General features: G+C 40.5%; 9 non-coding genes across 9 annotated transcripts; 6 read left to right on the top strand and 3 right to left on the bottom strand.

Annotated features, from left to right (window-relative positions):
• Positions 1-2,422: 2,422 nt before the first annotated feature.
• Positions 2,423-2,495, bottom strand: TRNAV-UAC (transfer RNA valine (anticodon UAC)). The gene has a single exon. It is a non-coding gene; the product is annotated as a tRNA-Val (tRNA).
• A 606-nt stretch (positions 2,496-3,101) lies between these two features.
• On the top strand, positions 3,102-3,174 carry TRNAV-UAC (transfer RNA valine (anticodon UAC)). Its single transcript has one exon. It is a non-coding gene; the product is annotated as a tRNA-Val (tRNA).
• Positions 3,175-10,475: 7,301 nt separating this feature from the next.
• TRNAI-AAU (transfer RNA isoleucine (anticodon AAU)) lies at positions 10,476-10,549 on the top strand. Its single transcript has one exon. It is a non-coding gene; the product is annotated as a tRNA-Ile (tRNA).
• An 18,655-nt stretch (positions 10,550-29,204) lies between these two features.
• Positions 29,205-29,277, top strand: TRNAI-AAU (transfer RNA isoleucine (anticodon AAU)). Its single transcript has one exon. It is a non-coding gene; the product is annotated as a tRNA-Ile (tRNA).
• A 3,454-nt stretch (positions 29,278-32,731) lies between these two features.
• On the bottom strand, positions 32,732-32,804 carry TRNAV-AAC (transfer RNA valine (anticodon AAC)). The gene has a single exon. It is a non-coding gene; the product is annotated as a tRNA-Val (tRNA).
• An 8,479-nt stretch (positions 32,805-41,283) lies between these two features.
• TRNAV-UAC (transfer RNA valine (anticodon UAC)) lies at positions 41,284-41,356 on the bottom strand. The gene has a single exon. It is a non-coding gene; the product is annotated as a tRNA-Val (tRNA).
• Positions 41,357-41,961: 605 nt separating this feature from the next.
• On the top strand, positions 41,962-42,034 carry TRNAV-UAC (transfer RNA valine (anticodon UAC)). Its single transcript has one exon. It is a non-coding gene; the product is annotated as a tRNA-Val (tRNA).
• Positions 42,035-49,174: 7,140 nt separating this feature from the next.
• TRNAI-AAU (transfer RNA isoleucine (anticodon AAU)) lies at positions 49,175-49,248 on the top strand. The gene has a single exon. It is a non-coding gene; the product is annotated as a tRNA-Ile (tRNA).
• Positions 49,249-70,948: 21,700 nt separating this feature from the next.
• On the top strand, positions 70,949-71,022 carry TRNAI-AAU (transfer RNA isoleucine (anticodon AAU)). The gene has a single exon. It is a non-coding gene; the product is annotated as a tRNA-Ile (tRNA).
• The last annotated feature ends 1,067 nt before the right edge of the window (positions 71,023-72,089 follow it).

The raw sequence follows: 72,089 nt of genomic DNA, 5'->3' as shown, positions 1-72,089 counted from the left end.
TTTTGCTGGAGGTGCAGTTTTTGTGTTTCTTCTTCTTTTTGCAGGAGTGTGGAAAAGGGAAATAGAAAATATAAAGAGAAACTTGAAAACATGGTGTCATTTAGTAATAGTTAAGATTGGGTAAATGAGAGGGTTCGTTTGATGAGTGATGAGGGAGCCAACATACTTAGCAGTTTCTAAATGTAAAATAACTTTTTTACTGGTGGCGGGCTAGTTCAGGTGGTTAGGTGGTGCTAATAAAGACAAGGTCCCTGGTTTGATGCCTGTGCTGGGTCAAGAGAAGACATTGCTGTACTCACCTCACACCCAGCTGAACTATTGAAAATAGCCTCTTTGACATAAAACCTACATTAAACGTCACCTTTATTTCTTTAATCCTAGATAGTGACACCTAACCTCTTTGCTCTACCTCTAAGGGGTGGGTGGGGAGAAGAAGAAATAGGCTTTTGGAATAAGTGACGTAAAGCCTTAAGATAGAAATTTTAGTGAAGAAATGATGCTGGGAGTGGGGATGGCCTTGGATATGGGTTGTGTGTCTGATGGCCACTGTCCATCTAACACCTTGTTCTCCCTGTCCCTTTTTCAGGGTCCAGTGCACTGTATCCATATGACTGTCAAGCACTTTCTCTACCTGATTATCTCCTTATCTGACCTCTTTGGCTTTTGGGTAAACATTGTAAAGTCTCAGAGCTCAATCCTCAGGCCTCTTCTGTTTTTTGTTGTCGTTCCCTGGCTAAGCTCATCATCTCATGGTTTACATATTCTGTGGTCTTCATTGGAGTACCGCTGTGTATCTCTAGCCTACTGATTATCTCCTCTTAGATGCCTTACAGTAAGCATCTTAAACTTAACATATCCCAAAGTGGAATTCATAGCTATCCTCTGAAACTGTTCCAAACATATTGATCTCTATCTCATTTAACTGCAACTTCATCCTTCCATCTGTTTAGGACTAAGAATTTGGAATCTTCCCTGACTCCATTTTTGCTCTGTTCAGCATATCCAGTCACTCTGAAAATTGTCCTTGCTGGAAATACAGTTTGCACAGATCGAGCTCATTTCAGAGGTGAATGAGGATAAGGAGGCCTGATTAGCCCAGGAACTCAATATAAAACTTGGGGTGGCCCACCATCCTTCTGAAAGGTTTGTGTTTCACAACAATTCAGTATGAAGGATTTATTTCTGCATTTCCAGACAAGATAAATAGCCATATAAAAACATAAGTCCATTGAGATGCTGCTGGTTTTTCAACCCAACTACTTAACTACTTATCCTTCATACTTTTGGGGTAATGTCACTGTTGTTGTTGTTATGTGGTGTTGAGTTGGTTCTGACTCATAGCGACCCTATGCACAACAGAACGAAACACTGCCTAGTCCTGAGCCATCCTTACAATCGTTGTTATGCTTTAGCTCTTTATTGCAGCCACTGAGTCAACCCACCTCATTGAGGGTATTCCTCTTTTCCACTGACCCTGTACTCTACTCTGCCAAGCATGATGTCCTTCTCCAGGGACTGATCCTTTCTGACAACATGTCCAAAGTATGTAAGACGCAGTTTCGCCATCCTTGCCTCTAAGGAGCATTCTGGCTGTACTTCTTCTAAGACAGATTCGTTCGTTCTTTTGACAGTCCATGGTATATTCAATATTCTTCACCAACACCACAATTCAAAGGCGTCAATTCTTCTTCAGTCTTCCTTATTCATTGTCCAGCTTTCACATATATATGATGCGATTGAAAATACCATGGCTTGGGTCAGCACACCTTAGTCTTCAAGGTGACATCTTTGCTCTTCAACTCTTTGAAGAGATCCTTTGCAGCAGATTTACCCAATGCAGTGCATCTTTTGAATTCTTGACTGCTGCTTCCAGTGCTATTGATTGTGCATCCAGGTAAAATGAAATCCTTGACAACTTCAATCTTTTCTCCATTTAGCATGATGTTGGTCATTGGTCCAGTTGTCACTATCCCAGACCAAAGACAAATTTAGTTCAATGGACTTTCAAATCAGTGAGGAACTGATTCTGAGAGAATATTGGACAATGCTTGACCCCCCGAGAATTGCTCCCGAGGGAAAGATTTAATCTTTAGACTAGCCATAGCTCCATGGGCCTCACATCACACTAAAATTGTGTGCTTGCCTCACCTCCCCAAGACAGCTGAAGGATTTCCCCCAACATGTAGCACATACGTTGATATAGAAGGGCCCTGGTGGCATTGACGTTAAGAGCTCAGCTGCTAACTAAAGTGTTAGCAGCTGCCCCACAGAAACCCTATGGAACAGTGAATTAGCTTGATGGCAACAGGTATTGATGTACTATTGTGTGCCAGTCCCTGCCAATACAAAGGTAGCAAAACAGATGTGTTCCCTGACATAACGATGTCTTAGTTTCTTAGTGCTGCTATGACTGAAATACCCCTGGCTCCACTGGGGATCAAACCCAGGATCTTCTGCATGTAAAGCAGATATGCTAACCACTACACCATGCAACCATAACAAGTACAGTCCCATGGACTGCCAGAAGAACTAACAAAATGTCTTGGAAGAAGTACAGCCAGAATTCTCATTAGAAGCGAGGATGGTGAGACCTCTTCGTAGATGCTTTCCACTTGTTATCAGGAGGGACCAGTCCTTTGGGTGGATTAAAGAACAGGATTTTTTTTTTCTTTCTTTTATTTCACAGTTCAGGAGGCTAGAAGGCCAACTTCAATGTGTGTTTCTGAGGGGAGGTCCTTCCTCATCTAGTTGAACTTTTTGATTTGTTGTTTTTCTGTGCCATGGAGCTGGTTCTGACTCACAGCAGACCCTACAAGAGAACAAAACACTGCTCGCTCTTATGCCATCCCCACAACCATTGTTATCTTGAGGCCTTTGTAGCAGTGCTGTGTCAGTCCATTTCATTGAAGGTCTTTCTGTTTTTCACTGACCCTCTCATTTACCAAGCAGAATGTCCTTTTCAAAGGGCTGATCCCTTCTGATATCATGTCATATGTGAGAGGAAGTCTTGCCATCCTCAGTTCTAGTGAGCATTCTGGCTGGACTTCTTCCAATACAGATTTGTTAGTTCTTCTGGATGTCCATGGGACTATACTTGTAGTGGTTCCATGGTGTAGTGGTTAGCACATCTGCTTTACACACAGAAGATCCTGGGTTCAATCCCCAGTGGAGCCAACTTAATCTTTTAGCAGCCTGCAATCCTACTTCCTGTGCTGCTTTATGTGCTTCTACGTAGATTCACCTGTGTCCGTTGTCTGTTGGTATCAGCTGTCTTCCACCCAGTGTGTGCTCCCTTGTCTCTGAGTCTAATCTGCTGTTTTCATCTCAAGCGTTAGTAGGTTTAGGACCCACTCTACACCGATATGGCCTCACTGACAGAACAAAGAAATCCTATTTCCAAATGGGATTTCATACACAGATATAAGGGTTAAAATTTTCAACAGATCTTTCTGGAGGATTCAATTCAACCTGTAACAACAATATGTTAAAATTATTATTAACCTTTTTCAAAACAGTCAAACTGTTTTCTAAAGTGGCTGTGTCATTTTGCATTCCCACCTGCACTGTATGAGAGTACAAATTTGTCCACATCATCATAACACAGGTTATTATCTATGTTTTCTGGTATAGGCACAGAGTAAGTGTGAAGTGCTATGTCAATGTGGTTTAATTTATACATCCTTGATGACTGTGAGTAGCACTGGTTCTATAGTGGTTAAGTACTACAGCAGCTAAGTAAAGGTCTGCAGTTCAAATTGACCAGCTGTTCTTTGGAAACCCTATGCGGCACTTCTACTTTCCTATATGGTGGTTATGTGTTAGAACTCGACAGCAAAGAGTTTGGGCTTTTTTCTTTTTCCTTTATTTTTTTGGGTTTACAACTACTATGTTGAACATCTTTTCATGTGCTCATTAGCCATTTTTATGTCTTCTTTGGACAAATGTCTATTCAAATCTTCTGTGTGTTTAAATTTGGTTCTTTATCTTAGTATTATTGATTTATAAAATTTCTTTACATATTCTGGATACAAGTCCTTGATGAGATATTCGATTCACGGATATTTCCTCCCAGCCTATGGTTTGTCTTTTCATTTTCCTAACGGTGCCTTTCAAAGTGCAAAAGATTTTAATTTTGATTTAGTCCTGTTAGTCAATTTTTTTCTTTATGGATAGTGCTTTTGGTGTTATATCTAAGAACCCTGCCTAACCCAAAGTCACAAAGATTTTCTTCAGTGTTTTCACCTAAAACTTTCATAATTTGAAGTCTTACATTTCGGTCTATGATGGATTCTAAGTTAAGGTTTGTGTATGGTTTGAGGGAAGGCTCTAAATTCTTCTTTTTGTGTGTGAATATCCAATTGTCCCAGCACTAATTGTTGAAAAGGCTATCCTTTTCGTCTTGATTTGCCTGGGTATTTTTCTGAAAAGGGTCGCTATGAATCAGAAACCACCACTTGGCTGTGAATTAGAAGATTCTAAGCTTCACTTTCACTAGCTAAGTAACTTTGGGGAAAAAATCCATTCCTACTTTTCATTTATAGAAGTTGATTTCATTTTCTAAAATAAATATTTTAGGGCATAAAAAATAGTACTAGCATAATTTTGTAAATATTTTTCTTTGTTTTATTCTTTAAAATATTTTTAAAATAGTTCATTAGGGACACAGAGTTCTACAGCCTGTTAGGAGAGATTCTGCTTTAGACACTGTCTTCAAAATTGATTTCATCCACAGTCACATGGATTTCCTTGGCACCACTGGCCCTGACAAGTGATAACTAATTCTTCCTTCAGGGAAAAGAAGCCATTAAAAAATATATAAAATAATCTTTACCATTTTAAATGTGAGCAAGCCATTGGCAGAGTAATCAATTAATCCCACATTCATCTGAAATTATTATCTTAAGCTAGTAATAATTTCCCTATTTTAAAATTCTATACAAAAGAAATAGTCATAGCATGATTATAATTTTAGCTATGATGTTTTTCCATTTTCATTGCCTATGAGCATTTCAAGAATTGGATCAATGGTAGAATTTCTAATTTCATTTCCATTATTTTTAGTATTAAGGTTCATGTGCCTATTAATCATAAATTGGATATAATATTGTTTCATGACTCAAGTGTCCTCTAAAATCAAAAGCTGGCGAATGAAACACACTTCTTACCTAGGCATCACAACATCTCGTCCTGTCAGGATGTCCTGTTGGTGCTCCTGCGGCATGCTACAAAATTCTCACCTCCTGAACTGCTACCAATCTGGCCCAAACTACCTGCATCTCTTGCCTGAATTACTGCAGTAACCTAACAACCTTCCTACTGCTGCTTAGCAACTGCCTGCTAAGCCTGCCTCCAGCCTTCTTCTCTGTGTTGTGTGCTGGGTTGTGACACCCAGGTTCCCTCCTTTCAGGACCAAGGCATTCATTTCCCTAGCTGCCAGAATTGTTGCTCCCTCATGGCACAAAGTTGAGGCCCTCTCTAGGAATTGCCCTCAGCTGAAAGGAACTGCCTCAGTCAAGGCCATGTTCTCTCTCTGAACGCAGCCCACAGTAACGGATGCCTAATACATACCTATAAAGGTCTGACTCTCTTGCCTTAACTCTGAAGGGCCCTCCCATTTCCAAGGCTCCTCATGGGATCAGCTCAGGCCTCTCTTGCTGCCTGTCAACTTTCCCCCTTCTAACCCTGCATCCCTCACTTCTTTACAGGTGTTGTTCCCCTATCATTTCCTAATAAACTTCCTGCACACAAATATCTAATCCACATTAATACAGCTTGTGCCAGGAGTGGCCAAGAATCCATATACTAAGTGGGATTTTGGAGCTGGGTCATTTTCTATTCATATGGCAATGAATCGTATGTCATTAATATAGCGAACCAATGTTATCCCCTACAAGTGCCCTGAGAATCTAAATATCCACGGAGCATACAAGGCTCAGGAGATCAAAATCTCTTTAGGTGCTTTCACAGAGGTACTCTGCCTATTACATTTTGCCCTAAAGTGGAAATTAATCAACTTTAGCCTTTGAGGGAGCACAAAGAAGAGGCCGTCTCTCCAGGATATAGGAACGCACAGGGCGGATCCATCGGGGATCCTCTTTCCTGTCTGGAAGGGAATCCTCATGCCCTGATCCACCTGATCCTTTCCAGTGGTCGCAGTACCCTTCTCAATGGCTTCCTGGGGAAGGATGAAGGAGCACTCTCCAGTGAATGTTTCTCTAGGGAAGAAATAGACAAGCTCCAGAATGTCTTATTTTGCAATGGAGGAGCGAAGTTCATTTCTGCTGGAGGTAGTTTTTGTGTTTCTTTTCTTTTTCTTTTTGCAGGAGTGCAGAAAGGGGAAATAGAGAACATAAAGAGAAGCTTGAAAGAATAGTGTCATCTAGTCATAGTTAAGATTATGTATATGACAGTCTCCTTTGGATGAGTGAGGAGGGAGACAACAAACAGAGATCTATCTGAATGTAAAAAGAGTACTTTTTTTTTTTAAAAGCAGTTGTCTGGTTAGCTTGTTTGTTTAGAGTGTGGTGTTAATAAGTCCAAGTTCCCAGCTTTGGTCTATGTTTGGGCCAGGAAAACAGGATTTCTGTTGATTAAAAATAAATATACAGTCTGGAGGGGGGATGGGAGGATAGAGAGGGTTGGAAGCTGGCAAAATTGTCACGAAAGGAGAGACTGGAAAGGCTGACTCATTAGGGGGAGAGCAAGGGGGAGTATGGAGTAAGGTATATATAAACTTATATGTGACAGACTGACTTGATTTGTAAATGTTCACTTGACGCTCAATAAAAATTAAAATAAATTAATCAATATATAAATATACAAATAACTTTGCACTCAATTCACACTCAGCTAAACTGAGAAAATAGGCACCCTGATATAAAATCTAGTTCAAATGTCAACTGTATGTCTTTAATAATCCTCAGTAGTGACACCTACCCTCTCTGCTCCCCCTCAAAAATGGGCATGGTGAAGAGAAGAAACAAAGAGATTTTTGGGACAAGTGACAGAAAGCCTCAAGATAGAAATTTTAGTGAAGAAAAGGAGTCTAGCAGTGGGGATGGCCTTGGGGATGGGCGGTGTGCATGGAGGCCATTGTCCTTCTGACAACTCGTTCTCCTTGTCCCTTTTCCAGGGTCCAACGCACTGTATTTCCATGGGACTGTCAAGTACTTTCTCTACCTGATTATCTCTGCCACCTGATTGTCACCTCAGCCCTTGCACTGCTCTTTCTTACCGCTGAAACTAATCACAGTCAGACACAATGCCTATTTTCCTTCTTTCTTTCTTTTTTTTTTTTAAGGTATCAATAGACTTCCACTCTAATTTCTGTCCATGAAGACATATTTTTTTTTTCTTTTTTCCTTTTCTGGATCTCCAGGACCTAGAATGATGCCAAAGCCAGAGTGAATGTATGAAACCTTTTATTTTTCTCCTGACTTTCATGTTACTGCCATAAATATTCATATATGCTATTTTTCTCCTACCTTAAAATAATGAATTTTGATACATAATTTGTGGGCAACACATGTTCCAAAAAATGTAAAACTGTACAAACATGCTGCAAAATCCATTTGCTTGCACTGATTTCTCAAATACCCCACAGACACACACACACACACACACACGCACACACAACCCAAAGCCACCAGGCCTCTCTAACTATGACCCGGGAATCCGTAAATGTGCTTATAAGACTCATCCTGGTGTACAGAAGCCAAAAAAGACAAAAGTTTGACCCAACCAGACTTCCTGGGTGCGTTGCCTCATACACTAACATTCCCCAAAGAACTTTTCTTTCATTTTTCAACATTACACCAACCCCCACTGGAGGGCAGCAAATACTTTCAGTGGAAGAATCCCCTTCCAAGAATCCTAACCAAAAACAAAAAACCAAACCCACATTGCCATGGAGTCGATTCCGACTCATAGGGATCCTATACGACAGTGTAAGAATCCTAAGATCCCCAAAATGTTTGTGGACACTTTCTTTCCAACGTGTCATGAAAGCCTTTTAACTGGGAAATTCACATTGTTTACCCATGAAAATTTTCATTACTATTCAGAAGTTAAAAAAACTTAATAATCTTGATGTATTCTTGGTATGTCCTAACTATTTAATATTCCAAGATTATTAGATGTTCTGTCGAAAGCTCTTTGAAATTAATGGTAATCATTATGTTTAAAAATACTTTAAAATTTGCTTTATTTAACCTTACATTCGTTATATAAATAATTCCCCTAAAGTCTTTCCCTTTGAAGAATTCTCAACGTATTAATGACATCATGTTGATTAAACCAAATGAAAAAGACCTTTGGAAAGAAGAAAAAAATTGATGGAGACTCCTGATGACATTTGACTTGACACCGGAAGTCCCTAGGGGTCGATTTCAAAGCGGATAAGCTTTTGACTTCCTCACTTGACAGAAAACCTGTACATTCCATGCTCTGAATCTGAAGGGAACCAGGTCAACCGGCTCCACGGAGACGGGGATCTTTGGGGCAGCGGCCTTCTCTTGAGACCCGCCTCTACCCTCTTGGAAGCCACGGAAACAGAGAGGAACGGGGCAGGGGAGGCGCTGGCACTGGCTACCGGTGGGCGAAGGCCTGAGTGTTAGCGTCTCTAGGGACAAGATGTACTGTTTTCAAGCCCAGGCCAACAGAGAGGGCAGGAGAGTTCTTGCGTTGGTCACAATATATACGCTCTTCTATGTTCGGTTAATGGCAATGGGTGGTTGTTTTTTATATGTTCCGTAAGGAGGAAGGATCTCCGGTACAAAATTAGTTCATTTCTAAGCTCAGAAAACAGATGTTTTCCCACCCTGTTTCACACAAGCAAGGCCTTTCCTGTATTGGGCAAACCCAATCAACGCAATTACGATGAAACTGGCCTTCAGTCTCAAGTTCCCTGTACAGAATAGAGTTTTTCTAGATGCCCCAGGCTGGATAATCTCAAAGCCGTCTTTTCCTCCAGGAAATTCTCCTAGTGACGGTACACTTCTTTCACTCATACTTTTTGCCTATTAAAACGACCAAGCAAACTCCACTATTCACAACAATCAAAGTCTTTCCTCAGGCCCCATTCCTTTACAAACACAGGCGTGCTAGCGACAGGAAGGGAGCATTTAATTTTAAGAAACTCCTCAGTATTCTCCCATGGAAATTACTCTTGTGTATGCCTCTCTAGGGAAAGAAATTACCCTTTAGGAACCAGAGCCCCAGGCCCTCAGGACCGAACTCTGGAATCCCGTGAGTGCGCACTAGGGGCCGGGCAGCTAGCTGCAGGGATATGACCTCGGAATGTCAAGGTGCAGCCCAGATACATGGGGTGGGGTGATTTTCAAGACTGGACTCTATATTGTTCATCCCTGGGACATCACACATCTTTATATTCGGCTTCACACAGGCCTAAAAAAAAAAATCGATTTACTGGAGGAGAATGAAAACTGTGATATATTTTTCCTTTCTTTCTTCTTCCTGCCGTTTTCACTATCTTCCCTTCACATTCCTTTTTTTTTGCTTGGGTAGAAGGGAGTCGCCTTTTTCCAGGTTTTGCCTTAACCGTCGCTTAGTATAGCCGACCCACACACTCAGTACTTAGTTTAGAAATTGCAGTTGCCCCACATCAGTAGGGAGAAGATGGCGGAGCCTGCGCTCTTCCACCCCAGAGGCCATTTTTTTCTGGGTGGTGGCTGGGACAGAGAGAGCAGCTTGAAACCTCCGAAATAATCTCAACATCAAGACCTCCACTGTTTGAATATTGCAGGTAATGATTAAAAGAATATATTGGCCAGTTAGCAAAAGCTAGAGCCTTTGTTTATTTTTCCAAAACCTGATCATCAGCCAAGATGATATTCTGTACGCTTTTTCCAATTCTTGAACTGAAATTATTGGCCAACCTACAATGCTGTGCGGGCCCCCGGGACACTAGTAGAAGAATGAGACAACACAGTCCTCGGCGTCAGGGAAAGGAAAGAGGACATGAGCGGTTAATGACAATAAAATCGCAAAGTGGACCGACAGAGATCCATGCCGCAGGGCGTTTTCTTGAACACGGAGAAGGGTCATCTGCCCAGGATTTCGGAACAGGCAGGGAAGATCCACCAGGAATTCTCAGGACGTGAGAGGCGACAAAATCGACCAGGTCCTTCCCCGGGAGGTGTCTGAATCTTTCTCAAAGGCTTCCTGGGGTGCGCTGAAGGAGCCCTCTCTAGTGAATGTTTCTCTTAGGACGAAATCAACGGCTCCAGAACGTCTTATTTTCCATAGGAGAAGTGAATTCATTTCTGCTGGAGGTAGAGATTTTGTTTTTCTTTTTGCGGGAGTGAGGAAAGGGGAAATAAAAAACATACTCATTGAAAAAGGAGTGTCATTTAATCATAGTTAAGATCATATAAAGCGAGTATCGTTTGGATGAATGAAGAAGGTGAGAAAAATCTTCCTAGTGTCTGAACATAAAAAAATTTTACCCCTGAGGTGGTCGGTTAGCTCAGTTGGTTAGAGCGTGGTGCTAATAACGCCAAGGTCGCGGGTTCAATCCCCGTACGGGCCAATGGAAAAAGTTCTTTGATTAAAAAAAAAATCTTGCTATCCTCACTGTACACCCAGCTGCACGTTGAAAATAACCTCTGTGACATCAAATCTAGATCAACTGTGGACTTTATTTCCCTAATCCTCAGTAGTGACACCTATACCCTCTTTGTTCCCCCTGTAAGGGGGGGAGGCGGGACAGTCTTCTGGAACAAGTGTTATAAAGCCTTATGATAGAAATTTGAGTGAAGAAAACCAGGTTAAGAGTGGGGATGGTCTTGGAGATGGGGTGTGCCTCTGATGGCCGCTGTGCATCTCAGCATCTCATTTTCCTTGTGCCTTTCTCAGGGTCCAGCTCACTGTGACTCCTTGACACCATCAAGCACTTTCTCTACCTGATTATCTCCTCTACCTGAGTGTTTATTCATCCCTTATAATGCGCTTTCCAACTCTTGAACATGGTGATTCTACTTATTAAATACAATCAAATATAATGCATATTTTCATTTTTTTTAACTTTTATTGAGCTTCAAGTGAATGTTTACAAATCAAGTCAGTCTGTCACATATAAGTTTACAGACATCTTACTCCATACTCCCACTTGCTCTCCCCCTAATGAGTCAGCCCTTCCAGTCTCTCCTTTCGTGACAATTTTGCCAGCTTCCCACTCTCTCTATCCTCCCATCCCCTCTCCAGACATTAGATGCCAACACAGTCTCAAGTGTCCACCTGATATAATTAGCTCACTCTTCATCAGCATCTCTCTCCTACCCACTGTCCAGTCCCTTTCATGTCTGATGAGTTGTCTTCGGGGGTGGTTCCTGTCCTGAGCCAACAGAAGGTCTGGGGACCATGGCCGCCGGAATTCCTCTAGTCTCAGTCAGACCATTAAGTATGGTCTTTTCATGAGAATTTGGGGTCTGCATCCCACTGATCTCCTGCTCCCTCAGGGGTTCTCTGTTGTGCTCCCTGTCAGGGCAGGCATCGATTGTGGCCGGGCACCAACTAGTTCTTCTGGTCTCAGGATGATGTAGGTCTCTGGTTCGTGTGGCCCTTTCTGTCTCTTGGGCTCTTAGTTGTCGTGTGACCTTGGTGTTCTTCATTCTCCTTTGCTCCAGGTGGGTTGAGACCAATTGATGCATCTTAGATGGCCGCTTGATAGCATTTTAGACCCCAGACGCCCCATTTCAAAGTGGGATGCAGAATGTTTTCATAAGAGAATTTTTTTGCCAATTGACTTAGAAGTCCCCTTAAACCATGGTCCCCAAACCCCCGCCCTTGCTCCGCTGACCTTTGAAGCATTCATTTTATCCTGGAAACTTCTTTGCTTTTGGTCCAGTCCAATTGAGCTGACCTTCCATGTATTGAGTGTTGTCCTTCCCTTCACCTAAAGCAGTTCTTATCTACTAATTGATCAATGAAAAACCCCTCTCTCCCTCCCTCCCCCCCTCGTAACCACAAAGGTATGTGTTCTTCTCAGTTTATACTATTTCTCAAGATCTTATAAAAGTGGTCTTATACAATATTTGTCCTTTTGCCTCTGACTGATTTCACTCAGCATAATGCCTTCCAGGTTCCTCCATGTCATGAAATGTTTCACAGATTCGTCACTGTTCTTTATCGATGCATAGTATTCCATTGTGTGAATATACCACAATTTATTTAACCATTCATCCGTTGACGGACACCTTGGTTGCTTCCAGCTTTTTGCTATTGTAAACAGAGCTGCAATAAACATGGGTGTGCATGTATCTGTTTGTGTGATGGCTCTTGTTTCTCTAGGGTATATTCCAGGGAGTGGGATTTCTGGGTTGTATGGTAGTTCTGTTTCTAACTGTTTAAGATAACGCCAGATAGATTTCCAAAGTGGTTGTACCATTTTACATTCCCACCAGCAGTGTATAAGAGTTCCAATCTCTCCACAGCCTCTCCAACATTTATTATTTTGTGTTTTTTGGATTAATGCCAGCCTTGTTGGAGTGAGATAGAATCTCATCGTAGTTTTAATTTGCATTTCTCTAATGGCTAATGATCGAGAGCATTTTCTCATGTATCTGTTAGCTGCCTGAATATCTTCTTTAGTGAAGTGTGTGTTCATATCCTTTGCCCACTTCTTGATTGGGTTGTTTGTCTTTTTGTGGTTGAGTTTTGACAGAATCATGTAGATTTTAGAGATCAGGCGCTGGTCAGAGATGTCATAGCTGAAAATTCTTTCCCAGTCTGTAGGTGGTCTTTTTACTCTTTTGGTGAAGTCTTTAGATTAGTACAGGTGTTTGATTTTTAGGAGCTCCCAGTTATCTGGTTTCTCTTCGTCATTTTGGGTAATGTTTTGTATTCTGTTTATGCCTTGTATTAGGGCTCCTAGGGTTGTCCCTATTTTTTCTTCCATGATCTTTATCGTTTTAGTCTTTATGTTTAGGTCTTTGATCCACTTGGAGTTAGTTTTTGTGCATGGTGTGAGGTATGGGTCCTGTTTCATCTTTTTGCAAATGGATATCCAGTTATGCCAGCACCATTTGTTAAAAAGACTGTCTTTTCCCCAATTAACTGACACTGGTCCTTTGTCAAATATCAGCTGTTCATACGTGGATGGATTTATATCTGGGTTCTGAATTCTGTTCCATTGGTCTATGTGCCTGTTGTTGTACCAGTACCAGGCTGTTTTGAGTACTGTGGCTGTATAATAGGTTCTGAAATCAGGTAGAGTGAGGCCTCCCACTTTCTTCTCCTTTTTCAGTAATGCTTTGCTTATCCGGGGCTTCTTTCCCTTCCGTATGAAATTGGTGATTTGTTTCTCTATCACCTTAAAAAATGACATTGGAATTTGGATCGGAAGTGCGTTATATGTATAGATGGCTTTTGGTAGAATAGACATTTTTACTATGTTAAGTCTTCCTATCCATGAGCAAGGTATGTTTTTCCACTTAAGTATGTCCTTTTAAATTTCTTGTAGTAGAGCTTTGTAGTTTTCTTTGTTTAGGTCTTTTACATCCTTGGTACGATTTATTCCTAAGTATTTTATCTTCTTGGGGGCTACTGTGAATGGTATTGATTTGGTTATTTCCTCTTCGGTGTTCTTTTTGTTGATGTAGAGGAATCCAAGTGATTTTTGTATGTTTATTTTATAACCTGAGACTCTGCCAAACTCTTCTATTAGTTTCAGTAGTTTTCTGGAGGATTCCTTAGGGTTTTCTTTGTATAAGATGATGTCATCTGCACATAGAGATAATTTTACTTCCTCCTTCCCAATCTGGATGCCTTTTATTTCTTTGTCTAGCCTAATTGCCCTGGCTAGGACTTCTAGCACGATGTTGAATAAGAGCGGTGATAAAGGGCATCCTTGTCTGGTTCCCTTTCTCAAGGGAAATGCTTTCAGGTTCTCTCCATTTAGAGTGATATTGGCTGTTGGCTTTGCATAGATGCCCTTTATTATGTTGAGGAATTTTCCTTCAATTCCTATTTTGGTGAGAGTTTGTATCATAAATGGGTGTTGGACTTTGTCAAATGCCTTTTCTGCATCGATTGATAAGATCATGTGGTTTTTGTCTTTTGTTTTATTTATGTGATGGATTACATTAATGGTTTTTCTGATATTAAACCAGCCTTGCATACCTGGTATAAATCCCACTTGATTGTGGTGAATTATTTTTTTGATATGTTGTTGAATTCTATTGGCTAGAATTTTGTTGAGGATTTTTGCATCTATGTTCATGAGGGATATAGGTCTGTAATTTTCTTTTTTTGTAATGTCTTTACCTGGTTTTGGTATCAGGGAGATGGTGGCTTCATAGAATAAGTTAGGCAGTATTCCGTCATTTTCTATGCTTTGAAATGCATTTATTAGTAGTGGTGTTAACTCTTCTCTGAAAGTCTGGTAGAACTCTGCAGTAAAGCCTTCCAGGCCAGGGCTTTTTTTTTTGTTGGGAGTTTTTTGATTACCGTTTCAATCTCTTTTTTTGTTATGGGTCTATTTAGTTGTTCTACTTCTGAATGTGTTAGTTTAGGTAGATAGTGTTTTTCCAGGAATTCATCCATTTCTTCTAGGTTTGCAAATTTGTTAGAGTACAATTTTTCGTAATAATCTGATATGATTCCTTTCATTTCAGTTGGTTCTGTTGTGATGTGGCCCTTCTCGTTTCTTATTCGGCTTATTTCTTTCCTTTTCTGTATTTCTTTAGTCAGTCTAGCCAATGGTTTATCAATTTTGTTAATTATTTCCAAGAACCAGCTTTTGGCTTTGTTAATTCTTTCAATTGTTTTTCTGTTCTCTAATTCATTTAGTTCAGCTCTCATTTTTATTATTTGTTTTCTTCTGGTGCCTGATGGATTCTTTTGTTTTTCACTTTCTATTTGTTCAAGTTGTAGGGACAGTTCTCTGCTTTTGACTCTTTCTTCTTTTTGTATGTGTGCATTTATCGATATGAATTGGCCTCTGAGCACTGCTTTTGCTGTGTCCCAGAGGTTTTGATAGGAAGTATTTTCATTCTCATTGCATTCTATGAAATTCTTTATTCCCTCCTTAATGTCTTCTATAACCCAGTCTTTTTTCAGGAGGGTATTGTTCAGTTTCCAAGTGTTTGATTTCTTGTCCCTAATTTTTCTGTTATTGATTTCCACTTATATGGCCTTGTGGTCTGAGAAGATGCTTTGTAATATTTCGATGTTTTGGATTCTGCAAAGGTTTGTTTTATCACCTAATATGTGGTCTATTCTAGAGAATGTTCCACGTGCGCTAGAAAAAAAAGTATACTTTGCAGCAGTTGGGTGGAGAATTCTGCATAAGTCAATGAGGTCAAGTTGGTTGATTGTTGTAATTAGGTCTTCCGTGTCTCTGTTGAGCTTCTTACTTTACTGGATGTCCTGTCCTTCTCCGAAAGTGGTGTGTTAAAGTCTCCTACTGTAATTGTGGAGGTGTCTATTTCACTTTTCAGTTCTGTTAGAATTTGTTTTATGTATCTTGCAGCCCTGTCATTGGGTGCATAAATATTTAATATGGTTATATCTTCCTGGTCAATTATCCCTTTTATCATTATGTAGTGTCCTTCTTTATCCTTTGTGGTGGATTTAACTTTAAAGTCTGTTTTGTCAGAAATTAATATTGCTACTCCTCTTCTTTTTTGCTTATTGTTTGCTTGATGTATTTTTTTCCATCCTTTGAGTTTTAGTTTGTTTGTGTCTCTAAGTCTAAGGTGCGTCTCTTGTAGGCAGCAGATAGACAGATCGTGTTTCTTTATCCAGTCTGAGACTCTCTGCCTGTTTATTGGTGCGTTTAGTCCATTTACATTCAGCGTAATTATAGATAAGTATGTGTTTTTTATGTGTTTGGTGCTGTCATTTTGATGCCTTTTTATGTGTGTTGTTGACAATTTCATTTTTCATTTACTTTTTTGTGCTGAGACGTTTTTCTTTGCAAATTGTGTGTTCCTCATTTTCATAGTATTTGACTTTATGTTTGCTGAGTCATTACGTTTTTCTTGCTTTTTATTTTGAGTTATGGAGTTGTTATACCTCTTTGTGGTTACCTTAATATTTACCCCTATTTTTCTAAGTAAAAACCTAACTTGTATTGTCCTATATCACCTTGTATACCTCTCCATTTGGCAGTTCTGTGCCACCTGTATTTAGTCCCTCTTTTTAATTATTGTGATCTTTTACATATTGACTTCAATGATTCCCTGTTTTCAGCGTTTTTTTTTTTAATTAATCTTAATTTGTTTTTGTGATTTCCCTATTTGAGTTGATATCAGGATGCTCTGTTCTGTGACCTTGTGTTGTGCTGGTATCTGATATTATTGGTTTTCTGACCAAACAATTTCCTTTAGTATTTCTTGTAGCTTTGGTTTGGTTTTTGCAAATTCTCTACGCTTGTGTTTTTCTGTAAATGTCTTAATTTCGCCTTCATATTTCAGAGAGAGTTTTGCTGGATATATGATCCTTGGCTGGCAGTTTTTCTCCTTCAGTGCTCTGTATATGTCATCCCATTGCCTTCTTGCCTGCATGGTTTCTGCTGAGTAGTCTGAACTTATTCTTATTGATTCTCCATTGTAGGAGACCTTTGTTTTATCCCTGGCTGCTTTTAAAATTTCCTCTTTATCTTTGGTTTTGACAAGTTTGATGATAATATGTCTTGGTGATTTTCTTTTTGGATCAATCTTAAATGGGGTTCGATGAGCATCTTGGATAGATATCCTTTCGTCTTTCATGATGTCAGGGAAGTTTTCTGCCAATAGATCTTCAACTATTCTCTCTGTGTTTTCTGCTGTCCCTCCCTGTTCTGGGACTCCAATCACACGCAAGTTATTCTTCTTGATAGAGTCCCACATGATTCTTAGGGTTTCTTCTTTTTTTTCAATTCTTTTATCTGATTTTTTTTTTCAGCTATATTGGTGTTAATTCCCTGGTCCTCCAGATGTCCCACTCTGCATTCTAATTGCTCGAGTCTGCTCCTCTGACTTCCTATTGCATTGTCTAATTCTGTAATTTTATTGTTAATCTTTTGTATTTCTGAATGATGTCTCTCTATGGATTTTAGCAACTTATTAATTTTTCCACTATGTTCTTGAATAATCTTTTTGAGTTCTTCAACTGCTTTATCAGTGTTTTCCCTGTTTTTTTCCGTAGATTGCCTTTTATTTCATTTCTGAGGTCATCTCTGATGTCTTGAAGCATTGTGTAAATTAGTTTTTTATATTCTGTATGTGGCAATTCCAGGATTCTATCTTCATTTGGGAAAGATTTTGATTGTTTAATTTGGGGAGTTGTAGAAGCAGTCATGGTCTGCTTCTTTATGTGGTTTGATATCGACTGCCATTTCCGAGCCATCACTAAGATATTGTAGTGATTTATTCTATATTTGCTCACTGAGTCTTCTCTTGTTTTGTTTTCTTTCAATATACATAGATGGGCTACTAGATTGAGCTGTCTTGATTGTTGTAGCCCTTGACTCACTTATGTCCTATTACCAGCTGGTTTGGGCTGTTATCAGATATATAAGCTTGAGTCCATTCACTATTCTTAGGTAGAATCTGATTTTGGGTCCACCTAGAGAAGCAGTGGTGATAGTTGTGTGCACCAGGCTTCCCCCTTGGTTGTTAGTTCTCAGTCTCTGTCACTCAGGGCAAGTCTTTAGATCTGTGTTTGAGGGTCAGGGTTCGTAGATTGTCATGTATGTGATCGATTCACTTATTTTTCTGAGTCTTTGTTGCAAGAGGGATCCGAGGTAGTGTCGCCTTAGTCAGCCATCTTGGCCACGCCTCCCCATGAGAATTAAAAAAAAAAATTGAATATCAAATAACATAGAAAACAAAGAAACGAGTTTCTCATTGTTAAAAAAAACAAAATTTTCCTTGTTTACTGGGTTGTAGATTTAATTTTCTTGTAGTGCAATCTGCCTTAAAAGCAAGAGTTGTAACACAATAAATTCCTGAATATGGTAATTTGAATATCCTGACTATTTTCAAATCTCATAGAAAGCCAGAAAAGATTTGTTTCCATTTCATAGAGAAAAATGCTTAAGAATTTTATGAAATATGTTATGAATTACATGAAATATATTGTCATACTGAGAACTTTACCACATTTGACCTGAGTTAAAGTTTATGTCATAATTTTATAATTTCAATTTCTGACTTAGTTACAGTTATTGCTTCTTTTAAATCGAATATCATCAAGACCCTATTACTTTTTCCTTTGGAAAAAATTTTGATGCCTTGTGTTTTCAGTAATGGAAGGCATGTTGAATCAAGAAGTCCTGAATTTAGGTTTTGAATTACAAATTTTGATACATCATTTGTGAGTAACACATGTCCCCCAAAAGTAACACTTTTCTAAAATGAGAAAAGTCCTTTTGGTTGCATCGGTTTTTCAAACATGACACACACACAAAATCTAAAGCTGCCAAGACGCTCTAAAGCTGACCAAAAAAGGCCATAAATGTTCTTGGAAGACTTATGAAGCTGTACAAAAGCCAGGAAGTATGACCCAATCCCACTTTGTGGTAGAACTGCCTCTTACCTAAGCCTCCTACTGTAGTGAACGTTTGCCAAAAAACTTTTCTTTCATATTTTCAACATTAATCAAGCCCCCACTGGACGGCAGCAAATACTTTCAGTGGGAAAAGTACCCTCTCAAGTAACCTGAGATCCTGAAAATATTTACGGACAGGTTGTATCCCACATGTCATGAAAGGGTTTTAACTGAGAAATTCACATTGTTTATCCAGGAAATTTTTTCTGACTATTCAGATGTTAAACAACTTAGTAATCTTATCTAATATTATGTTCCAAGATGATTATATATCTAAAAAAAAAAAAAAAAAGCTCTTTGAAATTCAGGTAATTCATTACGTTTAACAATATTTTATTCTAAAGATTGTTTTGAATTGACATTGTTTAATTCTATATTAGTTATATACTTAATTTCCATCATGTCCATCACTTTTTAGAATTATTATTAAAGTCATCCATAGCCATTTTGAAGTTTGTCATTTGCAAGTAAATTTTACTTTGCTAATTCCCTGAAAATGCTTGACCATAATATTTCAATATATTTTACCATATTGTACTTATGAAAAGGACCATAGTTAGTTCTCCCCACCATTCCATGTACAACCAAACTCCAAAAATTAAACCTTGGATCTCTTTATTTCAATTTAAGAAAGCCAAAAACATCCCTTTGGATACACCATCCTTCTTGGGCCTTAAAGATTATATCCAAGGGCCTCAGTGGCCAGAAGGAGACTATACCTGAACCTGACAACTCCTCCCAAGATCAAGGAGAGACCTCATGCACGTTACTGAATTTTAAGGATTTTGTTTACTATTACCCCATGCCATTGCGAATATTTCTTATTATGACTACGTAAACACTACAGAGAGAAATGCAACAACATATCAGAAAATTTCACCAAAAAGCTACTTAACTTCATTCAGTGCCTCCTATGCCTGATATTCCTTTTCTTAATTTTTTTTAGTTACCTAATGATATTGGATCTTAGTTGTGTTCTTTCTTACTGGTTGGGTTAATCATCTTAATCATATACACTACTTTTTTAATGTTTGTAATCCAACTCCCATTTCCCACCAATGTACAAAAAAAATTTCCTAAACAAATTTGTAGGGAAATCTAGTTTCAAACCTTGCGTTAATGTTTTGAAATGTCAAGTTATTCCTCCAAATGTGGTCTTATTCTGTATGTGCCCCCAACCAGAAGATCATAGAAGCAGAGTATAAGAGTTATGGCATGGTAAAGCAGGGGGTCTGTATAGGATATGATAAGTGCAGAAGTAAACATCCATAGAGTACATCCACGCAAAAGAAAACGAAAAACACCCAAACCCATTGCTGTTCAGTGAATTCCAAGCCGTAGCAACCCTATGAACAGAGTACAACTGCCCGATGGGTTTTCCAAGGAGTAGCTGTTGGATTGGAACTGCTGATCATGTAGTTAGCAGCCAAACGCTTAACCACTGCAACACCAGGGGTCCAGGGAAAAGAAAGCACTTTTATAATGGTGTCAAGAAATGTCTGTGAAGATCCATCATCAGAAGGGGCATATGCGAAAGATCACCTTAAAACTGAGGTTACCGCCATGACTGTGATGGACACAGGTTTGAACCGAAACTTCCCTTTGTGCTTTATCCCTTTTTTTTCTGCTTTCAAAATATGTGAGCCCCACCTTAAGTGAACAACTATGTAGTGATATTATGACAAAAATATTATTGGTCTCAGAAAGAACACTTGTTACTGATGTATGACAACGTTATGGCTTACGCATAAGCACATGATAAGAATGTTCCATAAAGGGAAAGGTGAGAATATTCACCGAAAAATGTTTATGTATGCCATTTGTCCCCCAAAAATCTGTGATCATTAACTGCCATGAAAGTTTTATTTGTACTTCATATGTATCTGATGGAGACTGGGTGGCGCAGTAGTTAAGAACTCTGCTGCTAGCCAAAAGGTCAGCACTTAGAATTCCACCAGCCCCCTCCTTGGAAATCTTATGGGGCAGTTCTACTCTGTCCTATAGGGTCACCATGAGTCTGAATCAAACTGACAACAAGAGGTTTAGTATCCCATGTGTGGTCCCCCCCGCCCCATGCATAAAAACACTTCTCTTCTTCAGAATTTGGAGCACTTCCCAATGATATCCCAACTTGGGTTGTTGTTTTTGTACCTACTCTGCAATGCAACTATCATTTCTCTTCTTAGAAAATTCTCCTTATTTTTACACTTTGACAGGCCTAACAATTGTCCACTCGATTTGTTTGCTCCTACTACTGTCTCTCCCCCCACGTGTCTGTCAGTTTGTCGTACTGTGGGGGCTTGTGTGTTGCTATGTTGCTGGAAACTATGCCACTGGTATTCAGATACCAGCAGGGTCACCCATGGGGAACAGGTTTAAGCTGAGCTTCTGGACTAAGGCAGACTAGGAAAAAGGACCAAGGAGTCTCCTTCTGAAAAGCATTAGCCAGTGAAAACCTTACGAATAGCAGCAGAACGTTGTCTGATACACTGCTGGAAGATGAGCCCCCCAGGTTGGAAGGCACTCAAAAGATAACTGGGGAAGAGCTGCCTCCTCAAAGTAGAGTCGACCTTAATGACGTGGATGGAGTAAAGCTTCCGGGACCTTCATTTGCTGATGTGGCACGACTCAAAATGAGAAGAAAGAGCTGCAAACATTCATTAATAATCAGAACCTGGAATGTATGAAGTATGAATCTAGCGAAATTGGAAATCATCAAAAATGAAATGGAATGCATAAACTTCAATATCCTAGGCAGTAGTGAGCTGAAATGGACTGGTATTGGCCATTTTGAATCAGACAATCATATAGTCTACTAGACTGGGAATGACAACTTGCAGAGGAATGGTGTTGCATTCATCGTCAAGAAGAACATTTCAAAACCTATCCTGAAGTACAATGCTGTCAGTGATAGGATAATATCCATACGCCTACAAGGAAGACCAGTTAATACGACTATTATTCAAATTTACTCACCAACCACTACAGCCAAAGATGAAGAAATAGAAGACATTTATCAGCTGCTACACTCTGAAATTGATCGAATATGGAATCAAGATCCATTGATAATTACTGGGGATTGTACTGCAAAAATTGGAAAAAAAGGAGAAGGATCAGTAGTTGGAAATATGGCCTTGGGGATAGAAACAATGCCAGAGATCGAATGATAGAATTTTGCAAGACCAACGACATCTTCGTCACAAATACCTTCTTTCACCACCATAAACGGCGACTATGCACGTGGTCCTCGACAGATGGAACACACCAAAATCAAATTGACACATCTGTGGAAAGAGACAATGGAAAAGCTCAATATCATCAGTCAGAACAAGGCCAGGGGCTGACTGTGGAACAGACCATCAATTGCTCATATGCAGGTTCAAGCTGAAACTGAAGAAAATCAGAGCAAGTCCACCAGTGCCAAAATATGACTTTAAGTATATCCCACCTGAATTTAGAGATCATCTCAAGAATAGATTAGACGCATTAAACACTAGTGACCACAGACCACACGAGTTGGGGTATGACATCAAGGACATCATCCATGAAGAAAGCAAGAGGTCACTGAAAAGACAGGAAAGAAAGAAAAGACCGAGGTGGATGTCAGAGGAGACTCTGAAACTTGCTCTTGAGCATCGAGCAGCTAAAGCAAAAGGAAGAATTGATGAAGTAAAAGAACTGAACAGAAGATTTCAAAGGGCAGCTTGAGAAGACAAAGTAGAGTATTATAATGACATATGCAAAGAGCTGGAGATGGAAAACCAAAAGGGAAGAACTCACTCGGCATCTCTCAAAGTGAAAGAACTGAAGAAAAAATTCAAGCCTCGAGTTGCAATAGTGAAGGATTCCATGGGGTAAATATTAAAGGATGCAGGAAACATCAAAAGAAGATGGAGGGAATACACAGAGTCATTATACCAAAAAGAGTTAGTCGATATTCAACCATTTCAAGAGGTGGCATATGATCAGGAACCGATGGTACTGAAGGAAGAAGCCCAAGCTGCTCAGAAGGCATTGGCGAAAAACAAGGCTCCAGGAATTGATGGAATATCAATTGAGATGTTTCAACAAACCGATGCAGCGCTGGAGGTGTTCACTCATCTATGCCAAGAAATATGGAAGACAGCTTCCTGGCCAGCTGACTGGAAGAGATCCATATTTATGCCTATTCCCAAGAAAGGTGATCCACCTGAACGCGGAAATTATAGAACAATATCATTAATATCACGTGCAAGCAAAATTTTGCTGAAGATCATTCAAAAACGGCTGCAGCAGTATATCGACAGGGAACTGCCAGAAATTCAGGCTGGATTTGGAAGAGGACATGGAACCAGGGATATCATTGCTGATGTCAGATGGATCCTGGCTGAAAGCAGAGAATACCAGAAGGATGTTTACCTGTGTTTTACTGACTATGCAAAGGCATTCGACTGTGTGGAACATAGTAATCTGTGGATAATACCGTAAAGAATGGGAATTCCAGAGCACTTAATTGTGCTTATGAGCAAGCTTTACATGGATCAAGAGGCAGTTGTTCAGAGAGAACAAGGGGATACTGATTGGTTTAAAGTCAGGAAAGGTGTGTGTCAGGGTGCTATTCTTTCACCATATCTATTAAACCTGTATGCTGAACAAATAATATGACAAGCTGGACTATATGAAGAAGAACGGGACATCAGGATTGGAGGAAGACTCATTAACAACCTGCATTATGCAGATGACACAACCTTGCTTGCTGAAAGTGAAGAGGACTTAAAGCACTTACTAAGGAAGATCAAAGGCCACAGCCTTCAGTATGGATTACACCTCAATATAAAGAAAACAAAAATCCTCACAACTGGACCAATGAGCAACAACATCGTGATAAACGGAGAAAAGATTGAATTTGTCAAGGGTTTCATTTTACTTGGATCCACAAACAACAGCCATGGAAGCAGCAGTCAAGAAATCAAAAGACGCATTGCATTGGGCAAATCTGCTGCAAAGGACCTCATCAAAGTGTCGAAGAGCAAAGGTTCGTGTGACCCAAGCCATGGTATTTTCAATCATATCATATGCATGTGAAAGCTGGACAATGAATAAGGAAGACTGAAGAAGAGTTGACGCCTTTGAATTGTGGTGTTGGCGAAGAATATTGAATATACCATGGACTGCCAAAAGAAGGAACAAATCTGTCTTGGAAGAAGTGCAGCCAGTATGCTCCTTAGAGGCAAGGATGGCGAGACTGCGTCCTACATACTTTGGACATGCTGTCAGGAGGGATGAATCCCCAGAGAAGGACATCATGCTTGGCAGAGTACATGGTGGCGGAAAAGAGGAAGACCCTCAGGAGGTGGGTTGACACGGTGGCTGCAAGAATGAGCTCAAGTATAACGATTGTGAGGATGGTGCAAGACCAGGCAGTGTTTTGTTCTGTTGTGCATAGGGTCGCTATGAGTCGGAACCAACTTGACGGCACCTAACAACAACAACAGTTCTCTGTGCACCTTGCTCACTCTGCTGCAGTTACAATTGGCTTCTTGATCCTCCTTGCATACAGCAGCCACACTGCAGTCTCAGGACCCTTCACTCTGAATGCTGTGCTGAGAACTAATGGGGTTCTCGCCTCCTCCTATGGCTACCTACTGCAGCGGGTGTAAGATATTTTCTAACCCAGTAGATAACCGAGGACCTGACAGCCTGCTGTGGCGGACAAAGAGGCAAGTTGGCTACGCTATTCTGAGAATTTAAAGTCTGGGACTGCAAAGGCAACGGGAAGGTTAGGGGCTTGGTTGAAACGTAAGGGTATACAGATGAAGAGTTTCTGGAGCAAATCCAGAATTCTCGAAAAGTACGACCAGTTTTTTTTCCGCCCTTTTTTCAGCCAGGAATCTTTCCGGTATTAGGCTGTCTTGATAACCACTACACTACGTGATAACCACGACACCACGTGATAACCACAACCCTATGTGGTAACCACTACACATAGGAAACTTCTTTGTGATAAAGCTTTTGGGCTTCAGAGATGCTTCATCTGAAATCTGTGCCTTTTTTCCAGGATGTGTTCATGGACGAAGAGCATTTTTTTTTTCCACTTACACTTTCCGATTCTTACAATCAACAATATGAAAACAAGATAAATCATAGCCAAGCAAATGCTACTCCCAGGGACCCAATTCCTTCACAGGCACCAGGAAGAAAAATTTCGGGCGAGTTCCAAGGAATTTCTTGAGAAATTCTAGGCTCATTTCTCTGGTGGTGCAAGACGCAATCATTTTCATCTCCCGGTGACCGAACTTGAACCTTTAGGAACTAGTAGAAACCATCTGAACTCAGTAGGGCTTCCGCACTTTGTGCCCCGGTAGTAGCGGAAGGGACTGAGGGCCACGGGGTACGGGTCTCAAGCTGTGCCCAGTTCTGTGTCGTGGGCGTGGTGTGGACTTCGTGGAAGTGAAACCTGTGGCGAGTGAGTCTATTAGACCTCGAATGAACTTCTCCTCAGTTCTGTATCACTCATATCCGATAAACTCGGTGTCCCATACCTTTTAATCTGTTTTATAGCGTGTAAATGACCTTTATGATGTACCTGACTCTTCTTTCTTCTTCATTCCTTTTTTACTGTCTTAAATCACTGTCCTAACTCCCGGTATTGGAAACAATGGGCTTTCCACTAGATTCTAAATTAAACTTTCCCAAGGCAGAGTCCTGGCCAAAGTGCTGGCCAGTGAATATATGCTTGTCCGGGAAGTATTAGAAAGTCTTGACAAGAGACATTTCTCAGCCTCTGAGAAAGGTCACTTAATGTCTTCTTCTGTGGCAGCTAAAGCACAAACTGATGAAAATATGGTGGGTAAAGGAGGGGAAAAGCATGTTTCTTTCTTATTAGTACCATCTCAAGCCTGAGTCTATTTTGTTTTGAGATAAGATCAGCAGGATAAACAGAGATTCCATTTAACACATATGTTAATTTGTTAACTTTTCTCAAAACTTTGCTTTAATATTTATTTCAAAGAAACTATTGAGCAGCCCAATCTCATGGTGGTCACTGGAAGTACCTGATGTGCTTAGGGAAATGGCAAACTAGAAAGAGGGAAGTGCACCTCAACTGATCATTATGACAACTGTTCTCACAGTAGTTTAGTTATAATAAAATTGCTGAGTAGAATGACACATAAAAATCTCAGGGTTCCCTCACAGAAGCACAGAAAAGAGGCATCAACACCAGTCCTAAGGATCCCGACTTGCTGGGGAAATTGGTGGCTAATCTATACTTTATTTGATTAATAAAATCAGTAAAGTGGTTGAAGAGCAGTTGAATGGAGGGGGGATTCTGGCCTTGGGTGAAAATGGAATAGAGAGGAAGTGGAGTGTGGGGAGCTGCACTTGGAGGTTTCAGTCAGACTGTGCAGAGAGGGAAGGTAAGTGGGATAACATGTCCAGGATCAGGGAGGTCAGGGAGGGTTCTGGACAGTAGGGAGGTTAAATTTTGATCTGAATGTGGTGAGTAGGGAAGAAGTGACTGTTTTAAAGAGGAACATGACATCGCCCATTTTGATCCAAAGACTGCTTTGGCCTTTGCAGGAACATTGGAACATCTCTCAGAGTTCAGTTCTTAGGCCTCTTCTCTTCTCTATTGATTCTAATCACCTGGCGAGGCAACATCTAATGGTTTACATTTTACATGGTCTTCGTCTGAGGACCACTGTGTGCCTCTAGCCTACTGGATATCTCCTCTTTGAAGTCTCAGAATAAACATTTTATAGTTAACATATCCCAAACTGGAATTCGTATGTATCCTCTGAAAAGGATCCAACCATATCAATCCATATCTCACTGAACTGCAACTCTCTTCCTCCAGCTGTTTAGGACTAAGAATTTGGCATCTTCACTGACTCCATTTTTGCTCTATTCCCCCATCCAATCACTCAGAAAACTTTCATTGCTTTATCCTTAAAATATATCTGGAGTTTGGCCACTTCTCCACACTTTAACTCTCACTAACATTCCCCAATCCATAATATTCTCTGATGTGGAGTATTACTGGTGTCTCTTAATGTGTTTTGTGGTTTCCTCCATTTCCTTTAACATGATGGTTTCTACAGAACGTTTAAGGGGTCCTTTTTAAAACCCCAGAAGGACTCCTTATTGTATTCACTGCTTAAAATCCAGCAATGGCTCATTATTGCCCTCAAAAAAAAAATAAAATAAAAAAGAAAGAAAAACTTAAAATTCTTATAATGACCTGCAAATCTCTACACAATCTCCCTGCTCCCCACTCATTTTCCTCTCTGACCTTTTCTCCTAGGACTCTCCCCATTGCACTTTGCTGCAGTTACTATTGAATTTCTTGCTCTACTTTAAATACACAGACATCATTCTAGTACATAATACACCAGACGTCTTGCTCACTATATTAACAACATCATGTTAATTAGACCAAATGAACAAGACTTTTGGCAAGAAAATAAAAATTGAGGGAGAGTTCTAGTGGTATTTGTCTTGACCCTGAAGGTCGTAGCGTTCGGTTTGGAAGAGGAGCCCTTTCCTTCTAGAATTTGAAATCTTCACTTGCCAGAGAGCAGTAAATCCCACTCCCTGGATTCTGAAGGGAGCCTGATCCACCTTACCTTGCAGACTGGGGTTTAAGGGGCAGGCACCTCATTCCATTGACACCTGCCTCCACCCACTTGGAATACACAGAAACAGAGAGAAATGGGGGAGGGGAGAGGCTGGTCCACACTGGAGGTGGGGTGAACACCCAGGTGTGAAGGCCTCTAGGGAAACAAAGCCATGCTTTCAAGCCCAGGAGTGCAGGAACAGCATGAGCTTTTTTGAATGTTGGTCAAAATATATTCACTCTTATATGTTGGGGTAGGAGGGAAAATCTCCCATACAAAACCAATTCAATTCTAACTTTGAAAAAACAGGCATTTTCCCACCTGCTTTCAAAGCAAGGCCTTTCCTGCATTGGGCAAAGGCTATAACCTCATCTACAATGGAGCTTGTCTTCAGTCACAAATTGCCTCGACAGGATAAAATAGAGTTTTTCTAGATACCCCGGGCTGGATAATCTTGAAGCCGTCTTTTCCTCAAGGAAATTGTCGTGGTGATGGTATGTTTCTTTCACTCATACTATTTGTGTATTAAAATTAACAACCAAACACCATTATTCATAACGGTCAAAGTCTTCACTCAAGTCCCCAATTCCTTTACAAACACAGGCAGGCTGGCAAGAGCGAAGGATTTGATTTCGAGAAAGTCCTCAATATTGTCCCTTGGCAGTTTCTCTTGTGTATGTTTTCTAGTGAAAGAAAATGACCCTTTAGGAAGCAGGGCTCAAGGTCCTCAGGACTGAACTCTGGAGGTCTGTGGGTCCACACTTGGGCCTGGGCAGCTGGACGGATATGACCTGGGAATGTGAAGCTGCAGGGCCAGATACATGGGGTCGGGGTGGTTTCCTAGACGGGCCTCTATATCGTCCATCTCTGGGATGACAAGCTTCCTTAGATTTTGCCCCACACATGCCTAATTCTTTGAATTGTGTCTGCAGTTTTCTTGTACCACTTATTTGATTTACTGGGTAAGAATGAAAACTCTGATATATTTTTCTTTTCTTTCTTGTACCCTCCCTTTTCACTATCTTCCCCTAACATTTCTTTTCTTCTTTTGGTTAGCTAGAAGCTAGCTGCCTTTTTCCAGGTTCTTCCTTAAGCATCACTTGGCATGGTGGACCCACAAACTTTGGTTGAGTTTAGAGATGGCAGTTGTCCCCAGAGCAGTGGGAGATGGTGATGATGTCTGTGCTTCTTCATGTCAGAGTCCCTTTTTTTCTGGGGGTGCCTGGGACAGAGAGAGCAGCTTGACACCTCCGAAATAATCTGAGCGTCTTGAACTCCACTGTTTGAATATTACACGTAATGATTGAAAGAATGTATTTTCAGGTTAGCAAAATCTAGAGCCTTTTAATTTTTCTAGGACTTGATCATCAGCAAACATGATTTTCTGTACGCTCTTTCCCGTTCGTGAACTTCAATTACTGAGTCAACCACCATGCTGTGCGGGCACAGGGACTACCAGAGGACGAAAGAATGAGACCACACAGTCGTCGTCCTCAAGGAAAGGAAAAAAGAACATATGCAGTTAATGACAATAAAATCGCAAAATAGACCAACAGAGATTCACGCGGCAGGGCGTTTTCACAGTACACAAAGAAGGGGCATCACCACAGGATATAGGGAGACGCTGGTGATATCCACGGGGGATGTTCCTTCCCGTGTGGAAAGAAATCCTCACGCCCTGAAAAAAAAAAAAAAGAGCGGGGACCAAATCCACCAGATCCCTCCCGGAGGTGCCTGCATCCTTTTCAAAGGCTTCCTGGGGTAGGATGGGGAGCCCTCCCAAGCGAATATTTCCGTCGGGACGAAATCGATGAGCTCCAGAACGTCTTATTTTCCATAGGAGGAGGAATTCATTTCTGCTGGAGGTAGAGTTTTTGTTCCTTTTTCTTTTTGCAGGAGTGAGGAAAGGGAAAACGGAAAACCTAAAGAGAAGTTTGAACACAGTGTCATTTGGTCACAGTTAACATTGTGTAAAAGTGAGTATCTTTTGGATGGATGGCGAGGGAGTGAGCAATCTTCGATCTTTTCAAATAAGAAGGAATCTTTTCGGCAAGCGGCCGGTTATCTCATTGGTTAGAGCGTGGTGCTAATAACGCCAAGGTCGCGGGTTCGATCCCCGTACGGGCCAAAGAAAGGAGTTCGTTTTTGATTTAAAAAAACCTTGCGGTGTACCTAGCTGCAGTTTGAAAATAACCTCTGTGACACCAATTCTGGATCCAACTTCGACTTTATTTCCTTAATCCACAGTAATGGCGACTATACCCCCTTTGCTTTTTTAAAGCGGGGTGGGGCGAGAAAAAACGGTTTTCTGGAACAAGTGACATTAAGCCTTAAGGTAGAAATCTTAGTGAAGAAAACCAGGCTAGGAGTGAGGATGGTCTTGGGGATGGGGTGTGCGCCTGATGGCCGCTGTCCATAAGAGCGTCCCATTCTCCTTGTCCCTTTTTCAGTGTCCAGCCCACTGTCTACCATGTGGCCCTCAAGCGCTTTCTCTATCTGATTATGTCCTCTACCTGACTCACAACTCATCCCTTGCACTGCCCTTTCATAATGTTGAAATTGATACTTTCCGCTGTTAAAATAATCGCGGTCAGACTTAATGCATATTTTTCTTTTTTAAAATATTGTCTACCAGTTGGCCTTCACCATAATATTTGTCCGCAAAGTCAGATTTTTTTTTTCTGGATTACCATTACTTAGAATTGTGCCAAAGTCAGATTAAATGTGTGAAACCTCTCAATTTGTGCCTATTGTATCATTCCCATGAACAATCAAATATGCTATTTGTCTCCTGTCTTAAAAGGGTTTCTCTTGACCCAACATACCCCTCTAGGTACTACCCTGTTTCTCAGATGGCCTTACAAAAATCACTTCTAAAGGGTTATCCAGATTTACTGTCTCCAATTCCTCTCCTTGTGTTTTTAAATCCACTACATTCTGGTTTTTTTTTTTTACTCCATCAGTTCATGGATTCTCCTTGTCAATATTACTAATGAATTCTTCTTACTTTTTCAAGACCTTATCTTCCTTGACTTCAGTTACGGATTCATTTATGTCTCCCCAAAATACATCATAGAATCCAAACCTCTGTACCGGGAGATATAATCCCATTTTGGAATCAGTTTTATTTTCATGTTAATGAGGCGGTATCAGTGTAGGGTATGTCTTAAACTTAATCACTTTTGAGATACAAAAAGAACAGACTGGCGCTGAGATAAGAGAGCACAAACTGAGGAAGAGAGCAACACACCTGATGATTACTAAGGAACCAGGAACTCTGGGGCTATGGAAACCAAGAGAAAGATTTTTTCCCAGGGCTAAGAGGGAGAGAGCATTCCCCTACAGTAGTGCCCTGAATTTGGACTTCCAGCTTCTTAAACTGTGAGAAAATAAATTTCTATTCCTTAAAGAAAACCACGTGTGGTATTTCTGTTACAGCAGCACTAAGAAATTAAGACAACTTCTCAGTGTCAATAAACATATTTACTGTCTTATAATTTTTTTTCTTTTTTTTTAAATTTGGCTTCCAAAACAGTACTGTCCTGACTATCTTTCTACCTCGCTGGCTCAACTTTCTCAATGTCCTTTGTTTCTTTGGCCTCTCCTCACCCATTCTATATTAGAAAGTCCCACAGGTTGGTCCTCGAACCTGTAATTTATGTACACTCACTCCCTGGGAATCTCATCCATTCTCATAGTTGAAATCATCTGTATGCCTACATCATCTCCTAGTAACCTTATAGGACTGAGTAGAGCTGCCCCATAGGGTTTCCAAGGCTATGATCTTTAGAGAAGCAGACTGCCACATCTTTCACTCATGGAGTGGGTGGTGGGTTTGAACTGGTGACCATTTGGCTAGCAGCTGAGTCCTTAACTTCTTGATCAAAATGGGTTTGGCTTTTTGGTTTATATGCCTGCAACTCACAAATTTGTATCTGCAGTCTAGACCACTCCATTAACCTTGTGTTTGGTATATACAACTGATTCCTTGGCATTGCCACTTGGATGTTTTGTACTAGGCATCTAAAAGTTAGCAAGCCTAAAACTGAGCTCCCACTTTTCTCTAATAATCCTACTACATCCAAGCTTCACCATTTCAGTTAATGACAGCTCAGTTCTTCTAGTCTTTGAGGCAAAAAAACCCCTCGAAGTCATCATTTATTTTACTCTTTCTCTCATACCTCAAACCCAGTATGTCAGAAATTTTTCTTCTATCTTCAAAATATATCCAGACTGTGACTATTTCTCACTCCCTTGACAGCCACCATCTTGTCTGTCATAGGAGAAAATGACCCCACAGTCAAATGTAATCTAAAGAGATTTTTATTAAGCAAGGACAAGGACAAAGATGATCATTGCCACGAGGACTTTGCCAGTGTGTACTGGGCACAAGAGACTAGCAGAAGCCACTGATTCACAGTCAGGGAGTCTCCAATATACTGTTACAGAAGGAAGTAAATTAAGAAAAGTTACATGATTGGCAAAGGTGGGAAACATCACCTATGGGAATACATGATTGATTTAAGGAATCTTTGTTGGCTAGAGTCCACTTCCTTGGGAACAGCCTGGCAACATCTGTTCTTGGTTTGGTGACTTTCAACAGGTTCTCAGGGCAGGCAAAAGGAAATTACAATAAGCTCCTTTGTGAGAGCATAACTTCCCTGTGGCGCAGTTCTTTGCTGGTTAAGATACAGTACCCTTCATGGAACAGTCCACCCCTAGGTAGGGAAACAATGAAAATAATGAGTTTCAGCTTGTACTGTTATTCCTTTCAGGAACTTTCCATACTGATTTTAACAAACACTCACACATAGTGGTTTCCGGCATTAACTACGACCGCTTACCAAACTTGAAAATAAAAATAGATTTTAGTCTATGCAGCCTGCTTCAGCCTCACTACTTTTGGCCAAGCACGTACATACCTTTAAGACCCCCTATTATTATTATTATTTTTTAATTTCATGTCCAGAAAACCTGCTATGGCTGCTAAGCAAAAGGTTAGCAGTTCGAATCCACCAGGTGCTCCTTGGAAACTCTGTGGGGGCATTTCTACCCTGTTGTATGGGGTTGCTATGAGTCAGAATTGATTCCGTGGCAATGGGCTTTTTTTTTTTTAATTTGTTTTATTTCATGTCCAGAGCCTTGGTGGCGATTTGCTTAACAGCTTGGTTGTTCTGAAATGTCAGCAGTTTGTGTCTAAGATCTACTGTAGGAAGATTAATGGGGCCGTTATGCTGAGTCCCATATTTCTCTGTGAGTCGTAAGTGACCTGACAGCAACTTTTTTTTTTTTGTATACAGCAGCCACTGTATTGTCTCAGGACTCTTCACTTTGAATCCTGTGCCAGAGAACGATGGAGACCTCGCTTTTCTACCGGGTGCAGAAACTTTTGTAACCCAGTGGGAAATGGAAAACCTGACAAGCGTCCGGGGGCGGGCGAGGAGGCAAGTCAAGCACATTATTCTTTTAATTTAAAGTCAGGTGCTACAAAAGGAAAGCGAAGGTTAGGGGATTCGTTGAAGCATGTTCGGATTAAGAGTTTGTGCAGTGAAAATCAGAACTCACAAAAGCAACACCCAGTTTGTTTCCGCCCAGTTTCGAACCGGGGACCTTTCGCGTGTTAGGCGAACGTGATAACCACTACACTACGGAAACTCGCTTGCTACATTGCTTTCCCGTTTGTAATTGATTATAGGAAATATGTGCTTTCCTTCAGGATATTTTCAGGTTGAGAAATATTTTTTCCCCTTGTACTTTCCCATTCTTATAATCAGCAGTATCAAAACTCGAGAAATCATAGTCAAGCAAATGCTACTCCCAGGGTCCCAATTCCTTTACAAAAAAAAAAAAAATTACAAGCACCAGGAAAATCACGAGCAAGTTTCAAGAAATTTCTTGATAAATTCTGATCTCATTTCTCTGCTGGTGCAAGACGCAATGATCTTCATCTCCCGATGACTGAACGTGAACCCTTAAAAAATAGTGCGAAAGGGCTGGTTTCAGTAGGCCCTCGGCAATTTGTGCTTGGGCACTAGCGAGAAAGACCGAGGAGCAGAGGGTGCGGGTGTCTGGCTGTGGCCAGTTTTCTGCTATCCGAGGGTCGTGAGGGTGGTGGGGATCTATGGAAGTGTAATCTGTGGCGAGTGAATCTATTAGACGTCAAATGAAGCTCTATTCTGAGCATCAAAGGAAGTTCTATTCTGTATCACTCATATTTTCTGTTCTGGAACGTGTAAACTCTGTGTCCGAAACCCTTAAATCTGTTTTATAGCAGGAAGATGACCATTGTGATGTACCTGACTCTTATTTCTTATTCATTTCATTTCAGCTGTCTTGAATCACTGTCCTTCCCTTGGAGACAGGAAGCAATCTTCCTTCTGCTGTTCCTGTCAAGTGCAGCCCTGTGGTTTCTGACTCACATAGACCCTATAGGACAGAGTAGAACTGTCCCATAGGGTTTCCAAGGAGCCGCTGGTGGATTTGAACTGCCGAGTTTTTGGTCAGCAGCTGAGCTCTTAACCACTACACCACCAAACCAAAAAGGCAAACCCCTTGCTGTCAAGTAGATTCTGACTCATAGAGACCCTATAGGACAGAGTAGAACTGCCCCATGAAGTTTCCAAGAAGCGCCTGGTGGATTTGAACTGCTCATCTTTTTGATTAGCAGCCCCAGCCTAACCTCTTCACCACCAGGGTTCTAAAATTAAACTTTCCAACGGTGGAGTCTAGGTCAAGGTGTTCAGCATCGAAAATGTGCTTGTTCCCAAGTATTAGAAATTTTTGACTAGAAAGATTTCTCAGTCTCTGAGAAAGATCACTTTATGTCTCCTTCTTTGGCAGCTAAAAAACAACCTGATGAAAATACTGGGGGTAAAGGAGGCGAAAAGCATGTTTCTTATTAGCACAATCTCAAGCTTGACACTATTTTCAGATCCGATCGGCAGGTTAGACAGCGATTCCATTCAACACCTATGTTTGTTCATTAACCTTTCTCAAAAATTTGCCTTAATACTTATTTTGAAGAAATTATTGAGCAGCCCAATCTCATGCTGGTGAATAGAAGTACCAGCTGGCCTTAGGGAAATGAAATGCTAGAAGGAGGAAAGGGGCACCTAAACTGATCATTATGAGAAATTCTCCCATAGTAATTTAGTTACAGTAAAATTGGTGAGTAGAACAACCGATAAAAATCACAGGGTTTTCTCAGAGGAGCACAGAAAAGGGGCATCACCCCCAGTGCTAATGATCACGAAATTGGTGGCTAAACAACACTTCAGTTAATTAAAAAAAAAAAAAAATGAGTTGGTTGAAGAGCAGTTGAATGGAAGGGGGATTCTGATCTTGGGTAAAGAGGATAGAGAGTAAGTGGAGTACAGAGAGCTTCAGGTGTAGGTTTGAATCAGAGCCCTCAGAGAAGAGAAGGTAAGTGGAATAACAGGTGCAAGAACAGAGAGGTGAGGGAAGGTCCTGTACAATATGGAGGTTAGATTTCAATCTGAATATGATGAGTAGGAAAGAAGTGACTGCTTTAAAGAGGAACACAACGTTGCCCATTTGGATCCCAAGGCTTCTTTGGCTTTTGGGTAAACATTGGACAGCCTCAGAACTCAGACCTCAGACTTCTCCTCTTCTCTATTTATTCTAATATCATAAAATCTAAGATCATTATCTTGGGTTTAATCAGCTTATTATCTCAGCATTTTATATGAGAGGAAGCCAATTGCACCGTAGTCAATTCCTCTAGTATGACGTGTACCTAAGATTATCATCTTAATATAGCAAATAACGTCCATATTTCAACATTCTACATAAAGAAATAGTTATAGCATGATTGCATTCTTAGGGATTATATTTTTCTATTTTCATTACTTCTGAGCATTTCAAGAATTGGATCAATGGTAGAATTTCTAATTTCATTTCCATTATTTTTGAGTATTAAGGTTCGTGTGCATATTAATCACAAACTGGATATATTATTTTAGAACTCATGTATTCAGTAAAATCAAAAGAAATACACTTCTCAAGTGGGCATCACAACCTTTCTTCCTGTCAGGATGTCCTGTTGGCGCTACTTCAAAATGATACAACATTCTCAACTACTGAACTGCTATGAATTTGGCCCAAACTACCTGCATTTCTTGTCTGAATTATTGTAGTAGCCTAACAACTTTCCTCCTGCTAGTTATCAGCTGCCTGCTAAGCCTGCCTCCAACCTTGTTCTCTGTGATGTGTTGTGCCACCCAAGTTTCCTCCTTTCAGGACCAAGGCATTCATTTCCCCAGCTGCCAGGAGCGTTGCTCCCTCATGGAACAAATTTGAAGCCTGCTCTAGGAATTGCCCTGAGGTGAAAGGAACTGCCTTTATCAAGGTCATGTCCTGTCTCTGAAAGCAGCCCACAGTAATGACTAATGCATGCCTATAAAGGACTGACTCTCTTGCATCAACTCTGAAGGGCCATCCTATTTTCAGAGCTCCTCAAGGGATCAGCTCAGTCCTCTGTTGCTGCCTGTCAACTTTTCCCCTTGTAATCGTGCTTCCCTCACTCCCTCACAGGTGTTGTTCCCACAAAAAAAATAGCATTCCCTAATAAACTTCCTGTGTACAAATATCTAACCCATTTGAATACAGTTTGTGCCAGGAGTGGTACAAGAAACCATACACTAAATGGGATTTTGAAGCTGGATCGCTCTGTATTCCTGTGGCAATTAATATAGTGACCCCATGTCATCCTCTACAAATGTCCAGACACTCTTACTAGCCATGGACAATATAAGGCTCATGAGAGAAAAGTCTCTTTAGATACTTTCACAGAGGTATTTTACCTATTACATTTTGCCCTAAATTGTAATTAATCAACTTTAGCCTTCCCAGAACACAGAGAAGGGGCATCTCCCCAGGATTTAGTAGCAGGTGGGGCTGATCCACCTGGGACATTCTGGAGAGGAATCCTCATGTCCTGAGCTGGGGCCAAATTGAACAAATCCTTCCCAGGGGTCTCTGAAACTTTCTCAAAGGCTTCTTGGGGTAGGATGAAGGAACCCTCTCTAGTGAAAGTTTCTCTCGGATGAATTCCATGAGCTCCAGAACGTCTTTTTGCTGGAGGTACAGTTTTTGTGTTTCTTCTTCTTTTTGCAGGAGTGTGGAAAAGGGAAATAGAAAACATAAAGAGAAACTTGAAAACATGGTGTCATTAGTAACAGTTAAGATTGGGTAAATGAGAGGGTTTGTTTGATGAGTGATGAGGGAGCCAACATACTTAGCAGTTCCTAAATGTAAAATAACTTTTTTACCGGTGGCGGGCTAGTTCAGGTGGTCAGGTGGTAGTAATAAAGACAAGGTCCCTGGTTTGATGCCCGTACTGGGTCAAGAGAAGACATTGCTGTACTCACCTCACACCCAGCTGAACTATTGGAAAGAGCCTCTTTGACATAAAACCTAGATCAAACGTCAACTTTATTTCTTTAATCCTAGATAGTGACACCTACCCTCTTTGCTCTACCTCTAAGGGGTGGGTGGGGAGAAGAAGAAATAGGTTTTTGAAACAAGTGACATAAAGTCTTAAGATAGAAATTTCAGTGAAGAAAATGATGCAGGGAGTGGGGATGGCCTTGGATATGGGTTGTGTGTCTGATGGCCACTGTCCATCTGACACCTTGTTCTCCCCATCCCTTTTTCAGGGTCTAGTGCACTATATCCATATGACTGTCAAGCACTTTCTCTACCTGATTAACTCCTTTACCTGACCTCTTTGGCTTTTGGGTAAACATTGTAAAGTCTCAGATCTTAATCCTCAGGCCTCTTCTGTTTTTTGTTGTCATTCCCTGGCTAAGCCCATCATCTCATGGTTTACATCTTCCATTGTTTTCATTCGAGTACCATTGTGTATCTCTAGCCAACTGATTATCTCCTCTTAGAAGTCTTACAGTAAGCATCTTAACCTGAACATATCCCAAAGTGGAATTCATATCTATCCTCTGAAACTGTTCCAAACATATTGATCTCTATCTCATTTAACTGCAACTTCATCCTTCCAGCTGTTTAGGACTAAGAATTTGGGATTTTCATTGACTCCATTTTTGCTCTGTTCAGCATATCCAGTCACTCTGAAAATTGTCCTTGCTTTATCTTCAAAATATATCTGCAATATGGCCAGTTCTTAGATCCTTCCATTACTATTAGCTTGGCTTTAGCCATAATATTCTCTAATGTAGAATATTATTACCTGTTGCCATGGAGTTGATTCCAACTCAAGATAATTCTATAGAACAGAGCTGACCTGCCCCATCGCGTTTCCAAGTAGCTGGTGGATTCTAACTGCTGACCTCTAGGTTAGCAGCCAAAGAGCTCTTAACCATGCACCACCAGGGGTCCAGAATATTATCAATGTCTCTCATTATGTCTTGAGTTTGCTTCCATTTACTTTAACAAGATACTGTCTCAGGAATGTTTAAAACCCGACAATGACTCCTTATTGTTCTCTGTACTAAAAACGCATCAGTGGATCCTTACTGTACTCAGAGAAAAAAAAAAAAGACAAAATCCTCATAATAATGTACAGGGCTCTATATAATGTCCCTGCTCCCTACCCAATTTCCTCTCTGACCTATTCTCCTACTGCTCTCCCCCTTGCTCACTCTGCTGAAGTTATTATTGACCTTGTCATTGTCCTTTAAATACATTAGACATCTTTCTGCCTCAAGACCTTTGCACTAGCCACTGCCTTTGCTTTCAACACTCTATTCCAGATATGTGCACTAACTCATCTTCTTCAAATATCACATTATTAGTGAACCCACCGTGAACTTCCAGAGTTTCACTACTCCTGAACACCTTATCCTCATTCCTGATTTTTTTGTGAATATATTTATGTACATCTAATAAACTATGTAATTTACATAATTAGTTTGCATTCTGCCTTTCTTTGTCACTGGAATGTAAGGCTTGTAGGGAAAAGACTTTTTTGTGTGTTTTTAAAAATGTTTACTCTGTTTTAGGTGAAATTTTACACAGCAAATTAGGTTCCCATTTTACAATTTCTGTACAAATTGTTCCGTGACATTGGCTACAGTTTTTGCAATGTGTCAGCATTCTCATTATTTCCATTCTGTTTGTTCTATGTCCATTTATCTAGCTTCCCTACCCTTCTTTGCCTTCTTGTGTTTGGGTCAATGTTGACCATTTGATCTCATATAGTTGATTGTTTAAGGGAACACATTCCTCACAGGTGATATTTATTTCTAAGCCAATCTATTATTTGACTGAAAGGAGGCCTCTGGAGGTGACTTCAGTTCCAAGTTAAAAGGGTGTCTTAGGGCAATAGTCTCAGGGATTCCTCTAGTCTCTATCAGTTCAGTAAATCTGGTCTTGGTTAGGAATGCCGGTTTTGTTCTACATTGAGGGAAAACTCAAAAGACTTTTTTTGTTTGTTTACTACTGTAGCATTTGTTACTAAAACCATGCCTGGCACAGAATGTAGTTGTTGTTAGGTGCAATCTTATAGTGACTCCATGTACAACAGAATGAGACACTGCTCAGTCCTGCACAATCCTGACAATCATTGCTATGTTTGAGCTCTTTGTTGCAGCCACTGTGTCAATGCACATCATTGAGGGTCTTCCTCTTTTTTCTGACTCTCTACCTAGCATGTGACCTTCTCCAGGGCCTGGTCCCGCCTGATAACATGTCCAAACATATAAGACAAAGTCTCAACATCTTCCCTTCTGAGGAGTATTCTGGCTTAATTTTTCAACTAGCAAATGATGAAAATGAGATCTAGAAAGATCACTGATTTTCCCCTTTCTGTAACAATGTAATAAATATTATATGGAAACAGATGTAACTGGATGTCATACCCCGGGTTCCTTCTACTATACCAAGGGTATTGACCTCCAATAAGTGTGTTGGCGGAAGAGGTGAAGGGACACGGTCCTAGTGACCTAGGAGTTCAAATTGGGGCCATTATTCCCTGTCCGTGAGTATAAAGTGACCTAGCTGGAGCTGGACTCACAAGGATACATCAACTGGCTCCTGAGGTATAAAAACAATAGCTAGGAAAACCTAGAAAGCATCTTTTAAGGAAAATTTCATATAAACAATCTTAAACAGAGCACAAAAGATCCACGTATTTTCCACTCTTTTCTTTGTCTTTTAGCATTTAGTAAATAGTAAGATTTGTTCACCCAGTGAAGACCTTCCTGACTGCCATTACTCAAATCTGAACCAATGCTTCTGAAGAAAGACAATTGAAAATGTAGAATCATGTATATTTAGCAGTTTTTAGCCAGTTTGAAAAGGTGAAACTTTTAATGATATTACCCATTTGTAATGTTAATATATGCTTAATTATGTAACATTCCTTGAACTCTGGCACACATGGCTCTGGCAGTATGCTTGTCTATTTTCCAGTTTTGCCCCTTTGAACATTTGCGGAATACTCTTTCTTCTCGCTTTATTATAACTTTGTGATGATTTCAGCCCAGGACATCCCTCACTTGCAGGTTAGTTTCTATTATCAGAAAGAGAGTTTTAACTTTTTTTAACCTTCACACTGTTTGGGGTCAGCTTTCCCATCAGCAGCTATCAAGTGTAACAACTTCATCATACCACAGCCAGCATTTCTGAACATGAAGGCTCTACTATGTGGGGAGGCTAGGCTGAATTAGCACCCTGTACATTGGGAGCTCACAGATTTTTTGACCTAAAAGTACACAATAAAAGTGTCAAAGTTTTAAGGGTGCTGGAAATACAGTTTGAACAGATTGAGCTCATTTCAGAGGTGAATGAGGATAAGGAGGCCTGATTAGCACAGGAACTCAATACAAAACTTGGGATGGCCCACCATCCTTCTGAAAGGTTTGTGTTTCACAACAATTCAGTATGAAGGATTTATTTCTGCATTTCCAGACAAGATAAATAGCCATACACAAACATAACTCCATCGAGATGGTGCTAGGTTTTCAATCCAACAGCTTAACTACTTATCCTTCATACTTTTGGGGTAATGTCACTGTTGTTGTTGTTGTTATGTGGTGTTGAGTTGGTTCTGACTCATAGCGACCCTATGCACAACAGAACGAAACACTGGCTGGTCCTGAGCCATCCTTACAATCGTTGTTATGCTTTAGTTCTTTATTGCAGCTACTGCGTCAACCCACCTCATTGAGGGTCTTCCTCTTTTCCGCCGGCCCTGTACTCTACTCTGTCAAGCATGGTGTCCTTCTCCAGGGACTGATTCTTCCGGACAACATGTCCAAAGTATGTAAGACGCAGTTTCGCCATCCTTGCCTCTAAGGAGCATTCTGGCTGTACTTCTTCTAAGACAGATTTGTTCTTTCTTTTGACAGTCCATGGTATATTCAATATTCTTCACCAACACCATAATTCAAAGGCGTCAATTCTTCTTCAGTCTTCCTTATTCATGGTCCAGCTTTCACATGCATATGATACGATTGAAAATACCATGTCTTGGGTAAGCACACCTTAGTCTTCAAGGTGACATTCTTCCTCTTCAACACTTTGAAGAGGTCCTTTGCAGCAGATTTACCCAATGCAGTGCATCTTTTGAATTCTTGACTGCTGCTTCCAGTGCTATTGATTGTGCATCCAAGTAAAATGAAATCCTTGACAACTTCAATCTTTTCTCCATTTTTCATGATGTTGGTCATTGGTCCAGTTGTCACTATCCCAGACCAAAGACAAGTTTAGTTCAATGGACTTTCAAATCAGTGAGGAACTGATTCTGAGAGAATATTGGACAATGCTTGACCCCCCGAGAATTGCTCCCGAGGGAAAGATTTAATCTTTAGACTAGCCATAGCTCCGTGGACCTCACATCACACTAAAATTGTGTGCCTGCCTCACCTTCCCAAGACAGCTGAAGGATTTCCCCCAACATGTAGCACATACATTGATATAGAAGGGCCCTGGTGGCATTGACTTTAAGAGCTCAGCTGCTAACTAAAGTGTTAGCAGCTGCCCCACAGAAACCCTATGGAACAGTGAATTAGCTTGATGGCAACAGGTATTGATGTACTATTGTGTGCCAATCTCTGCCAATACAAAGGTAACAGAACAGATGTATTCCCTGACATAACGATGTCTTAGTTTCTTAGTGCTGCTGGGACTGAAATACCACTGGCTCCACTGGGGATCAAACCCAGGATCTTCTGCATGTAAAGCAGATATGTTAACCACTACACCATGCAACCACAACAAGTACAGTCCCACGGACTGCCAGAAGAACTAACAAAATGTCTTGGAAGAAGTACAGCCAGGATTCTCATTAGAAGCGAGGATAGTGAGACCTCCTCTTAGATGCTTTCCACTTGTTATCAGGAGGGACCAGTCCTTTGGGTGGATTAAAGAACAGGATTTTTTTTTTTCTTTCTTTTTCACAGTTCAGGAGGCTAGAAGGCCAACTTCAATGTGTGTTTCTGAGGGGAGGTCCTTCCTCATCTAGTTCAACTTTTTGATTTGTTGTTTTTCGGTGCCATGGAGCTGGTTCTGACTCACAGCAGACCCCACAAGAAAACAAAACACTGCCAGGACTTGTGCCATCCCCACAACCATTGTTATGCTTGAGGCCATTGTAGCAGTGCTGTGTCAGTCCATTTCATTGAAGGTCTTTCTGTTTTTCACTGACCCTCTCATTTACCAAGCAGAATGTCCTTTTCAAAGGGCTGATCCCTTCTGATATCACGTCATATGTGAGAGGAAGTCTTGCCATCCTCACTTCTAGTGAGCATTTTGGCTGTACTTCTTCCAATACAGTTTTGTTAGTTGTTCTGGATGTCCATGGGACTATACTTGTAGTGGTTCCATGGTGTAGTGGTTAGCACATCTGCTTTACATGCAGAAGATCCTGGGTTCAAACCCCAGTGGAGCCAATTTAACCTTTTAGCAGCCTGCAATCCTACTTCCTGTGCTGCTTTATGTGCTTCTACGTACATTCACCTGTGTCCGTTGTCTTCTGGTATCATCTATCTTCCACCCAGTGTGTGCTCCGTTGTCTCTGAGTCTAATCTGCTGTTTTCATCTCAAGCGTTAGTAGGTTTAGGACACATTCTACACCGATATGGCCCCACTGACAGAACAAACAAATCCTATTGCCAAATGGGATTTCGTACACAGAAATAGGGGTTAAAATTTTCAACAGATATTTCTGGAGGATTCAATTCAACTGGTAACAACAATATGTTAAAATTATTATTAATCTTTTTAAAAATAGTCAAACTGTTTTCTAAAGTGGCTGTGTCATTTTGCATTCCCACCAGCACTGTATGAGAGTACAAATTTGTCCACATCATCAGTAACACAGGTTATTATCTATGTTTTCTGGTATAGGCACAGAGTAAGTGTGAAGTGCTATGTCAATGTGGTTTAATTTATACATCCATGATGACTGTGAGTAGCACTGGTTGTATAGTGGTTAAGTACTACAGCAGCTAAGTAAAGGTCTGCAGTTCAAATTGACCAGCTGTTCTTTGGGAACCCTATGGGGCACTTCTACTTTCCTATATGGTGGTTATGTGTTAGAACTCGACAGCAAAGAGTTTGGGCTTTTTTCTTTTTTCTTTCTAGGTTTACAACTATGATGTTGAACATCTTTTCATGTGCTCATTAGCCATTTGTATGTTTTCTATGGACAAATGTCTATTCAAATCTTCTGTGTGTTTAAATTTGGTTCTTTATCTTAGTATTATTGATTTATAAAATTTCTTTACATATTCTGGATACAAGTCCTTCATGAGGTATTTCATTCACGGATATTTCCTCCCAGCCTATGGTTTGTCTTTTCATTTTTCTAATGGTGTCTTTCGAAGTGCAAAATTTTGATTTAGTCCTGTTAGTCAATTTTCTTCTTTATGGATAGTGCTTTTGGTGTTATATCTAAGAACTCTGCCTAACCCAAAGTCACAAAGATTTTCTTCAGTGTTTACACCTAAAACTTTCATAATTTGAAGTCTTACATTTCGGCCTATGATGGATTCCAAGTTAACGTTTGTGTATGGTTTGAGGGAAGGCTCTAAATTCTTCTTTTTGTGTGTGGATATCCAATTGTCCCTGCACTAATTGTTGAAAAGGCTTTCCTTTTTGTCTTGATTTGCCTGGGTGTTTTTCTGAAAAGGGTCGCTATGAACTGGAAACCACCACTTGGTGATGAATTGGAAGATTCTATGCTTCACTTTCACTAGCTAAATAACTTTGGGGAAAAAATCCATTCCTACTTTTCATTCAGAGAAGTTGACCTCATTTTCTAAAATAAATATTTTAGGGCATAAAAAATACTACTAGCATAATTTTGTGAATATTTTTCTTTGTTTTATTCTTCAAAATATTTTTAAAATAGTTCATTAGGGACACAGAGTTCTACAACCTGTTAGGACTGATTCTGCTTTAGACACTGTCTTCAAAATTGATTTCATCCAGAGTCACATGGATTTCCTTGACACCACTGGCCCTGACAAAAGATTACTAATTCTTCCTTGTGGGAAAAGAAGCCATTTAAAAAAATATAAATTAATCTTTACCATTTTAAATGAGAGCAAGCCTTTGGCAAAGTAATCAATTAATCTAATCCCACATTCATCTAAAATTATTATTTTAAGCTAGTAATAACTTCCATATTTTAAAATTCTATATAAAAGAAATAGTCATAGCATGATTATGATTTTAGCTATTATGTTTTTCCATTTTTATTACCTATGGGAGCTTTTCAAGAATTGGATCAATGGTAGAATTTCTAATTTCGTTTCCATTACTTTTTAGTATGAAGGTTCATGTGCCTATTAATCATAAATTGGATATAATATTGTTTCATGACTCAAGTGTCCTCTAAAATCAAAAGCTGGATAATGAAATGCACTTCTTACCTAGGCATCACAACATTTCTTCCTGTTAGGATGTCCTATTGGTGCTCCTGCGACATGCTACAAAATTTTCACCTCCTGAACTGCTACCAATCTGACCCAAACTATCTACATCTCTTGCCTGAATTACTGCAGTAAGCTAACAACCTTCCTACTGCTGGTTAGCAACTGCCTGCTAAGCCTGCCTCCAACCTGGTTCTCTGTGTTGTGTGCTGGGTTGTGACACCCAGGTTCCCTCCTTTCAGGACCAAGGCATTCATTTCCCCAGCTGCCACAAGTGTTGCTCCCTCATGGCACAAAGTTGAGGTCCTCTCTAGGAATTGCCCTCAGCTGAAAGGAACTGCCTCAGTCAAGGCCATGTTCCCTCTCTGAACGCAGCCCACAGTAACGGATGCTTAATACATACCTATAAAGGTCTGACTCTCTTGCCTTAACTCTGAAGGGCCATCCCATTTTCAAGGCTCCTCATGGGATCAGCTCAGGCCTCTCTTGCTGCCTGTCAACTTTCCGCCTTTAACCCTGCTTCCGTCACTCCTTTACAGGTGGTGTTCCCATATCATTCCCTAATAAACTTCCCGCACACAAATATCTAATCCACGTGAACAGAGCTTGTGCCAGGAGTGGTCAAGAAACCATACATTGAATGGGATTTTGGAGCTGGATCATTCTTATTCATATGGCAATGAATCATATGTCATTAATATAGTGAACCAATGTTATCCCCTACAAGTGCACTGAGAATCTAAATATCCATGGACCATACAAGGCTCAGGAGATAAAAAGTCTCTTTAGGTGCTTTCACAGAGGTACTCTGCCTATTACATTTTGCCCTAAATTGGAAATTAATCAACTTTAGCCTTTGAGGGAGCACAAAGAAGAGGCCGTTTCTCCAGGATATAGGCACACACAGGGCGGATACAATCGGGATCCTCTTTCCTGTCTGGAAGGGAATCCTCACGTCCTAATCCACCTGATCCTTTCCAGGGATTGCAGTACCCTTCTCAAAGGCTTCCTGGGGAAGGATGAAGGAGCACTCTCTAGTCAATGTTTCTCTAGGGAAGAAATAGACAAGCTCCAGAATGTCTTATTTTGCAATGGAGGAGTGCAGCTGATTTCTGGTGGAGGTAGTTTTTGTGTTTCTTTTCTTTTTCTTTTTGCAGGAGTGCAGAAAGGGGAAATAGAAAGCACAAAGAGAAGCTTGAAAAAATAGTGTCATTTAGTCATAGTTAAGATTATGTATATGACAGTCTCCTTTGGATGAGTGAAGAGGAAGACAACAAAGACAGATCTATGCGAATGTAAAAGAGTACTTTTTTTTTTTTAAATAGTTGTCTGGTTAGACTGTTTGTTTAGAGTGTGCTGTTAGTAATGCCAAGTTCCCAGCTTTGGTCTATGTTTCAGCCAGGAAAACAAGATTTCTGTTGATTAAAAATAAACACACAAATAACTTTGCACTCAATTCACACCCAGATAAACTGAGAAAATAGGCACTCTGATATAAAATCTAGTTCAAATGTCAACTGTATGTCTTTAATAATCCTCAGTAGTGACACCTACCCTCTTTGCTCCCCCTCAAAAATAGGCATGGTGAAGAGAAGGAACAAAGAGATTTTTGGAACAAATAGACATTTTAGTGAAGAAAAGGAGGCTAGGAGCGGGGATGGCCTTGGGGATGGGCAGTGTGCATGGAGGCCATTGCCTTCTGACACCTTGTTCTCGTCCCTTTTCCAGGGTCCAACACACTGTGTTTCCATGGGACTGTCAAGTACTTTCTCTACCTGATTATCTCTGCCACCTGATTGTCACCTCAGCCCTTGCACTGCTCTTTCTTACCGCTGAAACTAATCCCTATAGATTTATAGTAATCACAGTCAGACACAATGCATATTTTCCTTCCATCTTTCTTTTTTTTTTAAGGTATCAAATGACTTCTACTCTAATTTCTGTCCATGAAGAGAGATTTTTTTTTGTTGTTTTTTCCTTTTCTGGATCTCCAGGACCTAGAATGATGCCAAAGCCAGAGTGAATGTATGAAACCTCTTAATTTTCTCTTGACTTTCATGTTACTTCCATAAATATTCATATATCCCATTTGTCTCCTGCCAGAAAATAATGAATTTTGATACATTTTGATACATAATTTGTGGGCAACACATGTTCCAAAAAACGTAAAACTTTTCAAACATGCTGTAAAATCCATGTGGTTGCATTGATTTCTCAAATACTCCACACCCCCCCCCAAAACATAGACACACACACTTGCACAACCCAAAGCCACCAGGCCTCTCTAACTATGACCCAGGAATCGTAAATGTGCTTATAAGACTTATCCTGCTGTACAAAAGCCAAAAAAGACAAAAGTTTGACCCAACCAGACTTTCTGGAGGCATTGTCTCATACTTAAGCTAATATTCCCCAAAGAACTTTTCTTTCATTTTTCAACATTACACCAACTCCCACTAGAGGGCAGCAAATACTTTCAGTGGAAGAATCCCCTTCCAAGAATCCTAACCAAAAACAAAAAACCAAACCCACATTGCCATGGAGTTGATTCTGACTCACAGCGACCCTGTAGGACAGAGTAAGAATCCTAAGATCCCAAAAATGTTTGTGGACACTTTCTTTCCAACGTGTCATGAAAGCGTTTTAACTGGGAAATTCACATTTTTTACCCATGAAATTTTTCATTACTATTCAGAAGTTAGAAAAAACTTAATAATCTTGATATATTCTTGGTATGTCCTAACTATTTAATATTTCAAGATTATTAGATGTTCTGTCGAAAGCTCTTTGAAATTAATGGTAATCATTATGTTTAAAAATACTTTAAAATTTGCTTTATTTAGCCTTACGTTAGTTATATAAATAATTCCCCTAAAGTCTTTCCCTTTTAAGAATTATCAACATATTAATCACATCATGTTGATTAAACCAAATGAACAAGACCTTTGGAATGATGAAAAAAATTGATGGAGACTCCTGATGACATTTGTTTTGACACCGGATGTCCCAAGGGGTCGATTTCAAAGCGGATAAGCTTTTGAGGTCCTCACTTGACAGAAAACCTGTACATTCCACGCTCTGAATCTGAAGGGAGCCACGTCCACCGGCTCCACGCAGACGGGGATCTTTGGGGCCGGGGCCTTCTCTCGAGACTCGCCTCCACCCTCTTGGAAGCCACGGAAACAGAGAGGAAGCGGGCAGGGGAGGCGCTGGCACCGGCTATGGGTGGGCGAAGACCTGAGTGTCAGCGTCTCTAGGGACATGATGTACTGCTTTCAAGCCCAGGCCAACAGAGAGGGCAGGAGAGTTCTTGCGTTGGTCACAATATATACTCTCTTCTATGTTCTATGTTCCGTTAATGGCAATGGGTGGTTGCTTTTTATATGTTCGGTAAGGAGGAAGGATCTCCGGTACAAAATTAATACATTTCTAAGCTCAGAAAATGATGTTTTCCCACCGCGTTTCATAGCAAGCAAGGCCTTTCCTATATTGGGCAAACCCAATCACCGCAATTACGATGAAACTGGCCTTCAGTCTCAAGTTCCCTCTACAGAATAGAGTTTTTCTAGATGCCCCAGGCTGGATAATCTCAAAGTCATCTTTTCCTCCAGGAAATACTCACGGTGACAGTACACTTCTTTCACTCATACTTTTTGCCTATCAAACTCCACTATTCACAACAATCAAAGTCTTCCCTTATAGACCCCATTCCTTTACAAACACAGGCGGGCTGGCGACAGGAAGGGGCATTTAATTTTAAGAAACTCCTCAGTATTGTCCCATGGAAATTACTCTTGTGTATGCCCCTCTAGGGAAAGAAATTACCCTTTAGGAACCAGAGCCCCAGACCCTCAGGACCGAACTCTGGAAGCCCGTGAGTCCGCACTAGGGGCCGGGCAGCTAGCTGCAGGGATATGACCCCGGAATGTCCAGCTGCAAGCCAGATACAGGGGAGGGGTGATTTGCAAGACTGGACTCTATATTGTTCATCCCCGGGACATCACACATCTTTATATTCGGCTTCACACATGCCTAGTTCTTTTAAATTAGTCTACAGTTTCTTGTTGCATTTACTTGATTTATGGAGGAAAACAATGATATGTTTTTCTTTACTTCTTCTTCCTGCCGTTTTCACTATCTTCTCTTAACATTCCCTTTTTTGCTTAGGTAAAGGGAGGGAGTCGCCTTTTTCCAGGTTTTGCCTTAAGCATCGCTTAATATAGCGGACCCACACACTCAGTATCTAGTGTATGATGGCAGGTGCCCCCAGATCAGTAGGGAGAAGATGGTGGTGTCTGCGCTTCTCCAGTCCAGCGACCACGTTTTATGGGGGTGGCTAGAAAAGAGCAGCTTGAAACCTCCGAAAAAATCTGAGCGTCAAGACCTCCACTGTTTGAATATTGCAGGTAATGTTTACAAGAATATATTGGCCAGTTAGCAAAATCTAGAGCCTTTGTTTATTTTTCCAAAACCTGATTATCAGCCAAGATGATATTCTGTACGCTTTTTCCAATTCTCGAACTGAAATTATTGACCAACCAACCATGCTGTTCAGGCACCTGGGACCCTAGAGGAGTGAAGAGCGAGACAACACAGTCCTGGTCCTCAGGGAAAGGAAAGAGGGACTTGAGCGGTGAATGACAATAAAATCGCAAAATGGACCCACAGAGATCCACGCTGCAGGGCGTTTTCTCGAACACAGAGAAGGGTCATCTGCCCAGGATTTTGGAACAGGCAAGGAAGATCCACCGGGACGTTCCTTCTTGTCAGGAGGGGAATTCTCAGGACGTCAGCAGGGACCAAATCCACCAGGTCCTTCTCCTGAGGTGTCTGAATCGTTCTCAAAGATTTGCTTCCTGGGGTAGGCTGAAGGAGCCCTCTCTAGTAATGTTTCTGTTGGGATGAAATCGACGGCTCCAGAACTTCTTATTTTCCACAGGAGAAGCGAATTCATCTCAGCTGGAGGTAGAGATTTTGTGCCTGTTTCTGCGGGAGAGAGGAAAGAGGAAATAAAAAACATACAGAGAAGCTTGAAAAAGGAGTGTCATTTATTCATAGTTAAGATTATGTAAAAGCAAGTATCGTTTGGATGAGTGAAGAAGGTGTGAAAAATCTTCCTAGTGTGTGAACATAAAAAAATTTTCTCCCTGAGGTGGCCGGTTAGCTCAGTTGGTTAGAGCGTGGTGCTAATAACGCCAAGGTCGCGGGTTCAATCCCCGTACTGGCCAAGGGGAAAAGTTTTCTGAATAAGAAAAAAACTTGCTGTCCTCACTGTACACCCAGCTGCACGTTGAAAATAACCTCTGTGACATCAAATCTAGGTCAATTGTCGACTTTATTTCCCTAATCCTCAGTAGTAACACCTATACACTCTTTGTTCCCCCTCTAAAGGGGGATGGGGGGCACAGTTTTTTGGAACAAGTGATATAAAGCCTTCAGATAGAAATTTGAGTGAAGAAAACCAGGGTAAGAGTGGGGATGGTCTTGGAGATGGGGTGTGCCTCTGATGGCCGCTGTGCATCTCAGCATCTCATTTTCCTTGTGCCTTTCTCAGGGTCCAGCTCGCTGTGACTCCTTGACACTGTCAAGCACGTTCTCTACCTGATTATCTCCTCTACCTGAGTGTTTATTCATCCCTTATAATGCGCTTTCCTACTCTTGAACATGGTGTTTCTACGTATTAAATAAGGACAGTCAAATATAATGCATATTTCCATTTTTTTTAGCCTACAAGTTGGCTTCTGTCCATGACACAATTTCTGTCCATGAAGACAGATTTTTTTTTTCTTTTTCTGGATCCCCAAGACCTAGAACGGTGCCAAAGTCAGATGAGCACGGGAAACCTCTGGATAGTCTCCTGCCTATTGTGTTATTTCCACGAATATTCACATGTGCTGTCTCCTAACTTAACAAGGTTTCTCCTGACCCAACATATCCCTCTAGCTACTACCCTGTTTCTCAGATGGCTTTATAACATCCCCTAGAGAATTATCTAGATTTCCTAGCTTCAGTTTTGAAATCCACTACATTCTGGTTTTTGACACCACCAGTTCATGGAAACTTCTTGTCAAGATTACCAATGACTGCTTCTCACTTTTTCAAGACCATCTCTTCCTTGACTTCTGTTAAGGATTCAATTGTGTCCCCCTAAAATTTGTGTTGAAATCCAAACCCCTATACATGGGAATTTATTCCCATTGGGGAACCAGTTTTCTTTGTTCTGTTAATGAGGCCATAATCAGTGTAGGGTATGTCTTAAATGTAATGACTTTTGAGATACAAAAAGAACAGATTAGGCCCTGTGACAAGGGAGGACAAACTGAGGAAGACAGAAGCACATGTGAGGGTTAACAAGGACCCCAGGAACTCTGAGGCTATGGAAACTGAGGCAAGGATCTTCCCCCAGGGCCAACAGAAAGAAAGAATTCCCCTAGAGCTGTGCCCTGAATTTGGACTTCCAGACTCCTACACTGTGAGAAAGTACACTTCTGCTTCTTAAAGAAAACAATTGTGGTATTCCTGTAACAGTAAAAAAAAAAAAATAGCCCAAAGGAAATAAGACAACTTCTCAATGTCAGTAAAGACTTTTTTTTTTTTTTTTTTCCCTGACTTCCAAGACATTGCTGTCCTGACTGCCTTTCTACCTCACTGGCTCATTCTTCTCAATAGTTTTTGTTGGTTTCACCTCTCCTCACCCATTCTATAGGAGAATGTCCCACAGATTGGTCCTTGAACATTTTCTCTGTATGTACTCCCTCCCTGGTAATCTCACCCATTCTCATGCTTTCAATCATCAACACAGTAGAGTTGCCCCATAGGGTTTCCAAGGTTATCATCTTTCTGGAAGCAGACTGCCACATCTTTCTCCCATGGAGTGACTGGTGGGTTTGAACTGGTGACCCTTTGGCTAGCAGACAAACCCTTAACCGCTTGATGAAAACGGGTTTGGTTTTTTGGTTTATATGCCTACAACTCACAAATGTGTATCTGTATTCTAGACCACTCCATGAACCTCACATCTTGTATATACAACTGATTCTTTGACATTACCACTTGAAAGTTTTATACTAGGCATTTAAAAGTTAGCATGTATAAAACTGAACTCCCATTTTTCTCTAATAATCCTACTATATACAGTCTTTCATATTTCTGTTAATTGCAACTCAATTCTTTCACTCTTTCAGGCTAAAAGACCTTGAAGTCATCATTTATTTTATTCTCTCTGTCATATCTCACATCCAGTTTGTGAGGAATTTCCCTTCTCTCTATCTTCAAAATATATCCAGACTCTGACTACTTCTTACTACTCTTGACAGCCACCATCTTGTCTGGCATTGGAGAAAAAGACCCCAGAATCAATTTTGGTGAAAAGAGGTATTTATTAAGCAAATACAAAGGTGATCGTTTCAATGAGAGACGTGCCAGTGTGCACCAGACACAAGAGACTAACAGAATCCACTGAATCACAATCAGGGAGTCTCTAATATACTACTACAGAGGGAAGTAAATTAAGAAAAATTGCATTATTGTCAAAGGCCAGAAACATATCAAATGGGAATACATGATTGGTTTAAGGAGTCTTCCTTGACTTTTTTTTTTTTTTTTCCTTGACTTTATACCCATTTAGTTACTCGGGTGATGTTTCATTGGGAACAACCTGGGAACATCCACTCTCGCTTTAGTGACTTGGAATGGGTTGTCAGGTCAGTCAAGAGGAAATTGCACTACGCTGCTTTGTGAGAGCGTAATTTCCCTATAGCATAGCCTCTTTGTAGGCTTAGATAAAGTACCTTTGGTGGGACATCCCTCCCCTGCGTATGGGAAACGGTAAGTTTCTGTGTGTGCTGTCTCTCATTTCTTTCTGGAACTTTTCATAATGATTTTAACAAATGTTCGCACAAAACAGATTCCAGCATTAACTACTACCCCTTAAGAAACTTTTGTATAAAAATGGATTTTAGCCCCTACACTTTATTCAGCCTTGCTACTTCTGGCAAGGAACCTATATAAATTTTAGACTCATGTCCAGCACCCTGGTGGAGCAGTGGTTAAGAGCTATGGCTGCTAACCAAAAGGTTGGCAATTTGAATCCACCAACACTCCTTGGAAACTCTATTGGGGGCAGTTCTGCTCTGTCGTATAGGGTTACTACTTGGCTGAGTCAAATCCATAGCAATGAGTTTGACTTTTTTTTGGGGGGGGGGTGTCACATTCAAGCCATTGTCATTTCTTACATGTAGCATGAGGAAAGGGACTTAACAAATTTCCTTGTATTTATTCTTCCCACTGTAAAAAACATTCTCCACAGAACTGGCAAAGGGACCTTTTAAAAACATAATCACATGGAGTTACTTCACTGCTTAAAACCCATCATCCACTCATTTTATCAGAATAAAAGTGAACTTAAAAAATGGCATGTAAAAAGGTCATGGAAGCTCCTCACAAATCCAAACTCCCTGAGGGACTGAATTGCTGAGCTGAGGGCTGTGGGAACCATGGTCTGCGGCTACATCTAGCTAAATTGGCATAACATAGTTTATAAAGAAAATCTTCTATGTTCTGCTTTGGGTATTAGCATCTGGGGTCTCAAAAGCCTGTGAGCAGCCATCTAAGATACACTGCTGGTCTCACCCCTTTGGGAGCAAGGAAGAATGAAGAAGACTAAAACAAGACTGATTAGCCCCAAGGACTAACGGACCACATCTACCACCAGACTGAGTCCAGTACAGCTAGATGATGCCTGGTTACCACCACTGACTGCTCTGACAGGGATCACAATAGAGATTCTGGGACAGAGCTGAAGAAAAATGTAGAAAAAAATTGTAAATCACAAAGAAGACCAGACTTACAGGCCTGACAGAGACTGGAGAAACTCTGAGAGTATGTCTCCTGAAATCCTTTCTGCTCAGTAATGCAGTCACACCTGAGGTTCACCCTTCAGCCAAAGATTAGACAGGCCCATGAAACAAATCAAGACTAAAGGGGCACAACAGCACAGAGGCAAAGACTAGATGGCAGGAGGGGACAGGAAAGCTGGCGATAGGGAACCTAAGGTGGAGAAGGCAGAGTGTTGAGATGCTGCGTGGTTGTTAACCAATGTCATAAAAAAATATGTGTACTAAGTGTTTAAAGAGAAACAAGTTTGTTCTGTAAACCTTCTTCTAAAGCACAATAAAAAAGAAAAGAAGAAAGTGCTGGTTTCCAATTGGCTGCATGAAGGAGAAACAAATACACTTTTCACATTAAAGAAAAAAGGCCTGTGAAAGAACATGTTAAAACTGAGACACTTGACATGACTAACTGACACAGATTTGAATCCAAACTTCTCTTTGTCTTATGTCCCCTTTGTCCTCTTCTTTCAGCATATGTGTACCCTCCACCTCTTGAGTGAACAACTATGTAGTGGTAGTATGATAAATGTTTTGTTCTTAGAAAGAACACTTGTAACTAATGTATGACAAAGTCGTAGTTCATGAATAAGCAAGCAATAGAATGTTCCAGGAAGGTAATGTCCACATGCTCCCTAGAAAGCTGTTTATGTACACAGTTTGCTCACAGAAAGTCCATGATGATTAACTGAACTTGTGAAAACTTTACTTGTGACTCATGTGTGACACATGTGTAACACCCAGCCGTCACGTATAAAAACCTTCCTCCCTTTTGAGAGTTTGGAGCACCTCCCAGTGCTACTGCAACATGGGGGCACTTCTCAGTGCTGCCTCCAAACTGGGCTGTTCCTTTGGTTGTTTTCTATTCTACAGTAAAATCTATCATTTCTCTCCTTACAGAGTTCTTGTTAGCTTGCACTTTTACTTATCTGGTGTCACAAGTGGGATTTGATGGTGCATTATCTTTTAGGCACCTGAGATGCTCAGGACCCAGGCCCTGGTCTCCAATGCCGTGATTTCTCAGAGTCTGCTTAATAACTTCTTGAAAACGAGCTCTGCTTTCTTGGATCAAAGTTTTTTGAGTTTTAGTGTAGGTTTCTTCTGGTTCTTGAAGTTTTTATTGTTTGTTGGGTTCTTGTTTAGTTTTTTGTTCTTGTTGTTTTGATTCTTGCAAGTCAAAGTTTGTATCTGGATTTTTATTTGAGCTCCCTCTAGACAGTTTTTGTTTTTTGGTTTTACTTTCTTGCAAGACACTGTCTCTAAGTTGCTAAAGAGAATAAAAAATTGCAGAGTTAAATTTCAACTCCTACCCCTCTCTGTTGAATTGCCAGCTGCTCCTCCTTTTGGTTCTGATAAGAAAGCTGATTGAACTTACTTTCTTTTCAATGAAAGTAGGCAATAAACCTCTCTTTCAAGTGCCTTTTAAAATCTGTCCTAATACACTAATTTAGAATTTCAGTGGTCAATTTGGGAAAATGAGTTCCTACTTGCCCTTGTCTTTTCTTTCTTCTTGGCAACCTTTTGTTTAATTTTTAGCTTTAGGAAAAAAATCTAAATAAAATCCATCCATCTAAGCATGCATATGAGGCAATTGAAAAGAACATGGCTTCAGTCAGGCGTACCCTAGTCCTCAAAGTGACACGTTTCCTCTTCAACACTTTAAAGTTTTTTCATAGGGCTTTCTAAAATTTCAGCTCATTTCTCTCTTACTCCTGTTTCATAGTCTAGGCTTTTAATACCTATCCTAGGGAACTTTGATATAAATGGCTCTGTTTAAAAACACACCTGAAAAAAAAAAATTATTTTCATTGGTGTAGCATAAGCATTAAAAAAGGGCAAATTATTCTAAATTATTTCTCTAAAAATCCTATACTGCATGCCAAAGACAACATTATGAAAATACAATAATTTCCAGCCTCCGTATGGTATTACTAACTTATAATATTTCTTCAAAGAACTTACTCTGATTGGTTTGGTGATAAATGAGCACCTACAGAAATTGAGTAATCCTAATATTCCCAAGAACTAATGAAAAGGAACTTGCTCTGACACAATTTTTTACGTTTTATCATAAGTGAATTTAAAAGCAGTTTCCAACATTTCCTTAAGTAACTAAGGCTGGATTAAACATATGAAATGTGCTTTAGTTAAAGGATTTGGATGGATATAGAAAGTTATAGAAGGCTAGAGGAAAGGTGTAGAAAATTACCGAGATGAAAAAGAGGTAAGGATGGAAAAAGAATTTAGATGATTGTTCAGCTTTATAGAATGTTGAAAGAAGGTCAAATAGAAAGCTAGTATGCCACAGAAAAAAGCATGTATCTATGTGTTTTGAGGGTTTGTGTTTGTGTACTGAAGGATTATAAAATGAGAAATACATCCCAAAGGCAAGAAATTTGAAAATTTTCTTAAAGAAGGAATTTGTTTGATGTAGTCTGGGTTTTTATACTGCTGCAGCTAAAGTTTGATGAGTTAATCCATGAGAATTAAAAAAAAAATTGAATATCAAATAACGTAGTAAACAAAGAAACTAGTTTCTCATTGTTATAAAACAAAATTTTCCTTGTTTACTGGGTTGTAGATTTAATTTTCTTCTTGTGCAATCTGCCTTAAAAGCAGGAGTTGTAACGCAATAAGTTCCTGAATATGATAATTTGAATATCCTGACTATTTTCAAATACCATAGAAAGCCAGAAAAGATTTGTTTCCATTTCATAGAGAAAAATGCTTAAGAATTCTATGAAATATGTTATGAATTACATGAAATATATTGTCATACTGAGAACATTACCACATTTGACCTGAGTTAAAATTTGTGTCATAATTTTATCATTTCAATTTCTGACTTAGTTACAGTTATTCCTTCTTTTAAATCTAATATCATCAAGACCCTATTACTTTATCCTTTGGAAAAAAATTTTGATGCCTTGTGTTTTCAGTAATGGAAGGCATGTTGAATCAAGAAGTCCTTCTGAACTTAGGTTTTGAATTACAAATTTTGGTACATAATTTGTGAGTAACACATGTCCCCCAAAAGTAACACTTTTCAAAAATGAGAAAAGTCCATTTGGTTGCATTGGTTTTTCAAATATGACACACACGCAAAATCTAAAGCTGCCAAAATGCTCTAAAACTGACAAAAAAAGGCCATAAATGTTCTTGGAAGACTTACGAAGCTGTACAAATGCCAGGAAGTATGACCCAATCACACTTTGTGGGAGAACTGTCTCTTACCTAAACTTCCTACCTTAGTGAATGTTTGCCAAAGAACTTTTCTCTCCTATTTTCAACATTAATCAAGCCCCGACTGGAGGGCAGCAAATACTTTCAGTGGGAAAAGTACCCCCCCAAGCAACCTGAGATCCTGAAAATATATATGGACAGGTTCTATTCCACATATCATGAAAGGGTTTTAACTGAGAAATTCACATTGTTTATCTAGGAAATTTTTTTGTGACTATTCAGATGTTAAAAAACTTAGTAATCTTGGTATAGCCTAACTATCTAATATTATGTTCTAAGATGATTATATGTTATATCTAAAAAAAAAAAAATCTAAAGCTCTTTGAAATTCAGGTAATTCATTATGTTTAACAATATTTTCATCTAAAGATTTTTTGAATTGACATTGTTTAATTCTATATTAGTTATATGCTTAATTTCCATCATGTCCATCACTTTTTAGAATTATTATTAAAGTCATCCATAACCATTTTGAAGTTTGACATTTGCAAGTAAATTTTACTTTGCTAATTCCCTGAAAATGCTTGACCATAATATTTCAATATATTTTACCATATTGTACTTATGAAAAGGACCATAGTTAGTTCTCCCCACCATTCCATGTACAACCAAACTCCAAAAATTAAACCTTGGATCTCTTTATCTCAATTTAAGAAAGCCAAAAACATCTCTTTGGATATACCATCCTTCTGGGGCGTTAAAGATTATATCCAAGGGCCTCAGTGGCCAGAAGCAGACTATATCTGAAGTAGACAACTCCTCCCAAGATCAAGGAATGAGACCTTATGCACGTTACTGAATTTTAAGGATTTTGTTTAGTATTAGCCCATGCCATTGTGAATACTTCTTATTATGACTAGGTAAACACTACAGGGAGAAATGCAACAACATATCAGAAAAATTCACCAAAAAGTTACTTACCTTCATTCAGTGTCTCCTATGCCTGATATCCCTTTTCTTCATTTTTTTTTAGTTACCTAATAATATATATATATATATATATATATATATATATATATATATATATATATAATAATATTGGCTCTTATTTGTGTTCTTTCTTACTGGTTGGGTTAATTATCTTAATCATATACACTACTTTTTTAATGATTGTAATCCAACTCTCATTTTCCCACCAATGTACAAAAAAAATTTCCTAAACAAATTTGTAGGGAAATCTAGTTTCGAACCTTCAGTTAATGTTTTGGAAATGTCAAGTTATTCCTCCAAATGTGGTCTTACTCTGTATGTGCCCCCAACCAGAAGATCACAGAAGCAGAGTATATGAGTTATGGCATGGTAAAGCAGGGGGTCTGTATATGATATTATAAGTACAGAAGTAAACATCCACAGAGTTCATCCATGCAAAAGAAAAGAAAACAAAAAACACCCAAACCCATTGCTGTTCAGTGAATTCCAACCCATAGCAACCCTATGAACAGAGTACAAGTGTCCAATGGGGTTTCCAGGGAGCAGCTGTTGGATCGGAACTGCTGATCATGTAGTTAGCAGCCAATCTCTTAACCACTGCACCACCAGGCCTCCATGGAAAAGAAAGAACGCTTACAATGGTGTCAAGAAACCTCTGTGAAGATCCATCAGCAGAAGGGACATATGCGAAAGAGTACCTTAAAACTGAGGTTAACATGACCTTATTAATTGACGCAGAAAAGGCATTTGACAAAGTCCAACACCCACTTATGATAAAAACTCTCAGCAAAATAGGAATTGAAGGAAAATTCCTCAACATAATAAATGGCATCTATACAAAGCCAACAGCCAACATCATTCAAAATGGAGAGAGCCTGAAAGCATTTCCCTTGAGAACGGGAACCAGACAAGGATGCCCTTTATTACCGCTCTTATTCAACATTGTGCTAGAGGTCCTAGCCAGAGGAATTAGGCTAGACAAAGAAGTAAAGGGCATCCGGATTGGCAAGGAGGAAGTAAAATTATCTCTGTTTACAGATGACATGGTCTTATACACAGAAAACCCTAAGGAATCAACCAGAAAACTACTGAAACTAGTAGAAGAGTTTGGCAGAGTCTCAGGTTATAAGATAAACATACAAAAATCACTTGGATTCCTCTACATCAACAAAAAGAACATCGAAGAGGAAATAACCAAATCAATACCATTCACAGTAGCTCCCAAGAAGATAAAATACTTAGGAATAAATCTCACCAAAGATGTAAAAGACCCATGTAAAGAAAACTACAAAGTACTACTACAAGAAACTAAAAAGGACCTGCTTAAGTGGAAAAACGTACCTTGCTCACGGATAGGAAGACTTAACATTGTAAAAATGTCTATTCAACCAAAAGCCATCTATACATACAATGCACTTCCGATCCAAATTCCAATGACATTTTTTAATGTGATGGAGAAACAAATCACCAACTTCATATGGAAGGGAAAGAAGCCTCGGATAAGTAAAGCATTCCTGAAAAAGAAGAAGAAAGTGGGAGGCCTCATTCTACTTGATTTTAGAACCTATTATACAGCCACAGTAGTCAAAACAGCCTGGTACTGATACAACAACAGGCACATAGACCAATGGAACACAATTCAGAACCCAGATATAAATCCATCCACATATGAACAGCTGGTATTTTACAAAGACCCAGTGTTGGTTAATTGGGGAAAAGATAGTCTTTTTAACAAATGGTGCTGGCATAACTGGATATCCATTTGTAAAAAAATAAATAGGACCCATACCTCACACCATGCACAAAAACTAACTCCAAGTGGATCAAAGACCTAAACATAAAGACTAAAACGATAAAGATCATGAAAGAAAAAATAGGGACAACTTTAGGAGCCCTAATACAAGGCATAAACAGAATACAAAACATTACCCAAAATGACGAAGAGAAACCAGATAACTGGGAGCTCGTAAAAATCAAACACCTATGCTCATCTAAAGACTTCACCAAAAGACTAAAAAGACCACCTACAGATTGGGAAAGAATTTTCAGCTATGACATCTCCGACCAGCACCTGATCTCTAAAATCTATGTGATTCTGTTAAAACTCAACCACAAAAAGACAAACAACAACATGGAGGAACCTGGAAGGCATTACGCTGAGCGAAATTAGTCAGAGGCAAAAGGACAAATATTGTATAAGACCACTATTATAAGATATTGAGAAATAGTATAAACTGAGAAGAACACATACTTTTGTGGTTTCAAGGGTGGGAGAGGGTTTTTTTTACTGATTAGTCAATAGATAAGAACTGCTTTAGGTGAAGGGAAGGGCAACACTCGATACATGGAAGGTCAGCTCAACTGAACTGGACCAAAAGCAAAGAGGTTTCTGGGATAAACTGAATGCTTCAAAGTGCAGCGGAACAAGGGCGGGGGTTTGGGGACCATGGTTTAAGGGGACTTCTAAGTCAATTGGCAAAATAATTCTATCATGAAAACATTCTGCATCCCACTTTGAAATGTGGCGTCTGGGGTCTTAAATGCTAACAAGCGGCCATCTAGGATGCACCAATTGGTCTCAACCCACCTGGATCAAAGGAGAATGAAGAACACCAAGGTCACACGATAACTATGAGCCCAAGAGACAGAAAGGGCCACATGAACCGGAGACTTACATCATCCTGAGACCAGAAGAACTAGTTGGTGCCTGGCCACACGGATGACTGCCCTGACAGGGAGCACAACAGAGAACCCCTGAGGGAGCAGGAGATCAGTGGGATGCAGACCCCAAATTCTCACAAAAAGGCCATACTTAATGGTCTGACTGAGACTAGAGGAATCCTGGCAGTCATGGTCCCCAAACCTTCTGTTGGCCCAGGACAGGAACCATTCCCGAAGACAACTCATCAGACACGGAAGGAACTGGACAGTGGGTAGGAGAGAGATGCTGATGAAGAGTGAGCTATTTGTATCAGGTGGACACTTGAGACTGTGTTGGCATCTCCTGTCTGGCGGGGGGATGGGAGAATAGAGAGAGTTGGAAGCTGGGAAAATTGTCACGAAAGGAGAGACTGGAAGGGCTGACTCATTGGGGGAGAGCAAGTGGGAGTATGGAGTAAGGTGTATATAAACTTATATCTGACATTCTGACTTGATTTGTAAAAGTTCACTTGAAGCTCAATAAAAGTTAAAAAAAAAAACAACCCAGTCAAGAAGTGGGCAAAGGATATGAACACGCACTTCACTAAAGAAGATATTCAGGCAGCTAACAGATACATGAGAAAATGCTCTTGATCATTAGCCATTAGAGAAATGCAAATTAAAACTATGATGAGATTCCATCTCACTCCAACAAGGCTGGCATTAATCCAAAAAACACAAAATAATAAATGTTGGAGAGGCAGTGGAGAGATTGGAACTCTGATACACTGCTGGTAGGAATGTGAAATGGTACAACCACTTTGGAAATCTATCTGGAGTTTTCTTAAAAAGTTAGAAATAGAACTACCATACAACCCAGAAATCCGACTCCTTGGAACATACCCTAGAGAAATAAGAGCCTTCACACGAACAGATATATGCACACCCATGTTTATTGCAGCTCTGTTTACAATAGCAAAAAGCTGGAAGCAACCTAGCTGTCCATCAACGGACGAATGGTTAAATAAATTGTGGTATATTCACACAACGGAATACTAAGCATCGATAAAGAACAGTGTCGAACCTGTGAAACATTTCATGACATGGAGGAACCTGGAAGGCATTATGCTGAGTGAAATTAGTCAGAGGCAAAAGGACAAATATTGTATAAGACCACTATTATAAGATCTTGAGAAATAGTATAAACTGAGAAGAACACATACTTTTGTGGTTATGAGGGGGGGAGGGACGTAGGGTGGGTTTTTTACTGATTAGTTAGTAGATAAGAACTACTTTAGGTGAAGGGAAGGACAACACTCAATACATGGAAGGTCAGCTCAATTGGACTGGACCAAAAGCAAAGACGTTTCCGGGATAAACTGAATGCTTCAAAGGTCAACGGAGCAAGGGCGGGGGTTTGGGGACTATGGCTTAAGGGAACTTCTAAGTCAATTGGCAAAATAATTCCCTTATGAAAACATTCTGCATCCCACTTTGAAATGTGGCATCTGGGGTCTTAAATGCTAACAAGCGGCCATCTAAGATGCATCAGTTGGTCTCAACCCACCTGGATCAAAGGAGAATGAAGAACACCAAGGTCACACGATTACTATGAGCCCAAGAGACGAAAGGGCCACATGAACCAGAGACTTACATCATCCTGAGACCAGAAGAACTAGATGGTGCCTGGCCACAACGGATGACTGCCCTGACAGGGAGCACAACAGAGAACCCCTGAGGGAGCAGGAGATCAGTGGGATGCAGACCCCAAATTCTCACAAAAAGACCATACTTAATGGTCTGACTGAGACTAGAGGAATCCTGGCGGTCATGGTCCCCAAACCTTCTGTTGGCCCAGGACAGGAACCATTCCCGAAGACAACTCATCAGACATGGAAGGGACTGGACAATGGGTAGGAGAGAGATGATGATGAAGAGTGAGCTACTTGTATCAGGTGGACACTTGAGACTGTGTTGGCATCTCCCGTCTGGAGGCGAGATAGGTGGGTAGAGAGGATTAGAAACTGGCAAAATTGTCACGAAAGGAGAGACTGGAAGGGCTGACTCATTAGGGGGAGAGTGAGTGGGAGTATGGAGTAAGCTGTATATAAGCTTATATGTGACAGACTGACTTGATTTGTAAACATTCACTTAAAGCTCAATAAAAATTATTAAAAAAAAAAAAAACTGAGGTTGCTGCCATGACTGTGACTGACACAGGTTTGAACTGAAACTTCCCTTTGTGCTTTATCCCTTTTTTCTTCTGCTTTTAAAATATGTGAGCTCCACCTTAAGTGAACAACTATGTAGTGATATTGTGACAAAAATACTATTGGTCTCAGAAAGAACACTTGTTACTGATGTATGACAACGTCATGGCTTACGCATAAGCACGTGATAAGCATATTCCATAAAGGGAAAGGTGAAAATATTCACCGAAAAGATGTTTATGTAAGCCATTTGTCCCCCCAAAATCTGTGATCATTAACTGACATGAAAGTTTTATTTGCACCTCCTATGTATCTGATGGAGGCTGGGTAGCACAGCAGTTAAGAACTCTGCTGCTAGCCAAAAGGTCAGCAGTCAGAATCCACCTGCCCCCTTCTTGGAAATCCTATGGGGCAGTTCTACTCTGTCCTATAGGGTCACCATGAGTCTGAATCAAATTGACAACAAGAGGTTTAGTATCCCATGTGTGGTCCCCAGTCCTCATGCATAAAAACACTTGTCTTCTTTCAGAATTTGGAGCACTTCCCAATGATACCGCAACTTGGGTTGTTGTTTTTGTTACCTACTCTGCAATGCAACTATCATTTCTCTTCTTAAAAAATTTTCCTTATTTTTACACTCTGACAGGCCTAACAATCCTCCACTCGATTTGTTTGCTCCTACTTCTCTCTCCCCCTCAAGTGTCTGTCAGTTTGTCATACTGTGGGGGCTTGTGTGTTGCTGTGATGCTGGAAGCTATGCCACTGGTATTCAGATGCCAGCAGGGTCACCCATGGAGGACAGGTTTAAGCTGAGCTTTCAGACTAAAACAAACTTGGAAGAAGGACCCGGCAGTCTACTTCTGAAAAGCATTAGCCAGTGAAAACCTTATGAATAGCAGGGGAACATTGTCTGATTTAGTGCTGTAAGATGAGCCCCCAGGTTGGAAGGCACTCAAAAGATGACTGGGGAAGAGCTGCCCCCTTAAGGTAGAGTCCACCTTAATGACGTGGTTGGAGTAAGGCTTTCGGGACCTTCATCTGCTGATGTGACACAACTCAAAATGAGAAGAAACAGCTGCAAACATTCATTAATAATCACAACCTGGAATGTATGAAGTATGAATCTAGCGAAATTGGAAATCATCAAAAATGAAATGGAATGCATAAACATCGATATCCTGGGCAGTAGTGAGCTGAAATGGACTGGTATTGGCCATTTGGAATCAGACAATCATATAGTCTACTACGCTGGGAATGACAACTTGAAGAGGAATGGTGTTGCATTCATCATCAAGAAGAATGTTTCAAAACCTATCCTGAAGTACAATGCTGTCAGTGATAGGATAATATCCATAGGTCTACAAGGAAGACTAGTTAATACGACTATTATTGAAATTTACGCACCAACCACTAGGGCCAAAGATAAAGAAATAAAAGATTTTTATCAGCTGCTACAGTGTGAAATTGATCGAAAATGCAATCAAGATGCATTCATAATTACTGGCGATTGAAATGCAAAAGTTGGAAACAAAGAAGAAGTATCAGTAGTTGGACAATATGGCCTTAGGGATAGAAACAATGCCAGAGATTGAATGATAGAATTTTGCAAGACCGACGACTTTTTCATTGCAAATAACCTTATTTCACCAACGTAAATGGTGACTACACACATGGACCTCACCAGAAGGAACACACAGAAATCAAATTGACTGTATCCGTGGAAAGAGACAATGGAAAAGCTCAATATCATCAGTCAGAACAAGGCCAGGGGACAACTGTGGAACAGACCATCAATTGCTCCTATGCAAGTTCAAGCTGAAACTGAAGACAATCAGAGCAAGTCCACCAGTGCCAAAATATGACTTTAAGTATATCCCACCTGAATTTAGAGACCATCTCAAGAATAGATTGGATGCATTGAACACTAGTGACTGCCGGAGAGACGAGTTGTGGAATGATATCAAGAACATCATCCATGAAGAAAGCCGGAGGTCACTGAAAAGACATGAAAGAAAGAAAAGCCCAAGATGGATGTCAGAGGAGAGTCTGAAACTTGCTCTTGAGCGTCGAGCAGCTAAAGCAAAAGGAAGTAGAAGAACTGAACAGAAGATTTCAAAGGGCCTCTTGAGAAGATAAAGTAAAGTATTATAATAACATGTGCAAAGAGCTGGAGATGGAAAACCAAAAGGGAAGAACATGCTCGGTGTTTCTCAAGCTGGAAGAACTGAAGAAAAAATTCAAGCCTTGAGTCGCAATAGTGAAGGATTCCATGGGGAAATATTAAATGATGCTGGAAACATCAAAAGAAGATGGAAGGAATACACAGTCATTATACCAAAAAGAATTAGTCGATATTCAACCATTTCAAGAGGTGGCATATGATCAGGAACCGATGGTACTGAAGGAAGAAGTCCAAGCTGCTCGGAAGACATTGGCGAAAAACAGGGCTCCAGGAATTGATGGAATATCAGTTGACATGTTTCAACAAACAGATGCAGCGCTGGAGGTGCTCACTCGTCTATGCCAAGAAATATGGAAGACAGCTTCCTGGCCAGCTGACTGGAAGAGATCCATATTTATGCCTATCCCCAAGAAAGGTGATCCAACTGAATGCAGAAATTATAGAACAAGGTCATTAATATCACATGCAAGCAAAATTATGTTGAAGATCATTCCAAAACGGCTGCAGCAGTATATTGACAGGGAACTGCCAGAAATTCAGGCTGGATTCAGAAGAGGATGTGAAACCAGTGATATCATTGCTGATGCCAGGTGGATCCTGGCTGAAAGCAGAGAATACCAGAAGGCTGTTTACCTGTGTTTTGTTGACTGTGCAAAGGCGTTCGACTGTGTGGATCATAACGATCTATGGATAACACCGTGAAGGATGGGAATTCCAGAACACTTTATTGTGCTCATGAGCAACGTTTCCATGGATCAAGAGGAAGTCATTCGGAGAGAACAAGGGGATACTGATTGGTTTAAAGTCAGGAAAGGTGTACGTCAGGGTTTTCTTCTTTCACCATACCTATTTAACCTGTACCCAAAACTGAACAAATAATATGAGAAGCTGGACTATATGAAGAAGAATGGGGCATCAGGATTGGAGGAAGACTCACTAACAACCTGTGTTATGCAGATGACACAACCTTGCTTGCTGAAAGTGAAGAGGACTTGAAGCACTTACTAATGAAGATCAAAGACCACAGCCTTCAGTATGGATTGTGCTTCAACATAAAGAACACAAAAATCCTCACAACTGGACCAATGAGCAACATCATGATAAACGGAGAAAAGATTGAAGGTGTCAAGGATGTCATTTTACTTGTATCCACAAACAACAGCCATGGAAGCAGCAGTCACGAAATCGAAAGACACATTGCATTGGGCAAATCTGCCGCAAAGGACCTCTTTAAAGTGTTGAAAAGCTAAGATGTCATCTTGAAGACTAAGGTTCATCTGACCCAAGCCATGGTATTTTCAATCACGTCATATGCATGTGAAAGCTGGACAATGAATAAGGAAGACCGAAGAAGAGTTGACGCCTTTGAATTGTGGTGTTGGCGAAGAATATTGAATATACCATGGACTACCAAAAGAACGAACAAATCTTTCTTGGAAGAAGTGCGGCCAGAATGCTCCTTAGAGGCAAGGATGGCGAGACTGAGTCTTAACTACTTTGGACATGTTGTCAGGAGGGATGAGTCCCTGGAGAAGGACATCATGCTTGGCAGAGTACAGGGTCAGCAGAAAAGAGGAAGACCCTCCACGAGGGGGTTGACACGGTGGCTGCAACAATGAGCTCAAGTATAACAACGATTGTGAGGATGGTGCAAGACCAGGCAGTGTTTCGTTCTGTTGTGCATAGATAGGGTTGCTATGAGTTGGAGCCCACTTGATGGCACCTAACAACAACAACAGTACTCTGTGCACCTTGCTCACTCTGCTGCAGTTACAATTGGCTTCTTGATCCTCCTTGCATACAGCAGCCACACTGCAGTCTCAGGACCCTTCACTCTGAATGCTGTGCTGAGAACTAATGGGGTCCTCGCCTCCTCCTATGGCTAGCTACTGCAGCGGGTGTAAGATATTTTCTAACCCAGTAGATAACCGAGGACCTGACAACCCGCTGTGGCGGACAAGGAGGCAAGTTGGCTATGCTATTCTGATAATTTAAAGTCTGGCGCTGCAAAGACAAAGGGAAGGTTAGGGGCTTGGTTGAAACGTAAGGGCATACACATGAAGAGTTTCTGGAGCAAATCTAGAATTCACGAAAAGAACGACCAGTTTGTTTCTGCCCTTTTTTCAGCCAGGAATCTTTCAGGTGTTATGCGGACTTGATAACCACTACACTACGTGATAACGACTACACCTCATGATAACCACTATACATAGGAAACTTCTTTGTGATAATGAATTAGGGCTTCAGAGATTCTTCATCTGAAATCTGTGCCTTTTTTCCAGGGTGTGTTCATGGATGAAGAGCATTGTATTTTCCACTTAAACTTTCCGATTCTTACTACCAACAATATCAAAACAAGATAAATTATAGCCAAGCAAATGCTACTCCCAGGGACCCAATTCCTTCACAAGCACCAGGGAGAGAAATCTCGGGCGAGTTCCAAGGAATTCCTTGAAAAGTTCTAGGCTCTTTTCTCTGGCGGTGCAAGACGCAATCATCTTCATCTCCCGGTGACCTAACTTTAACCTTTAGGAACTAGTAGGAACCATCTGAACTCAGTAGGGCTTCTGCACTTTGTGCCCCGATAGTAGCGGAAGCGATTGAGGGCCACAGGGTATGGGTCTCAAGCTGTGCCCAGTTCTGTGTCGTGGGCGTGGTGTGGACTTCGTGGAACTTCTCTTCAGTTCTGTATCACTCATATCCGATAAACTCGGTGTCCCATACCTTTTAATCTGTTTCATAGCGCGTAAATGACCTTTATGATGTACCTGACTCTTCTTTGTTCTTCATTCCATTTTTACAGTCTTAAATCACTGTCCTAACTGCCCGTATTGGAAACAATGGGCTTTCTACTAGATTCTAAATTAAACTTCCCCAAGGCAGAGTCCTGGTGAAAGTGCTGGCCAGTGAATATGTGCTTGTCCGGGAAGTATTAGGAAGTCTTGACAAGAGACATTTCTCAGCCTCTGAGAAAGGTCACTTAATGTCTCCTTCTGTGGCAGCTAAAGCACAAACTGATGAAAATATTGTGGGTAAAGGAGGGGAAAAGCATGTTTCTTTCTTATTAGTACCATCTGAAGCCTGACTCTATTTTGTTTTGAGATAAGATCAGCAGGATAAACAGAGATTCCATTGAACACATATGTTAATTTGTTAATTTTTCTCAAAACTTTGCTTTAATATCTATTTCAAAGAAACTATTGAGCAGCCCAATCTCATGGTGGTCACTGGAAGTACCTAATGTCCTTAGGGAAACGGCAAACTAGAAAGAGCGAAGTGCACCTCAACTGGTCATTATGACAACTGTTCTCACAATAGTTTAGTTATAATAAAATTGCTGAGTAGAAAGACACATAAAAATCTCCGGGTTACCTCACAGAAGCACAGAAAAGAGGCATCAACACCAGTCCTGAGGATCCCGACTTGCTGGGGAAATTGGTGGCTAATCTATACTTTATTTGATTAAGAGAATAAGTAAAGTGGTTGAAGAGCAGTCGAATGGAGAGGGATTCTGGCCTTGGGTGAAAATGGAGTAGAGAGGAAGTGGAGTGTGGGGAGCTGCACTTGGAGGTTTCAGTCAGACTGTGCAGAGAGGGAAGGTAAGTGGGATAATATGTCCACGATCAGGGAGGTCAGGGAGGGTTCTGGACAGTAGGGAGGTTAAATTTTGATCTGAATGTGGTGAGTAGGAAAGAAGTGACTGTTTTAAAGAGGAACATGGCATTGCCCGTTTTGACCCAAAGACGGTTTTGGCCTTTGCAGGAACATTGGAACATCTCTCAGAGTTCAGTTCTTAGGCCTCTTCTCTTCTCTATTGATTCTAATCACCTGGCGAGGCAACATCTAATGGTTTACATTTTACATGGTCTTCGTCTGAGGACCACTGTGTGCCTCTAGCCTACTGGATATCTCCTCTTTGAAGTCTCAGGATAAACATTGTATAGTTAACATATCCCAACCTGGAATTCATATGTATCCTCTGAAACTGATCCAACCGTGTTGATCCCTGTCTCACTTAGCTGCAGCTCTCTTCCTCCAGCTGTTTAGGACTAAGAATTTGGCATCTTCACTGACTCCATTTTTGCTCTATTCCCCCCATCCAATCCCTTAGAAAACTTTGATTGCTTTATCTTTAAAACACATCTGGAATTTGGCCACTTCTCCACACTTTAACTCTTACTAACATTCCCCAATCCATAATATTCTCTGATGTGCAGTATTACTGGTGTCTCTTAATATGTTTTGAGATTTCCTCCATTTCCTTTAGCATCATGGGTCCTTTTTAAAAACCCAAAAGGACTCCTTATTGTATTCACTGCTTAAAATCCAGCAATGGCTCATTATTGCGCTCAAATAAAATAAAATAAAATAAAAAAGAAAAACTCAAAATTCTTATAATGACCTGCAAATCTCTACACAATCTCCCTGTTCCCCAGTTATTATCCTCCCTGACCTTTTCTCCTAGGACTCTCCCCATTGCACTATGCTGCAGTTACTACTGAATTTCTTGCTCTACTTTAAATACACAGACATCATTCTATTATATAATGCACCAGACGTCTTTCTCACTGTATTAATAACGTCATGTTAATTAGGCCAAATGAACAAGACATTTGGCAAGAAAAGAAAAATTGATGGAGGCTTGTAATGACATTTGTCCTGACCCTGGAGGTCTAGTGTTCGGTTTGGAAGAGGATCTCTTTTCCTTCTAGAATTTGAAATCTTCACTTGCCAGAAAGCAGTAAATCCCACTCCCTGGATTCTGAAGGGAGCCTGATCCACCTTACCTTGCAGACTGGGGCTTAAGGGGCAGGCACCTCATTCCATTCACACCAGTCTCCACCCACTTGGAATACACAGAAGCAGAGAGATATGGGGGAGAGGAGGGGCTGACCTGCACTGGAGGTGGGGTGAACACCCAGGTATCAAGGCCTCTAGGGAAACAAAGCCATGCTTTCAAGCCCAGGAGTGCAGGGAAGGCATGAGCTTTTTTGAATGTTGGTCAAAATATATTCACTCCTACATGTTGGGTTGGGAGGAACAATCTCCCATACAAAATCAATTCAATTCTAACTTTGAAAAAACAGACATTTTCCCACCTGCTTTCAAAGCAAGGCCTTTCCTGCATTGGGCCAAGGCGATAACCTCATCTACAATGAAACTTGTCTTCAGTCACAAGTTGCCTCCACAGGATAAAATAGAGTTTTTCTAGATACCCCGGGGTGGATAATCTTGAAGCCGTCTTTTCCTCAAGGAAATTGTCGTGGTGATGGTACATTTCTTTTACTACACTATTTGTGTATTAAAATTAAAAACCAAACGCCATTATTCAAAACAGTCCAAGTCTTCACTCAAGTCCCCAATTCCTTTACAAACACAGGCAGGCTGGCAAGAGCGAAGGATTTGATTTCAAGAAACTCCTCAATATTGTCCCTTGGCAGTTTCTCTTGTGTATGTTTTCTAGTGAAAGAAAATGACCCTTTAGGAAGCAGGGCTCAAGGTCCTCAGGACTGAACTCTGGAGGCCTGTGGGTCCACACTTGGGGCTGGGCAGCTGGAGGAATATGACCTCAGAATGTCAAGCTTCAGGGCCAGGTACATGGGGTTGGGGTGGTTTCCTAGACTGGACTCTATATGGTCCATGTCTGGGATGACAAACATCCTTAGATTTTGCCCCACACATGCCTAATTCTTTGAATTGTGTCTGCAGTTTTCTTGTACCACTTATTTGATTTACTGGGTGAGAATGAAAACTCTGATATATTTTTCTTTTCTTTCTTGTACCCTCCCTTTTCTCTATCTTCCCCTAACATTTCTTTTCTTCTTTTGGTTAGCTAGAAGCTAGCTGCCTTTTTCCAGGTTCTTCCTTAAGCATCACTTGGCATGGCGGACCCACACACTTTGTGTTGAGTTTAGAGATGGCAGTTGTCCCCAGAGCAGTGGGAGATGGTGGTGATGTCTGTGCTTCTTCGTCTCAGAGTCCCTTTTTTTCTGGGGGTGCCTGGGACAGAGAGAGCAGCTTGACACCTCCGAAATAATCTGAGCGTCTTGAACTCCACTGTTTGAATATTGCAGGTAATGATTGAAAGAATATATTTTCAGGTTAGCAAAATCTAGAGTTGTTTTAATTTTTCTAGGACTTGATCATCAGCAAACATGATTTTCTGTACGCTTTTTCCCGTTCGTGAACTTCAATTATTGAGTCAACCACCATGCTGTGCGGGCACAGGAACTACCGGAGGACGAAAGAATAAGTCGACACAGTCGTCGTCCTCCAGGAAAGGAAAGAGGAACATAGGCAGTTAATGACCATAAAATCGCAAAATAGACCAACAGAGATCCACGCGGCAGGGCGTTTTCACAGAACACAAAGAAGGGGCATCACCACAGGATATAGGGAGACGCTGGTCAGATCCACGGGGGATGTTCCTTCCCGTGTGGAAAGAAATCCTCACGCCCTGAAAAAAAAAAAAAAGAGCGGGGACCAAATCCACCAGATCCCTCCCGGAGGTGTCTGCATCCTTTTCAAAGGCTTCCTGGGGTAGGATGGGGGAGCCCTCTCAAGCGAATGTTTCTGTAGGGACGAAATCGACGAGCTCCAGAACGTCTTATTTTCCATAGGAGGAGGAATTCATTTCTGCTGGAGGTAGAGTTTTTGTTCCTTTTTCTTTTTGCGGGAGTGAGGAAAGGGAAAACGGAAAACCTAAAGAGAAGTTTGAACACAGTGTCATTTGGTCATAGCTAACATTATGAAAAAGTGAGTATCCTTTGGATGGATGGCGAGGGAGTGAGGAATCTTCGATCTTTTCAAATAAGAAAGAATCTCTTACGCCAGAGGCCGGTTATCTCAGTTGGTTAGAGCGTGGTGCTAATAACGCCAAGGTGGCCGGTTCGATCCCCGTACAGGCCAAGGAAAGGAGTTCGTTTTTGTTTAAAAAAAACCTTCCGGTGTACCTAGCTGCAGTTTGACAATAACCTCTGTGACACCAATTCGGGATCAACCTTCGACTTTATTTCCTTAATCCACAGTAATGGCGACTATACCCCCTTCGCTCCCCTCTAAAGGGGGGTGGGGCGAGAAAAAACGGTTTTCTGGAACAAGTGACATTAAGCCTTAAGGTAGAAATCTTAGTGAAGAAAACCAGGCTAGGAGTGAGGATGGTCTTGGGGATGGGGTGTGCGCCTGATGGCCGCTGTCCATAAGAGCATCCCATTCTCCTTGTCCCTTTTTCAGTGTCCAGCGCACTGTCTACTAGGCGGCCCTCAAGCACCTTCTCTATCTGATTATGTCCTCTACCTGACTCACAACTCATCCCTTGCGCTGCCCTTTCATAATGTTGAAATTGATACTTTCAGCTGTTAAAATAATCGCAGTCAGACTTAATGCATTATTTTTCTTTTTTTAAATTTTGCCTACCAGTTGGCCTTCACCATAATATTTGTCCGCAAAGTCAGATTTTTTTTTTCTGGATTACCATTACCTAGAATTGTGCCAAAGTCAGATTAAATGTGTGAAACCTCTCAATTTGTGCCTATTGTGTTATTCCCATGAACATTCAAATATGCTATTTGTCTCCTTTCTTAAAAGGGTTTCTCTTGACCCAACATACCCCTCTAGGTATTACCCTGTTTCTCAGATGGCCTTATAAAAATCACTTCTAAAGGGTTATCCAGATTTACTGTCTCCAATTCCTCTCCTTGTGTTTTTAAATCCACTATATTCTGTTTTTTTTGTTTTGTTTTGTTTTGTTTTTTACACCATCAGTTCATGGAATCTCCTTGTCGAGATTACTAATGAATTCTTCTCACTTTTTCAAGACCTTATCTTCCTTGACTTCAGTTACGGATTCAATTATGTCCCCCCAAAATATGTGATAGAATCTAAACCTCCGTACCTGGAGATTTAATCCCATTTTGGAATCAGTTTTATTTTTATGTTAATGAGGCCATATCAGTGTAGGGTATGTCTTAAATTTA

The sequence above is a fragment of the Elephas maximus genome, chromosome 1 (genome assembly GCF_024166365.1).
Source record: "Elephas maximus indicus isolate mEleMax1 chromosome 1, mEleMax1 primary haplotype, whole genome shotgun sequence".
In the NCBI taxonomy this organism is placed as follows: domain Eukaryota; kingdom Metazoa; phylum Chordata; class Mammalia; order Proboscidea; family Elephantidae; genus Elephas; species Elephas maximus.
Note: the sequence above shows the minus strand (reverse complement) of the source record. Positions and strands in the feature narration are given on the sequence as shown.